Raw genomic sequence first — 72089 nt, 5'->3', positions numbered from 1 at the left:
TCATGTCTCACCTTGAAAAACATCACATATTATACCATCTTCAGCATGGCTTCAGAAAATCAAGGTCGTGTGAAACACAATTAATAGACTTCATCCAGGAACTAGCACGATCAAATAATAGTAACACACAAATTGACAGTAATCATAATGGACTTCGCTAAAGCGTCCAACAAAGTCTCACATCGTCACCTCCTTTACAAACTCAAATTCTATGGTATTGAAAATAACACATTAAATTGGATTCAGGCATTTTTACAGGACAGAACACAAACAGTAGTCATTAATGGCATTTCCTCCACCTCAGTACCCATAACATCTGGTGTACCACAAGGAACAGTATTGGGCCCGATACTGTTTCTTATCTATATAAATGACCTACCGGAATACCTAGAACACAGTAAACTTAGACTCTTTGCTGATGACAGCATAATTTACAGGGAAATAAAAACACAAGATGATTGTCATAAGCTACAACTTGACCTTGATTCAGCAGCTCGATGGGAGTCAGATTGGCTGATGGCATTTCACCCTGATAAATGTACAAACCTTTCCATCTCTCAAAAGAAAAATAACTACCGGCATAATTACATCCTCCACAATCACATTATCGAATCAGTTACATCCGCAAAATATCTAGGCATTACCTTACAATCAAACCTGAAGTGGAACAAACATATAGACAACATAGTATCAAATGGGAACAGATCACTTGGTTTTCTAAAAAGAAATTTAAAAATTACAAACACAGAAACAAAAGTAAGAGCATACCAGGCACTAGTAAGACCCAAACCAGAATATAGTTGTAGTGTCTGGGACCCCCATATGAAAGAACAACAGATACAATTAGAAAAGGTACAGAGACGCGCTGCTCGTTATGTACACAACTACTACGATTACACAAGCAGTGTCACAAACATGCTAAATCAGTTGAAATGGCCACCACTAGCTGAGAGACGCTTAAAAACCAGACTTATTTTATTTTATAAAGTAATACATTGTCTTGTAGCCATTCCATCGCATATTCTTGAACAAACAGACAGCAGAACAAGACAAAATCATACTCCAGGGATGATTCCAGGTGTTTACAAATGGGTCCCTTGAATATCAAATTGGGAATTTTTATCCCAATTGGGAATTTTTTATGCATACAATATAAGACGAAATAATATATCATTTTCCTGTAAAAACGGAAAATGAATATTAAGTTAAAGGGAAAATTCGCGATTTTTTACTTATTGTTTAAATAAATTCATTATGACATAATATATATATTCACAAAGTTTTATCGCTATATGTGCAGTAATAAAGGAGAAATTCAATAATTAATGAAAAAATATTAACTACTTCCTGTAGGTCGTGACGTTTTCTCCTGGTTTTTGCATGCCGGGATTTAAAATACAATCATTAAAAGTCTTGGTTTTTAATCATATTTTACCGTTATCGTAAGCGTGCCGATGACTAATGCTATATCTAATAACCATCCGATAATAAGAAAATAAATGCACAGTCGTGCAGTTGTACACGTTCATGAGAAAAATTTCTATATTTACAGTATATATTTCGATTTATTTTTGTAGACAGCACAAAAAATTATTATAATTATTTTTTTTTGCTAAAATTTATACTTTTTGAGACTGATAAAGTGAATAAATTACGTATATAACTTAAAACTGTTAAGACAATATATAGGTTTACGCTTATTGACCTTTTACTATCTACGCTATGACTTTATTTATGCGATGTGTGTATTATTCTCCGACAATACTCGTGAAAGACCTGTATAAAGGTGAAATGTTATTTGCAGATCGGTAATTAGCTTGGCCTCTAGGGCACACCGTGCCAGGTGTGACTGTCTATTCGGATCAGTGGGTTATACGACAGGAGGTCAAGTTTAATACACAAATTTAAAATAAATTTTCAAGGTGTTGACAAATACAAGTGAATCGCCGTGGAATTTTTTAATTATATTTGGTGCTATTATTTTATTTGAATTCAAAGAAGTTACTAAACTAAGAAATGAACCGGTTAAAGTCTGGAAACTAAATTTAGTTGTCGGAATAAAATGATATACACTCTTATCATTTATTTATATTTTTTTAAAAGGGAAAATAAAACTAGTTTTACACAAGCATTTTAATTGTCCTAAATAGGCAAAAAATGTACGGGAACACTTAAATTTAGACATTTGAAAGCCATGACCAAATGAAAGGTGTACCTGTATTACATTTTTACTTTTATACATACATGTAGTCTCAGATTCTAGTGAGGTCGGAAGGGTTAATCTTATGAAATAGTATAGATTATCTGATATCATTTGGATAATGGAAGAAGCTATACTATAAAAATAAATAAATTTATTACAAATACACTCGAGATCAAAGGTTGTTAATTTTTCTGATCCAGTTAATTTTTACTCACATATTTTTTTATATTTTGATTTGAGCGTGCTTGTTTTTACATGACAGTTTTTTTTTTTCATTTCTCCTATCTCGTTAGACGAAAGCAAACCAGTACATTATATTCTGCATTTGTATAGTGCGAAGTTTCCTAATTGATATTCTTGTTTCACATGTAAAATGAATGAACAATTATAAAAAACGGCATTCATTTTGAAATATAGCACTGTTTTCTAGAGTGAAAATGAAGTCACATATGCGAGGGTATAAACGGGAAGAACTGATTAAAAATAACGGGACCAACAATTATATATAAAACGGAAGAATCGGTGCTGAAATATAAATAAAAGTAAAATTTAATTTAGATAACATGGAGATTTGGTCTATACCTATTCTTATAACCACTCTTAAATTTTGTTACATTTTGTACACAGGCTGTATACCACGGACAGTTTTATATTGGTATGGTATATTTTATAAGTTTTACCTGAGAGAGTACATCTGGTTCACTCGCAATCACGCATGTGATTCATTGACCTTGTTCATTGTGTATTAAATTAAACAAGCCTGCCAGGAAGTCGACCGTTAGAATACCCGAATATGTCATTTTTACAATACCCCGGTAATAACCGGTATTAAGCCATGCTGATTACAAGAAGACAAGTTTTTTAACGTTGGTCAAGTTAGATCAAAAGCCAAAATAATCTAATAATATACGTTAGAAAAAAAGCATTTAAAAAAACTTTTACAACAAAGATAAATCTCAGTTTATAATTCCTCCACAATAAGTATCTCCGGACTTTTTTTCTTCACTTTATTGTGACTACTTTTACATTATTATAGCATAAATCCTATATAATACTTGAAACTGCATCTCGGTGCCAAAAATGTAAATTTAGTGACGAGCTAAAACCAATAAACTTGAGAATGGAGATGGGGAATGTACGATCTTTTGTCATTTACAGCTTTTCAACCGGACTTCACCATTGTACGCTGAATATTTAACCCTCTAAAAAAATTAAAATTATTTTTTTGAAATATTCTTATCAATCTTAGTGAACCATTACTTGAGTTGATTATTTTGGAAACTATGTAGACTTCTTCCATTACTTGGTCGGGTAGAACATCCATCAGCTTGACAAGTCATTTGAACACTGATTAACGGACATGTCATGCTGGATACTAGGACTTTGTGGTAATTAGATATCCGTGGTCATTAGTGTTCAAGATGGCGTCTTCCCGAGAATTGAGAGTCGATTTTAAAAATCTAATAACTCACTTATCTAGACGAATAAACCTTTAATATTTTGGGAATATGCTTATTTATTTAGGTTAAACATAATATCAAATTTTATTTTTTTTGCGAATTTTCCCTTTAATTTCTTCTGTACACTGATTGAAGAAATTATTGGATTCAGACCAGGGAAGTTGTAATACATGAATATCATTGCATATGATGCACTATCATCTTAACTTTGGTAAATGAGGCCTATTACAAAAAACATACATACCATAAGTACCAGCTAACATAAACCTATGGCAGGCCGTTTAGCTATTTATTCGAATTTCAAATTATCTCATAATATATACGATATCTCATATAATATATAAGATTTATTTAAGATATCTTAAAGTATATGAAATATCTTATAAATATGTTTTGTATAAGATATCTTATTTAGTTCATTGGATATCATATTAAGAAAATTATATGAGATATCTTATAAACTACATGTATAAGACATCTCATAAATTATTTCAGATATCTCGTGAACTATATAAGATATCTTATAAACTTTTTAAGATATCTTTCAAACTATATCAAATATCTAATGAACTATTATATAAGATATCTTATAAAGTTTATGAGATATCTTGAAGTTAGATTAAATAGCAAAACGGCTTGCCATATTAACCAGTGAAAAAAAATTAAATGTATTTCAAATAGAACTGACCAATTGTTGTATTAAGAAAAGCAATTACAAAAGTATATATGTTAGACTCAGATCGACGTCCGGCCTCTAATCGACGTCCGTTTCTCAAATCGACGTCCGTTTCTCAAATCGACGTCTAAATCTGACGATACATTCTCAAATCGACGTCTAATATTTTGATGCCTTTATCGCTGTCCAATGTGACGGCATGTATTGACAAAACTACGCATGATTGATTGTAGTCCTCTCTAATCGATGTCCAACGTCTATAAATAATAAATTCCTGGACTTATTTGTTAACACTTATACATGTACATGTTTTGTAGGGTTCAAACATTAATAGATACTTTCCATATAGATTTTTTCAACCCAAAATAAGTATCATGCATATTAAAGTTTATCTTGATAAAAAGTTAATCGAATCGATCTACATAGTAGTGTTTCATTCCTATGCATGCTAATAAATGACATGCATGTAAGTGTATGTCAAGAAGAAAGCAACCTAACGACAAATAAAACCAAACGACATCTATAGGACAATATGTAATCTTCAACAATATACAAAATAAAGAAGTACAGACAATGTTTTTTTTTGTATTATAATTCGGATTCTGTAAGATACTTTACAACAAATTTCTGATTTTTAAACCCGGAGTGAAACATATACGCAAGAAATTGGCATTTTTTATGTTGTGCTGTTACACAACTGTTCTAGGTTGTATGCCCACACACACATTTAACCCCGATATATTTTTTATGGGCCTGTATTACAGTAGTTTTCGATGGATTTTGTCTTGTCATTTTTGTTTTTCAGATTTTTTTTATAAATAAGACCGTTAATTTTCTTATTTGAAATGTTTGCATCATTCGTGTCATACCACATCTCCTTATTTTTATGTAATCTCTGAAATTAAAAAAAATGATATCACAATCTGTTTACATATTAAGTCTAGTATATTATAAATCTTTAAAAAAAACCAACTTTATTTTTGAATAGATCCTATTTGTCACCGATAATATGTCTAAAGGTCTAAAAGTTTCAGCTGCTCTCGGTTCCGGTCAATTTTGTATTCTGTGTCCAAAACGGACGTTGATTAGAGAAGCTAAAAATTGGCCGTCGATTAGAGAAGCCAAAAAATGGACGTCGATTTGATAAACATAAAATTGGCCGTTGATTTGGAAGGATATTTTAGTGTGACGTCAAATTTGGACGTCGATTTGAGGAACGGACGTCGATTAGAGACCGGAGGTCGATCTGAGTCTTACATATATATATATGCTTAATTGATAAGTTATTTAAAGCAATTGAACCAGTGAACTTTAAAATTATTTGGATCATTTTCATATCTTTTGAAACAGTTCCATAATGATGACATCGTATTTCAGGGGGGGTCTCATTTCATGAATGGTCTATCATCAACATTATTTTCAAAAACGCTCAAACTTTTGTCTTTTGCGGAAAAAAGAGCAAAATATAAAATAATTTCTTTTACAAAACAAGTTTTTAAAATGAACATAACATGCTCTGCTGGGCGATCTGCTTTTACAATTCAAATTCATTCATCAATGTTATATAAAATTTTCTCTTTGTCGAGGTCTGTTTTGACACCCATTTTGACAAAAAGCATATTTTTTATCAACCTGCTGAGCGATCTACTTTTACGAGACCACATACTCTCATAACATTTTAACTTCAATTGAATCCGGCCGCTAAAATTGTTTACCTCATGTTGACATAATTAAATCGTTGTTAATAAAATGCGATCAAAGTCAGCATTTTTATCCGGATTTTACTATGTTTTGACGACAAACTATGAAAAATTATAGTTGCCGTAATCGGTGACCGAAACTTTTCCGGAAATACCGATTTTTGTTTTATTTTCCTGAATTGGGAATTTATATTGACAAACATTTTTTGGGGGCCACTGGCCGATTTAAGAGCCGTTAAGCGGCCCTAAACTATATAGTGGAATCATCCCTGTACTCAGACATACAGACACATCCAAACTTCCAAGGATACATACAAATGGTCATACTTCCCGAGAACAATTATTCAATGGAATTTACTACCACAAACTGTAATTGAAACCACCACTGTTGACAGCTTTAGAGATCAGCTAACACCGGCTGTTCTCTCTAGCTTCAAATAAACAAATTCAAACAAAACATGTACATATATTTTTAATCGCAATCTGTCAATACAAACACTCCAATTGTTATAAAATATTTTTATAAATTTTGTATAAATTTTTGTCAATCACGCATGCGCAACAACATGTATTCTTCAGTATTGAAGCCTTGTTGACCTTAAAGAAGAAGAAGAAGGTATAATCTACCATTTGACATATAATCATGATAGTGACCACTTAGTGATGACATGTACATGATGTAATAGACAACTTTCAAGGTCGATGCATTTCCGTCAAAAACTCTGGTTTTAGTGAACGTCATTTGTGCGTTTAGTGGCGTCGTCACTTCCATTCCAATGTTGAGCAAGTGGTTGGAAAACTATAATTCTATATTGTACGAATAATTTGGCAAATTGAATTCTCAAAATTGACAATCAGCATTGCTGTCATTTGGGAATTGTCGTTAAGTACCTACAGAACAACCATTATTTCTAGTTTATCTTGCACAATGACGATCACTAAGACGCTTGATGAACGTAAATAGTGCAGGGATACAGGCGACCCCCTCTATCTGGTAAATGACGTCATAAAGGTGGGTATAATTCACGAGTTTTTTCGGGTGACGGATGAACTCGAAAGTGGTCTATTGATTCTGACTCTTCGTGCTGCAATTTGTTAGAGAAACATAAAAACTAATGTAACCGTCCTTTTCCTACTGATAAATTCTGAGTTTTCATCTATTAAATCTTATTTTTGCTCTGTAGTCTCTTCCTGTCGATCTTGACTAACAAATTTTAAAGTTAGAACTGATGCAGACTTAACATGCTTAAATGCTTAAGGAAACCAATTGTGAATATCCGTCAATTGGTGGATTATACCTCAATTGAGGTATAATCCACATTTTTCAAAACACAGCAGAGGAAGTTGGAAGCAATTACATGTCACTAATGCAGCATTCTCGATTAACTTTAGAGTCCACAAGCCCGAAGCTCAATTTAAAAATTTTTTTAGTTGGATTCTGTTGGCTTGTAGAGAAGAATTTTACAAGTCTGAAAGCAATTTTAATTACCAGCCAATGCCGTAGGACTTGTGGTTAAGAGTGAAGACTGCTAATGAGTACTCATCATCATGATCATACATGTAGCTTAAGATGGTATATGAAAAAAAATGCTCGTAGGACTTATGGTTAAGCGTGAAGACTGCTAATGAGTACTCATCAAAGCTTAAGATGGTACAATGTATATGAAAAAAGATGCTCGAATATCTCTTTAAATTTTTTTTTTTTATACCTCAACATGCATCAGTGACACTCGAATAAAAAAAAAGTTTAAAAAGGCCAAATAAGTATGCAGTTGAAGACCATTGAGGACCAAAAATTCCTAAAAGTTTGCCAAATACTGCTAAGGTAATCTATTCCTGAGGTAGAAAAGCCTTAGTATTTCAAAAATTCAAAGTTTTGTAAATTTGGTGTATTTACTGTCTTCTGATTGGTTAAAAGTATTAGTTTTATTTTCAATGTTGTCAATTTTTATGGCGACACGCCCACTCTAACCTTGTGTATTCATACGCCAACATGTGTATACGTTGTTATTGTTAATATAAATAGTATAAAAAATTCTTTGAACCTTATTTTTGATAGAATTTTATTTATAATCATGATAATGAATGGCAATAATTTATTTTGAATTTATTGAACCATAAAACTAATTTTTGACTCGTCACATTTTACATAATCCGCTAAATAAATTCAAAATAAATAATAGTAATTCATTAATTATGACCATATCAATGATAATTTACATGTTTAACATTTTATATAAATAAATCTTTATTTGCAGATTCTTATTAGGCTAATTGACTGGTGGCAGATAGGGTAAAAATGTATGTAATATAAAGTGGCATTAAGGCCATGAGGACAGACTGTACAGAAAATGCTGAAGTTGCAGTAAGAGTTTGACGAAGGCCCACGTGTAATCCCTTATTGACAATTGCAGAACTCTGACCAACAGATTTCACATTGGGTATTTAACATGTTTCATCATTTAATCATATTGATAATTAAACAGAGGCTTTACTTCAACAAGTTTCTTTCGAAACAACATAAAGGCAAAGTGTACACAATTAACTACTCCACAGAATTTTTTACGCCCTGGCCGTAACGGAGGGGGCATTAAGTTTTACCCTTGTCTGTCTGTCTGTACGTCCCAAAGTTGGTTTCCGTTCTCTTACTTTAGTTTGCCTCAACTAAATGTTATGAAACTTATACACAATGCTTATTACCACAAAACAAAAAATCAAGTATGAATTTTGGTGGCGTCACTTTAACGGTTCTAGAGTTATGCCCCTTTACAAATGGACAAATTGCTGAATTTTCATTTCCGTTCTGTTACTTTAGTTTGCCTCAACCAAATGTTATGAAACTTATACACAATGCTTATTACCACAGAACACAGTTCAAGTTTGAATTTTGGTGGTGTTGCTTTAACCATTATAGAGTTGTGCCCCTTTACCATGTTTACAAATGGAAAAAATTGCTGAATTTTTCGTTTCCGTTCTCTAACAAGTTAGCCTCAACCAAATGTTATGAAACTTATACACCATGCTTATTACCACAAAATACAGATCAGGTTTGAATTTTAGGGGTGTCAATATTACTGTTCTACAGTTATGCCCCTTTATAACGTTTATGATATGCAAGCGGGGGCATGATCTGTGTCACATGGACACATTCCCCATTTATTTAATTATCACATATTTGGATTCTGCTTGTAAAAATACACCAGAAAAATTTTGAATGTGTTTTTCACTGTAACGGTCAAATGTCATGAATGTAGAACCCCCTTTAACAAACTTTAACAAAACAGAACCGATCAAACTTTTATTAATTTTCATGATTATATTTTATGTTTTTTTGTTTCTTTTAGTTAATGCCCCTTAAAAATATTTCTCTTCAAATTACAACTCTTGTGTACAAACATGATAAAATGTTGTGTTTTTCTTTTACAGGATATAATGGCAAGTTGGGATCAGGTAAGATTTTCTTCTTTAAAGTCAATGGTCATGTGACCAGTATGTTGTCTATAAACTGTACATAAAGATACAGGAGTGTAGTATTCTCCGAGTCAGTCAGAGGGAGAATAGGAGAAATTAAATTGACTACAGTTATGGTCATGACAGTGAACAGAATTTCCATATATAAAGTTATCGCTATTTTACAAATTATCACTTTTTTACGAAATTTTCCTTTGATCTTACTAACTGATAATTTCCTTTCTCAGCACTGTAGAGTGATACCAAAAATTATCGATAGATACTAAGGGTGCACATGCCGTTGTCAATGAAATTGTGTTTTTCTTTTACAAGATATAATGGCAAGTTGGAATAAGGTAAGATTTTCTTCTTAAAAATCAATTGTCATGTGACATATGTTGTCTATAAACTGTACATAAATATAAAGGTGTGTAGTATTCTCAGTCAGTCAGTGTCATGTGACCTATATGTTGTCTATAAACTGTACATAAAGATACAGGTGTGTAGTATTCTCAGTCAGTCAGTGTCATGTGACCTCAGGTGTATTCTCAGGGGGAGAACAGGAGAAATCAAAAGGACTACAGTGAACAGAATTTCAATATACAAAATTCCAGAAGACAAAAAAAAGGAACGTAAGATATTGTAGGACTGTCACAACTCTTTAAGTCGAAGAGAATCTGACATCGCCATGGAAAAAAATGAAAAACAATCAACATTCAACAGTCTACATTAGTCATTTCAGGGCCTTTTATAGCTGACTATGCCATATGGGCTTTGATCATTGTTGAAGGCTGTACGGTGACTTATAGTTGTTATTTTCTGTGTCATTTGGTCTATTTTGTATAATTGTCTCATTGGCAATCATACCACATCTTCTTTTTATATTCAAAACATTACATAGAAAACTAAAGACCGAGCAACACAAACCTCAACAAAAACTTAGGCTGATCTCAAAACAGATGCATAATACAATTGTCTACAGACTTTTCTAACAAAAAACTCTGAAATTATAGACAACAATTTCACTCCTTCTTGTTAATCACTGTTTTTTGGTATAAACTGTTGAAACTGTAAAAATGTAGCTTGTTAAATCCAATTATTACATTTATAATACATTTGTATGTTTAAGAGGAAAATTTAAAAGCTTTGTTTTGCTTACAGAAACTTCTTACAGCTTCAGAGAAGGGGAATATAAAAGAGGTAGAATTATGTATAAAGAACAGAGCTAACTTGGAATGTAGAGATCGTATAGTAAGTAAAGTAAACTGTTTAGCACATATAAAGTTATTTATTATATAGTACAAATTATATGAATCAGTCAAATATTACTCTTGTTTATGTTCAGCGATTCAATGTTAATTTTTGGTTATTGCAAATAATCTTGTCTCAAAATATTAAGAAACATCATCACACAACCTGAATGTAGATAGAACTCTTGTATTCAACAAAAACAGTGTGAAACATCATTACACACCACCAAAATATACAGCTCCTGTATTCAACACCAATACCCAAGTAAAAAAGTGAAAAACCACATTAAGTACATGAAGTAGTAGAAGAATGCCATGGCCAGATGAAAAGACACACAACAGCCACAAACAAACATGACATACTTCATTACACCAATGAATACCACTCCAGTTTGTATGTCATAAAGTTTGCTGTCTGATACTTCATAACTGCATACAACTGAAATATTGTGATTTACTTCATTACACTGATGAATACCACTCCAATTTGTATGTCAAAGGGTTGCTGTCTGATACTTCCTTACTGTATACAACTGAAATATTGTGATTTACTTCATTACACTGATGAATACCACTCCAGTTTGTATGTCAAAGGGTTGCTGTATGAAACTTCTTTACTGTATACAACTGAAATATTGAGATTTATTTTATTATACTTTATGAGACTTAAGATACACTTTCATGGTATTCTACAAAAAAATACATAAATATTGCATCATCATGACACAAGACATGACACATGATCATACAACAATCATTTACCACTTCTGTATTAAACATGACATGTGACACCTGATCATACAACATTTATTTACCACTCTTGTACTGAACATGACATGTAACACCTGATCATACATCATTCATTTACCACTCTTGTACTGAATATGACATGTGACACCTGATTATACAACATGCATTTAACACTCCTGTACTGAACATGACATGTGACACCACATCATACAACATTCATTTACCACTCCTGTCCTGAACATGACATGTGACACCTGATCATACAACATGCCTTTACTACTCCTGTACTAAACATGACATGTGACACCTGATCATACAACATGTGACATATCAATGACACTCTTATAGTCAACACCAACATGTGACATAGCAATGACACTCTTATAGTCAACACCAACATGTGACATAGCAATTTCACTATTTACCTCAACACCAACATGTGACATACCAATGACACTCTACCTCAACACCAACATTTGACATAGCAATGACACTGTTTACCTCAACACCAACATGTGACATACCAATGACACTCTTATAGTCAAAACTAACTTTTGACATATCAATGACACTCTGATAGTCAACACCAACATGTGACATAGCAATGACACTATTTACCTCAACACCAACATGTGACATACCAATGACACTCTACCTCAACACCAACATGTGACATAGCAATGACACTCTTATAGTCAAAACCAACATGTGACATAGCCATGACACTCTGATAGTAAACACCAACATGTGACATAGCAATGACACTCTTATAGTCAACACCAACATGTCACTTAGCAATGACACTCTTATCGTCAACACTAACATGTGACATAGCAATAACACTCTTATAGTCAACACCAACATGTGACTTAACAATGACACTCTTATACTCAACACCAACATGTGACATAGCAATGACACTCTTATTCTCAACACCAACATGTGACATAGCAATGACACTCTTATACTCAACACCAACATGTGACATATCAATGACACTCTCATACTCAACACCAACATGTGACATAACAATGACACTCTTATAGTCAACACCAACATGTGACATAGCAATTTCACTCTTTACCTCAACACCAACATGTGACATACCAATGACACTCTACCTCAACACCAACATTTGACATAGCAATGACACTGTTTACCTCAACACCAACATGTGACATAGCAATGACACTCTTATAGTCAAAACTAACTTTTGACATAGCAATGACACTCTGATAGTCAACACCAACATGTGACATAGCAATGACACTCTTATAGTCAACAACAACATGTGACATAGCAATGACACTATTTACCTCAACACCAACATGTGACATACCAATGACACTCTACCTCAACACCAACATGTGACATAGCAATGACACTCTTATAGTCAAAACCAACTTGTGACATAGCAATGACACTCTGATAGTAAACACCAACATGTGACATAGCAATGACACTCTTTACCTCAACACCAACATGTGACATAGCAATAACACTCTTATAGTCAACACCAACATGTGACATAGCAGTGACACTCTTATACTCAACACCAGCATGTGACGTAGCAGTGACACTCTTATACTCAATACCAACATGTGACATAGCAGTGACACTCTTGTATTCAACACCAACATGTGACATGGCAATGACACTCTTATAGTCAAAACCAACATGTGACAAAGCAATGACACTCTTATAGTCAACACCAACATGTGACATAGCAATGACACTCTTATAGTCAACACCAACATGTGACATAGCAATGACACTTTTATAGTCAACACCAACATGTGACAAAGCAATGACACTCTTATAGTCAACACCAACATGTGACATGGCAATGACACTCTTATAGTCAACACCAACATGTGACATAGCAATGACACTATTATAGTCAACACCAACATGTGACATAACAATGACACTCTTTACCTCAACACCAACATGTGACATAGCAGTGACACTCTTGTATTCAACACCAACATGTGACATGGCAATGACACTCTTATAGTCAACACCAACATGTGACAAAGCAATGACACTCTTATAGTCAACACCAACATGTGACATAGCAATGACACTCTTATAGTCAACACCAACATGTGACATAGCAATGACACTCATATACTCAATACCAACATGTGACATAGCAATGACACTCTTATAGTCAACACCAACATGTGACATAACAATGACACTCTTTACCTCAACACCAACATGTGACATAGCAGTGACACTCTTGTATTCAACACCAACATGTGACATGGCAATGACACTCTTATAGTCAACACCAACATGTGACAAAGCAATGACACTCTTATAGTCAACACCAACATGTGACATAGCAATGACACTCTTATAGTCAACACCAATATGTGACATAGCAATGACACTCTTATAGTCAACACCAATATGTGACATAGCAATGACACTCATATACTCAATACCAACATGTGACATAGCAATGACACTCTTATACTCAACACCAACATGTGACATAACAATGACACTCTTATACTCAACACCAACATGTGACATAGCAATGACATTATTACACTCATCACAAACAAGTTACAGATCACACTTATAGGCAATGCAAACTTGAAAAAAATAAACATGGCTTATTGCAGTTCTTTACTTATACTCACCACAAACATACACCATTGCTATATTACCCTTATACTCACCACAAACAAACACCATTGCTATATTACCCTTATACTCACCACAAACATACACCATTGCTATATTACCCTTATACTCACCACAAACATACACCATTGCTATATTACCCTTATACTCACCACAAACATACACCATTGCTATATTACCCTTATACTCACCACAAACATACACCATTGCTATATTACCCTTATACTCACCACAAACATACACCATTGCTATATTACCCTTATACTCATCACAAACATACACCATTGCTATATTACCCTTATACTCACCACAAACATACACCATTGCTATATTACCCTTATACACAACAACTCATATGATATGAAGCAGCTGGTAGACACCCAACATTTTACACGGAAATACCACTAAATATTTTCTAAGCTTTGATCATTATTTTGAAAAGACACAAAATACTGTTAATCCGACAGGTTTAATGGACAACACATATTTGTTAGAATTATATAAAGTGGGGTCTCATTTTATTCGTAACACAGAACTGAATCAGATAGTAAAGGTTTTATTTTGTTTCTTGACAAAACATTATTTTGTAAACATCTGATTTTAATGAGAAGTTGAGAACGAGTTGTGTTAACATCTTTCGTCAGATAATGTTAATTCTACAGATTTAATGTAAAACATGTTTTAAAAATAACAAATACTTGACAGAATTATATAAAGTGGGGTCTCATTTTTCTTGTCTCTTCATACTGAATCAGAAAATATTACTCGTTTTAATGTTTCTTGAATTTTTTATTTTTTTTTAACTTTAATCATTCTACGTAATCATTGTTAATCAGACAGATTTAATGGACAACAAATATTTATTAGAATTATATAAAGTGGGGTCTCATTTTAATTGTCTTGTCCAGCTGAGTCCATTGATATAAATATTGTTTATGTTTCTAGAAAAAAGTTTTTTTTTAACCTGACAGTTCTGATGGAAGCTCTGACATCTCACAATAAAACATGTTTTTTATTTGTTGTTTATGTAGAATATAAATACAAGTGTGACTGGTCATTTTATTCAGTTTTGACCACTGATTCATGTGATATGTATTTTGTTTATATTTATTACACAACATTGTTCAGTTTATGACACAAGTTTTGATGTCTGTTATATGTTGATATTACAGAATGGAAGGACACCATTAATGTTGGCGGCTGGGTTCGGACACCTGGAGGTGGTGACTTTCCTAGTCACTCACGGAAGTCAGTTAGAAGTCACAGACGAGGTAATGATAGATATAATCAACTTACTCTTACAAAACATCACTTTATACAGAATCTACACAAAATCATGTTGTTAATCAGACACGTTTAATGGACATCAAATATTTGTTAGAAATATATAAAGTGGGGTCTCATTTTATTCGTAACACAGAACTGAATCAGATAGTAAAGGTTTTATTTTGTTTCTTGACGAAAAATTATTTTGTAAACATCTGATTTTAATAAGAAGATGATGAGAAAAAGTTGTGTTAACATCTTTAGTTAGATAATGTTAATTCTACAGATCTAATGTAAAACATGTTTTAAAAATAACAAATACTTAACAGAATTATATAAAGTGGGGTCTTATTGACGAAAAATTATTTTGTAAACATCTGATTTTAATGAGAAGTTGATGAGAACAAATTGTGTTAACATCTTTAGTCAGATAATGTTAATTCTACAGATCTAATGTAAAACATCTTTTAAAAATAACAAATACTTGACAGAATTATATAAAGTGGGGTCTTATTTTTCTTGTTTTTTTGTACTGAATCAGAAAATATAACTTGTTTTAATGTTTCTTAAAAATTTTTTTTTTTTTAACCTGACAATTCTGATGGAGGTTCTGACATCTCACAATAAAACATGTTGTTTATTTGTTGTTTATATAGAATATAAATACAAGTGTGACTGGTCATTTTATTCAGTTTTGACCACTGATTCATGTGATATATATTTTGTTTATATTTATTACACAACATTGTCCAGTTTATGACACAAGTTTTGATGTCTGTTATATGTTGATATTACAGTTTGGACTGACACTATTAATGTGGGCGGCTTATACAGGACACCTGGAGGTGGTGACTTTCTTAGTCACTCAGGGATGTCAGTTAGAGGCCACAGAACGCTTGGTAATGATAGATATAATTACCTTACTCTGAGAAAACACAACTTTATACAGAATCTACACAAAATCATGTTGTTTATCAGACAGATTTAATGGACAACAAATATTTGTTAGAATTATATAAAGTGGGGTCTCATTTTATTCGTAACACAGAACTGAATCAGATAGTAAAGGTTTTATTTTGTTTCTTGACAAAAAATTATTTTATAAACATCTGATTTTAATGAGTAGTTTCTTTAGTTAGATAATGTTAATTCTACAGATTTAATGTAAAACATCTTTTAAAAATAAGAAATACTTGACAGAATTATATAAAGTGGGGTCTTATTTTTCTTGTCTCTTCGTACTGAATCAGAAAATATAACTCGTTTTAATGTTTCTAAAAAAAAGTTTTTTTTTTAACCTGACAGTTCTGATGGAAGTTCTGACATCTCACAATAAAACATGTTGTTTATTTGTTGTTTATGTGAATATAAATACACGTGTGACTGGTCATTTTATTCAGTTTTGACCACTGATTCATGTGATATATATTTTGTTTATATTTATTACACAACATTGTTCAGTTTATGACACAAGTTTTGATGTCTGTTATATGTTGATATTACAGCAAGGACTGACACCATTAATGTGGGCGGCTCGGTACGGACACCTGGAGGTGGTGACTTTCCTAGTCACTCACGGCAGTCAGTTAGAAGCCACAGACGAGGTAATGATAGATATAATCACCATACTCTGACAAAACACCACTTTATACAGAATCTACACAAAATCATGTTGTTAATCAGACAGGTTTAATGGACAACAAATATTTGTTAGAATTATATAAAGTGGGGTCTCATTTTATTCGTAACACAGAACTGAATCAGATAGTAAAGGTTTTATTTTGTTTCTTGACAAAAAATTATTTTGTAAACATTTGATTTTAATGAGAAGTTGATGAGAAAAAGTTGTGTTAACATCTTTAGTCAGATAATGTTAATTCTACAGATCTAATGTAAAACATCTGTTAAAAATAACAAATACTTGACAGAATTATATAAAGTGGGGTCTCATTTTTCTTGTCTCTTCGTACTGAATCAGAAAATATTACTTGTTTTAATGTTTCTAAAAAAAAGTTTTTTTTTAACCTGACAGTTCTGATGGAAGTTCTGACATCTCACAATAAAACATGTTGTTTATTTGTTTATGTAGAATATAAATACAAGTGTGACTGGTCATTTTATTCAGTTTTGACCACTGATTCATGTGATATATATTTTGTTTATATTTATTACACAACATTGTCCAGTTTATGACACAAGTTTTGATGTCTGTTATATGTTGATATTACAGTGGGGACAGACACCATTAATGAAGGCGGCTGTGGGAGGACACCTGGAGGTAGTGACTTTCCTAGTCAATCACGGAAGTCAATTAGAAGCCACAGACAAGGTAATGATAGATATAATCACCTTACTCATCACTTTAACATCACTTTATACAGAATTTTACACAAAATCATGTGGTTAATCCGACGGGTTTAATGGACAACAAATACTTGTTAGAATTATATAAAGTGGAGTCTCATTTTATTCGTAACACAGAACTGAATCAGATGGTAAAGGTTTAATTTTGTTTCTTGACGAAAAATTATTTTGTAAACATCTGATTTTAATGAGAAGTTGATGAGAACAAGTTGTGTTAACATCTTTAATTCTACAGATCTAATGTAAAATGTCTTTTAAAAATAACAAATACTTGACAAAATTATATAAAGTGGGGTCTTATTTTTCTTGTTTTTTCGTACTGAATCAGAAAATACTACTCGTTTTAATATTTCTTGAAAAAAGTTTTTTTTCAACTTTGATCATTCTACTGAATCAACATAAAATCATGTTGTTTATCATACATGTTAAATGGACAACAATTACTTGTGAGACTTATATAAAGTTAGGGTTGCTATTATTTGACTTGTTACACATATAATTAAGACTTTACTAATATTTTTTTACCTGTTTTGTTTCACTGAATCAGAAAATATACATTGAATTTATATATCTTAATCTACCATTTAATAGTTTATACACAAATATAATTGGATATTTTCTTAACAGATGTTATATTTCTTACATTTGGTAAATTGTTTGACTCCTATCGTGATTTTGTTATCACACACCATTAACATGTTTATATTTTTATATTGTTATAGCGTGGAGAAACAGCTTTACATCATGCTGCTCGGAATGGACAGATTGAAACAACGAAATGGTTTATAGATCAAGGATGCAGTCCTTGGAGGAAAACATTGGAGGTAACATTCAGTTTTATTCTTATTAGATTGATAGATATTTTATTCTCTAAAAACTAAATACAAGTCAACAGAGAAAGTACAATTACAATATAAATACAAATACAATAGTTGAGAATAAACAGCTGCAGATAAAATATAATAAAGTACAACTTTTAAGTTTATGATGAAATACCTGTATAATAAACAGGTTAAACTAAATATGAAGAAATCAGTTTGTGCTTAACTTGTACATGGAGGGACAAACCTTTTTATTAATACACTTAATGAATGAACACAGTTTTCTTAAGGAGGCTTGCAGGTACAAGATTTTCAGAAAAAAAGTTAAACAATAATTTTTCATTACAAATTTCATTTATTACCTTAAGTAGTTATTACTTTATCATTATGGTACAATATCCATTCCAAAAAATCAATTCATGTTGGCCTCAGGCGACTTTTAAAATGTAGATATCATTGGAAAAGCTCCAAATTATCTCCCTTTTGAGCCATTTTTGGCATTAAATTTTTTTTCAAAAAAGCTGTACATAAACTAATTATATATATAAATAACTGTAAAATTTAAGCGATTTCTGTAATTTAGTTCTTTTTTTTATTTTGATATTATAACTATTTCCCCTATTAGGTCAACAGAAAAAAGGACATTAACAAAAATGTATGCTTCTTTCAAAGGCAGATTGTGAGCGGAAATGAACGGTGACCCCATTTTAAAAAAAAAATTAAACAAATGATTCAGACCCGCGAGCCCCCTTAAAACTGATTGTTTTTTGTCGAGCTTGCGACTTTAATCTCAGAAAGCTCGACATAGGGATAGTGATCAAGCAGTGGCGGCGGCGTTGGCTAACTTCTTAAAAGCTTTATATTTTAGAAGGTGGTAGACCTGGATGCTTCGTATTTTGTATATGGATGCCTCATTTTTCGAAGTTTCCGCCAGTCACATTTCCAATGTCCTTGACCTCATTTTTATGGTTCAGTGACTACTTGAAAAAAACTTTTTTTTGTAATGTTAAATTCTCTTTTATAAGTAATAGTATAACTATATTTGGTATGTGCGTACCTTGCAAGGTCCTCATGCCCGTCAGACAGTTTTCACTTGACCTTGACCTCATTTCATGGATCAGTGAACATTCAACAAGGTTAAGATTTGGTGGTCAAGTCCATATCTCAGATACTATTGGAAGGACTGTAAGGTGTACATGTCCAACTGGCAGGTGTCATCTGACATCGACCTCATTTTCATGGTTCAGTGGTTATAGTTAAGTGTTTGTGTTTTGGTCTGTTTTTCTTATACTGTATGCAATAGGTCTACTGTATTTATACCCCACGCAACGAAGTTGCGGAGGGTATAATGTTTTTGACCCGTCCGTCCGTCCGTCAGTCCGTCCGTCCGTCCGTCCGTCAGTCCGTCAGTCCTGTTTCTTGTCATCGCAACTCCTCTCAAACCACACAACAGAATTTCACGAAACCTTTTCAGATAATAAGGACATACTATGTAGTTGTGCATATCCACGGGAAATTACGATTCAATTTTTTTTCTAGCAGTTACGCCCCTTTGAACTTATTTACTTTAATGTACTACTGCAACAGTTTGTCATCGCAACTCCTCTCAAACCACACAACAGAATTTCACGAAACCTTTTCAGATAATAAGGACATACTACGTAGTTGTGCATATCGACGGGAAATTGCAATTCAATTTTTTTTCTAGGAGTTACGCCCCTTTGAACTTATTTACTTTAATGTACTACTGCAACAGTTTGTCATCGCAACTCCTCTCAAACCACACAACAGAATTTCACGAAACCTTTTCAGATAATAAGGACATACTATGTAGTTGTGCATATCGACAGGAAATTGCGATTCAATTTTTTTTCTAGGAGTTATGCCCCTTTGAACTTATTTACTTTAATGTACTACTGCAACAGTTTGTCATCGCAACTCCTCTCAAACCACACAACAGAATTTCACGAAACCTTTTCAGATAATAAGGACATACTATGTAGTTGTGCATATCGACGGGAAATTGCGATTCAATTTTTTTTCTAGGAGTTACGCCCCTTTGAACTTATTTACTTTAATGTACTACTGCAACAGTTTGTCATTGCAACTACTCTCAAACCACACAACAGAATTTCACGAAACCTTTTCAGATAATAAGGACATACTACGTAGATGTGCATATCAACAGGAAATTACGATTCAATTTTTTTTCTAGGAGTTATGCCCCTTTGAACTTATTTGCTTCAATGTACTTCTGCAACAGTTTGTCATCTCAACTCCTCTGAAAACACACAACAGAATTTCATGAAATTTTGTAGATAATAAGGACATACTATGTAGATGTGTATGTTGACAGGAAATTATTATTCAGTATTTTTTCTTATACAATTTTTTTGTCTTATACTTATTTAATTTCTCCAATGACAATGTGGGGACGTGGGGTATGTGAGCGTGCTCACTAAGGTTCTTTAATTGGTGTATGGAATGATTGTAAAGTATACATGTCTATCTGGCAGGTGTCAACTGACCTTGACCACATTTTCATGGTTGAATGGTCAAATATAAAAAAGAAGATGTGGTATGATTGCCAATGAAACAACTGTCCACAAGAGACCAAAATGATACAGACATTAACCGTACGGCCTTCAACAATGAGCAAAGCCCATACTGTATAGTCAGCTATGAAAGGCCCAAATAAGACAATGTAAAACAATTCAAACGAGAAAACTAACTGCCTTGTTTATATAAAAAAATGAACCATAAGTTAAGTTTTTGAGTTTTGGTCTTTTCTTCTAATACTACACAATGTATATACAATAGGTCAACTATATTTGGTGTATGGAAATATTTTATGATCAATATGTCAGTCGCATAGGTTTTATTTGACCTTGACCTCATTTTCAGGGTTCATTGCTCAGTGATAAGTTTTTGGGTTATGGTCTGTTTTTCTTAAACTATAAGTAATAGGTCAACTATATTTGTTGTATGGAAGAACACACCCTACACCAATCGTAAACTACTGACACAACTACCATCTCATCATACTCCAACAACACACCCTACATCGATCAAATACTACTGACACAACTACCATCTCATCATACTCCACCAACACACCCTACATCAATCATATACTACTGACACAACTACCATCTCATCATAATCTACCAACACAACTAGAAATAGGGATATTCTTGTTATAGTTATATTAAAAAATAGGGATATATGACATTAAATTGGTTCTGTCTTTTTTTTTAAACATCGTTAAAAAGATGCGTGTCTAAGGTGAACGACACAAGAACCCTGTAATACTAGTACGAGAGCATATAAACATTCCTTCTCAATAATATGGTTGTATTGGAAATCTTTTCATACAGATTGACAACTCATGGTCCGATATGCATGTAATATTTGCCACATGACGCCCATAGTTCTTTCTACCATCATCATCTTATTCTTTGATATTGCTGTAAACATCGATGGTTCACACCCAAACAAAATGGGAGTAATGTACCTTCTGATATAGTTTCTCCGTGTTATACACTTGTGAAACTTAATATATAGACGAAATTTCGGTATTGAAATGAATCTACATCTCACAAACAGGATTTTTAAATAACGATTTTGAGCAATCGTTGTAGGTTCATGAATATTCATATGGTGCTTTTCTTTAGCGCCAATTGGAAAAAACGTATCTTTAAATAAAGTTTACATTATTAAACATATTCCTCAGAAATTAGTTATCATAAAACCATACGAGTTATGATAAACCTTGATAAAACACAGTTCTGTTATCATAAAACATAAAAGAATGCACTATGTAAACTGGAGTAAAATTATGAGAGTTCTAAGCACTGTACATATACTATAGTAAAGTTGTAAGTCTGTTCTGTCACAAAACTTGTAAGCGATGGTCCATGCAGTTATATTCATGTCTGGAAATGTCCTTGGCTGTTTATCCAAAAGATATAGTCTGGTTTTTTTCTGTTTCCCATCGTTTTTTGAGAAATGCATTTAAGAGTGAATTGTTAACTGGGTAAAGACCAGTGGCAAATATCTCTCTGTTCGTTCTGTCGATTTGGGAAGATATTTTCTAATTCATTTGAAAATATCTATATGTGTTTGCAATGTTCAATGCTTGGACTTTGAAAAGGCGCTAATAAAGCTAACTAAATATTATTAAGAGGTAATACAACAAATTTAATTTTTCAAACAAATAATTCTGTAAACATCGCGTGTGAGGGTTTACACGAAGTTAAAAGAAAAGACAACAGGGCAAATCTGATGAAAAAAAAATCCCGAAAATTCGAAGTAACAGGAAATTAAAAAGTAATTGAAACCCCCTCCTCAAACAAATGTACCTCATGACCTGTATTATGCTGAGGTACAATTTTTTTGGTGAAAAAAATATAGAATGCTGGAAGTGTTTCGATGTGCTATTGGAAAATCCTTTGAAAAAAATGGGTAGGGTTCACCAGGCCACGGCTTAGGTAGCACTTCACAGAAAATATAGTTACAATTGAGCCACAGGATGTTGAATAACCTTCCAACCCTGGCCTTCTAATACGTTAGGCCAACTGTTAGTGTCATACATGCAAAACTACAGACCTATCTACGGAGTGCTACCATACTCACATGCTCCCGATACTAGTATGTTGAAGAAGTAATGAATTAAATTAATAGAACCAGAGCCGGATTTAGTGGGGAATGGCGTTGATGAGAGTTTTTAATAGTCTTGATTTGATTGATTGATATACATGGAGTTTTTAACGACACTGACTCAATGACTGGCTATACAACACATAGAAGCTTTTGACGACATTGACTGCCTAAACAGCCCTTTGAGTTTCTCAGTCGGCTATAAAGGGGGAATGACACGGTGTCCGCCCCCTTTTGTTGAAAAATAAATATTGATTATATAGGGAATCACTTGAGAATGACTGGAGCTGGTCCTCTCATGACATTATCAGTTAGTCTCCCCTCTCCTTATATATAAAAAAAATCTGGATCTGCCACTGAGAACAAGTTTAATAAATTAAAAAAAAGAATGTGTCACTAGTATACACGGATGCCCAATCCGCACTATCATTTTCTATGTTTAACAGACCAAGGACTTTCTTTAATTAGTATAGAAAGTCCCTGAGTGGACTGAGGAAATGAGGTAATTCTAATTTGGCATTAAATTTAGAAAGATCATATCATTGTGAACATGTGTACTAAGTTTAAAATTGATTGGATATCAACTTCATCAAACACTACCTCGACCAAAAACTTCAACCTGAAGCGGGACAGACGGACGAACGAACAAACGAACAGACAGACCAGAAACAATGCTGAGAATGGAACATCCAAAGTATATATTTTTAATCTTTATTGCAAAATTACACCCATAAGGGTCAAGCAATATAAACAAACATTGTAATATAAGGTAATCTTATACACTCCCACTCCTGAAACACAAACAAAATTAAAAGTCATCTGATTGCAATCTTATAACTGTTAATACTGATGAAGTCGCTTTATCATTGATTTATAAGATACAAGTTGTGACCTTCGAAATTGTTTTATATTATTTTATTTGTATATTTTCCTATAGACTTTTAAGGTACCTCCGTTGTCCTTAAAAAAATCCCTTCCATAATATCCAAAACTTCATCGTTGATTTGAAAAAAAATGATTTTAGATTTTCGATTATCAATTGAAATGAACCTACTAGAGCCTCAACTTTCAAGCGCACAATCATTACACATCACTTTAACCCTGAGTTGACATTCCACAATCGGTCAGTAACATCACCTGTGTTTATAGTTACAGGGTATTTCCCGCCGTTGGACAATCCCGTGCAGTCGACACAATTGATTTTTAACATTCTCTATTATGAGCGAGGTCAAGTTTTAGATCAAGTTAATTACATATATTTTTAACGTTAATTATTTAATTATTAAAAAAAAACGTATCATCATTTCTTTTCTTTTCTTTTTTTTTTGCTAGTATAGTAAATAAATCTCAATCCCGGGATGTAGATACAGTTAACATTCAACCTGGAAGTGCCTTCTTATAAATGGAGAAACTGTCTTTCACATTAAAATTTAAAAGAATATTATCGCTCAGGCATATTTTAAATTTTGTAATAAGATGATTGATTGTTGGTTGTTTAACTTCCAGTGGCAAATATTCCATAAATGTCAGGACGAACTTAGTTTTAAGATCGAACTCTCAAAAGATAATTGAAAAACAGTAATGATGACAGAAGAACTTTGATACGTGTGAAATAACCATCCAATCTAAGACTTTTAAATATAACTTATTTATATTTCAAAAAGTAACTGATTAGTTTACAAGACGTGCATTGACGTACTTTCATATCTTTAAAATGGAACTTCTTTGTCTAAAAGACAACCCACGAGTTGTCGAAATCCAGTTGCATGCATACTATATACATACATATGCATATTATGCATCGACGATCGTTGTATTACGTAACATACTGCTATACCAATTGACCCCTGATATCAACTAAGGTTAGAACTTCCTCCAGGCCGTTCATTTTATTTTTGTTCCAATAAACGGTTCTTGAATCAATTATAATTTCTGAAGTATTTACGATGAAAGCATTATTCTCAAATCGTCTTACACAATGATAAAATTGTATTTATACCACAATTGAAAAGTAATTTAATAAAACAAATGACAGATGAACTGATTAATTATAAAGATGAATGTATGTCCATATGCTCATATGCTCATATATATATACACATTCGGACTAAAATTCGCAACTTGTTATTATCTCATCGTAGCATATTGTTAATTTTGCTAATATATGCCTTCAACCCCAAGAGGTATAAATGTGCATTTCATTCTGAAAGATTAATAGATCAGCAGGTGATCAAGACCGTTTTATAAATTCCTATTTGCCAATGAAGTTTAAATGATCTGCGTCCTCAGAAATACACATGTATTTTTCCATCTTAAAAGTAAACCTTTAACCCCGAGAAATATATAATCTGTTTCTCTCTAAATTTACAGAAACATTATGTGATGAATTTTTGAAAATTCCTTATATCTCAATCGATTAATGATACTAGTAGTTCTGTAAACTTCTACATATATCACAATCTGTACCTCAATACAACCGTCCCTCACACTTAACGGATTATACAACGATCAATTAATGATTGAACGTCGCTCACGCATAACGGATTATACAACCGACCTTTTAATAACCGTCGCTCACGCATCACTGGTTCTATCAATGACTCAATACACACCCGTTTTATTGGACAAACGGATAATTCCCTGAGACACGGAAAATCTCCGGAGAACCGCAAAATATTCTGTAAAACGGAAAATTTACGATGAACCTCTATTTATTATCCGTTCCGCGCAGATTGGCCAAAAAACACCGAATTTTTTACAAAAATCACGGTGATTTTCCAAATAGGTCTGCCAGTGATACTCCACCAACAAACCCTACACCAATCCTACACTACTGACAACTACCATCTTATCATACTCCACAAACCCACCTAACATCAATTCTTCATTACTGACACGACTATCATCTCATCATACATCACCATCACACCTAACACCAATCCTACATTACTAACACAACTACCATCTCATCATACTCTGCCAACACACCTAACACCAATCCTACACTACTGACACAACTACCATCTCATCATACTCTGCCAACACACCTAACACCAATCCTACACTACTGACACAACTACCATTTCATCATACTGCAGCAACACACCTTACACCAATCCTACACTACTGACACAACTACCATCTCATCATACTCCAACAACACACCTACCCCCAATCATACACTACTGATACAACTACCATCTCATCATACTCCACCAACCAACCTTACACCAATCCTACACTACTGACACAACTACCATCTCATCATACTCCACCAACACACCTAACACCAATCCTACACTACTGACACAACTACCATCTAATAATACTCCACCAACACACCTAACACCAATCCTACACTACTGACACAACTACCATCTAATAATACTCCGACAACACACCTAACACCAATCATACACTACTGACACAACTACCATCTCATCATACTCCACCAACACACATACCACCCATCATACACTACTGACACAACTTCCATCTCATCACACTCCATCAACACACCTAACACCAATCCTACACTACTGACACAACTACCATCTCATCATACTCTGTCAACACACCTAACACCAATCCTACACTACTGACACAACTACCATCTCATCATACTCTGCCAACACACTTAACACCAATCCTACACTACTCACACAACTACCATCTCATCATACTCTACCAACACACCTAACACCAATCCTACACTACTGACACAACAACCATCTCATCATACTCTACCAACACACCTACCACCAATCATACACTACTGACACAACTACCATCTCATCATACTCCACCAACACACCTACCACCAATCATACACTACTGACACAACTACCATCTCATCATACTCCACCAACAAACCTTACACCAATCATACACTACTGACACAACTACCATCTCATCATACTCTGCCAACACACCTAACACCAATCCTACATTACTGTTACATATACCATCTCATTATACTATGCCAACACACCTAACACCAATCCTACATTACTGACACATATACCATCTCATCATACTCTGCCAACACACTTAACACCAATACTACACTACTCACACAACTTCCATCTCATCATACTCTACCAACACACCTAACACCAATCCTACACTACTGACACAACAACCATCTCATCATACTCTACCAACACACCTACCACCAATCATACACTACTGACACAATTACCATCTCATCATACTCCATTAACACACCTACTACCAATCATACACTACTGACACAACTACCATCTCATCATACTCCACCAACAAACCTTACACCAATCATACACTACTGACACAACTATAATCTCATCATACTCTGCCAACACACCTAACACCAATCCTACACTATTGACACAACTACCATCTCATCATACTCTGCCAACACACTTAACACCAATCCTACACTACTGACACAACTACCATCTTATCATACTCTACCAACACACCTAACACCAATCCTACACTACTGACACAACAACCATCTCATCATACTCTACCAACACACCTACCACCAATCATATACTACTGACACAACTACAATCTCATTTACTCCACCAACACACCTACCACCAATTATACACTACTGATACAACTACCATCTCATCATACTCCACCAACAAACCTTACACCAATCATACACTACTGACACAACTACCATCTCATCATACTCCACCAACAAACCTAACACCAATCCTACATTACTGACACAACTACCATCTCATCATACTCCACCAACACACCTAACACCAATCATGTACTACTGACACAACTACCATCCCATCATACTCCACCAACACACCCTACATCAATCATATACTACTGACACAACAACCATCTCATCATACTGTACCAGCACACCCTTCAGCAATCCAATTACACATCCTACACCACCAGCACATCAACCATCCAATCAAACCTTACCATCATAACTACCATCTAATCACATTCAACCAAAATACCTTACACCAATTATACACTACTAACAAAGCTATGATCTAATCCTACTCCAGCAACACATCATACACTACCAACACAACTACAATCTTATCATACTTTACCAACACACTTGATACCAAGCATTCACTAATTAATCTATTAGCCAATATAAAAAGTATAAAACAACAGTGTTACCCACATATTTCAGCCTTTTATAATGCAGGTGTCATTTTGCTTGTAAATAGAGCACAAACAAGAAAAATGATACTCCACAGCAACATATATTACAGTTTTCTTCATGTGTCATTAATATTATGATATTGAAAAGAGCACAAACAAGAAAAGTGACACTCCGCAGTAACATATGTTAGCCTTTTACTTGTGTGTCTTAGTGGTTGTCAATGAAGCACTTTATAGAATAATAATACTCTCATTATCCATGTGAATTGAACATATACCACGAATAATGACACTCCACAGTAACATATGTCAGCCTTTTACTCATTTGTGATATTAGTTGTCAATAAAGCACATAATTGAATAATAATATTATTATTTATGTGAATCACAAAGCACGTAAAATGACACTCTGCAGTAACATGTGTCAGCCTTTTACTCATGTGTCATAGTGGTTGTCATAAAGCAAGTACTATATTAATAATACTCTCATTGTCAATGTGAATCGAACAAAAATCACGATATGTAAGCTTTTTACTCATGTGTCATAGTTGTTGTCAATAAAGCACGTACTAGAATAATAATATGAACTGTCATCATCCATGTGAATCAAACAAAAATCACGAATAATGACTCACCACAGTAACATATTTCAGCATTTTACTCATGTGTCATAGTTGTTGTAAATAAAGCACTTACTAGAATAATAATATGGACTCTCATCATCCATGTGAATCGAACAAAAATCACGAAAAATTACACTCCAGAGTAACGTATGTCAGCCTTTTACTCATGTGTCATAGTTGTTGTAAATAAAGCACTTACTAGAATAATGATATGGACTCTCATCATCCATGTGAATCGAACAAAAATCACGAAAAATTACAATCCAGAGTAACGTATGTCAGCCTTTTACTCATGTGTCATAGTTGTTGTAAATAAAGCACTTACTAGAATAATGATATGGACTCTCATCATCCATGTGAATCGAACAAAAATCACGAAAAATTACACTCCAGAGTAACGTATGTCAGCCTTTTACTCATGTGTCATAGTTGTTGTAAATAAAGTATGTACTATAATAATATTACTCTGAATTGAACACAAAATACGAATAATAGAACTCCACAGTAACACATGTCAGCCTTTTACTCATGTGCTATTAAACTCGTGAATATAGAGCAAGCAAGAATAACAGACATATGGTTTGAGCACATATATTTTAGGAGTCGCACATAAACATGATTATCTCTGAAATAATCAGAGATATGTATGAATAAAGAAACAATCCCAGCTGTATTTTTCAGAATGTATTTTAATATAACAGTTGTACCAGTAATATGAGATATTTCATATGTTCCAAATATGTAGAGTTAGTAAAATCCCTAACACTCTGTTGTTACTTATTACAAGTTAATGACACAGACAAAATTAACTGTAGTTTCCAGACAGATTTTTGAATTATCATAAAGATAGCTTTATTTCTTGCAGTTTGTTTGGTTTTAATGTAATATTTTACATACTGCAATCATTTCGTTAACCATGTTAACAGTAAAATCTCAAACATTATTCATTGATCTCTGTATAATGTTACTTCAAATTTGTTGTTGGTTTAGGTTCACTGGTTTTTAGGTCAAGTATAAATAAGACTGTTCTGCATTGTATAGATAAAATTGATGCAACAGTTACCTATTATTTATTGCATTATACATGTTATAAAGGTAACATTGCAGTAATTTACCTATTATTTATCGTTTTGAATTATATAGGTAACATTAAAATGCAACAATTACCTATTATTTATCGTTTTGAATTATATAGGTAACATTAAAATGCAACAATTACCTATTATTTATCGTTTTGAATTATATAGGTAACATTAAAATGCAACAATTACCTATTATTTATCGTTTTACATTGTACATGTTGTATAGGTAAAATTATTTCAACAGTCACCTATTACTTAATGTTTTACAGTTTTTTTTAAATAAAAGATATACATGTGTATAATTAATGAAAGGTTATTTGATTGTATTTCAGGGTGAGACTCCTTATGATCTGGTAAAAATATACAGCTATGATAATGAAGAGAGAAAAAGGAAGAAGGAAGAAGTGATGGACTTCCTTAAGGTAAATAGTTATCAAAGGTACCAGGATTATAATTTAGTACGCCAGACGTGCGTTTCGTCTACACAAGACTCATCAGTGACGCTCATATCAAAATATTTATAAAGCCAAACAATTACAAAGTTGAAGAGCATTGAGGATCCAAAATTCCAAAAAGTTGTGCCAAATACGGCTATGGAAATCTATGCCTGGAATAAGAAAATCCTTAGTTTTTCGAAAAATTTAAACTTTTGTTAACAGGAAATTTATTTAAAAAAATGACCTTGTCTTATTTTAAAAGATATTCACAGATTATCAGAGACAAAACAGACTTGGTACAAAGAAATTACAATAAAACGGTTGCCTGTAGTTTTCAATGTCATTGTAGTATTTGTTGTCAGTTAACAATGTAAGGTGACAATTCCAAGCTTGTTGCCTAATAAACATGTTGGCATATGTGAAAGACACATGTTTAAAATTTGTGTTCTCATCTGTTGGATGTCTCTTATTTTTTGTGTCATCAGCTTGGTATATCCTAGGTATATACACTACAGTCCAGGAGGACTTTGTCATTTCCACTCGCCCACGGTGGACAAACCAATGCCGTCTACTCTCTGTCCACCGTGGGCGTGGTGCCCACCCTATGCCGTGGACATCCGTGGGCGTAGTGCCCACCCTATACCAAGGACAGCTGTGGGCGTGGTGTCCACCCTATATTGAGGACAGCCGTTGCCATACAATGCCCACGGTATACAGTGGAAAGAAGTGTGCAAAATTGTGGATATAACTCGTGATCTTCGGATACGTTAGATGCTTTTTAAGGGGTTTATTCCAATATAATCTTTTTGTATAGTAGTTTGCAATATTTCATGCACTTTTCATCTTTATAAGAGACGTTTAAGGGTCATAACCTTTACCAGTTCACCGAATGAATCATCAGCTTGGTATATCCTAGGTATATACACTACAGTCCAGGTGGACTTTGTCATTTCCACTCACCCACGGTGGACAAACCAATGCCGTCCACTCTCTGTCCACCGTGGGCGTGGTGCCCGCCCTATGCCGTGGACATCCGTGGGGGTAGTGTTCACCCTATACCGAGGACAGCTGTGGGTGTGGTGTCCACCCTATATTGAGGACAGCCGTTGCCATACAATGCCCACGGTATACAGTGGAAAGAAGTGTGCAAAATTGTGGATATAACTCGTGATTTTCGGATACGTTAGATGCTTTTTAAGGGGTTTATTCCAATATAATCTTTTTGTATAGTAGTTTGCAATATTTCATGCACTTTTCATCTTTGTAAGAGACGTTTAAGGGTCATAACCTTTACCAGTTCAGCGAATGAATCAACTTTGCCAACAGGTGTTAATAAAATTGACAAGTTTGTGGAATGTGGAAGGTTACCGAAGGAGATTTCGCTTAACAACATTTATTTATTTTTTAATCATTAGAGATACAGATTCTCGCATAGTAGCTCGTGGATTTTCTGATTTTATCTTGCCGAGATCGGATTTTAAAATTGAAAATTAAACTGTCGGAGACATTGTACCCACGTTACTTGAGCTTTTGATTGATAACCGGACGTATTTCGTATAATTACGTGGAAATTATCAAGTGCAAAATAACATTCCTTATCGCTCATGCATATTAATGAAAATCATTTTTAAGGAACAGTCATGTAGATAAATGATGTGAAAATGTTTTGTCCTTACAAATATATTATCCATATTAAATCAAGGATACCATTAATTTGAGTTAACCTTGCGGCAGAATATCTCAAGAAGGTTTCCAAAAATTGCGGGAAAATTTGAATGCCTACTCAAATCTACCTACTCAAATCCAATCTATTAGAAAAACTAATTATTTCAAAAGAATGACCACTATGCACTTCCACTGCACTATCATTAGAATACTAGTAGAATAGAATGAATGATATACAAATAGATAAAAATTACATATAACTGTTATACATATATTTGTCGTATTATGAAACCGTAGTTTACAGATTGTCACCTTATTGTAAGCAATCAGCAAAGAAGCATGGATATTGAGCATGTGTACAACATATACAATCAGAATATAGTTTATTTAAATGACATATCGATGCGTATTGCGATCGATGGATTTTTACGAGAAAGGTCACGCTAAGGTTACTTGCATACGGAAAATATGTCGGCGAATTGCATCCTGGAATCAAGCAATTAAAAAAAGTAATCTTCTTCTAAATGTGGACAAGTTAAAGAAATTTCTTCAGAAAAAAGTATATGACAGTACATATGTTTTAGAATGAAAACTACTTATACATTAATGTTATAGTTATAAAAAAACATATGCATCATTTTTTTTTAATTTGAGGTTTCATATGACTTTAATTTAATATATAACAACAAACTAGAGTATACTGATTAACAATATAATAGTTGTTACGGTGAGGTTGAATTCACGGTCATTTATTCATCATCCACACAGGAACTTGTTTCCGGAAAACATGTGTCTGTGAAGTGTACCTTAACCTAACTTTTGGGTATAGAGATGGGATTTTTTTTCGCAGGTAGGTTAAGGCACTTTTAAACGTAAATAGGGGCAAAATGTGATATTTCAAGAATAAAATTGTTTTAACAACAATTCATAAATTGTATTCTTACTACATGAATATATAAATTCAACAACTATCAGTAAACCGAAATTTTGGTCATGATCGCCTAGGTCACGTGACTTCCACAGGGGTAAAATGCCTTAATCAAATTGGCAAAAAACGGGTTACTACACTGAATATAAATCTACAAAGTTTTTTTAAACGAATCCTTGTGCTTTCCAGATGCTAAAAAAGTGCTGCCCGATTTTCAGAAGTGAACATATTAAATTAAAATAATATTTTTAGTTTACCCGGCAGCATATAACGTTAAATTTGTACATAGTTTCGTTCTTAATTTGGTTACTGTTTCATATTCATTAAGCGCGCAGCACTTTTCTATTAGGTAATAACTATAGCTTTCTATTTCAGTTGATTTTTTTGAGAAATATCGTCTCTGGTAACCCGCTTTTTGTGAATTTAGATTTCGTAACTATGGTTTCGATAAATTGTCTATGTCATTCAAGCGCACTGACGACCCGAACAATCATCAAAGAACCGCAACTCTGTTGTCACAGTTAACGATTCTGGAGTATTTACATTATTAAACCTCAACATAAATGGATCTTATTGACAATATCCGTTGAAATCATTTGACCTTTGTAATAACCGACGATAGTAAAACAAGTTGTGCATGTTTGCCGCACTTCTTCAGGTTTCAACTGTATGTAGAAAATCAAATTTTCCCGGAAAAAGAGACTGACAAAATATGTGCAGTTCCACCTTCATACATAATTTGTAATACCAATCTCTATGCAAATGTGGTCCCTTAAACTTTGAAAAGTAGTCTTATAGTGTATATATTGGTTGTCTGAGTTCTAGATATATATGTCAGGGGCGGATCCAGCCATTTAAAAAAGGGGGGTCCCAACCCAGAGTAAAAGGGGGGATTCCAACCATATGCTCCCATTCAAATGCATTGATCATCCAAACAAAGTGTTGGGGGGGGGGGGGTTCCAACCCCCCTCCCCTGATCCGCCAATGTATGTTATGAGTTGTCCTTGGTCCTGTTAGTCAACCATTTATTTTCCTCCAGCCCCAGGTGATTAATGACTATGTCAGACTGTTTATTTTGGGTATAGCTAGATCTTGCTATATAAATCACTGATATTTTGCTAAATAAATCCTTGATCTCAACATATTTAAATCCTTTCTATTAAATGTGGATTGGTAAATTTATGCTAATAGTATGCATTAATAATTATATACATTTGTAAAAGAAAACTAGCAGTTCTGACATATTCAGTTGCAAAATATGTTTGAAAATCAGTAATACAAATTCAATCAGAAGTCATGAAAAGTATAGAGAACCAACTTAATTTTAAATGGAAGATAATTTCTATTCAGGTTGAGGCAACTTCAAAGTTTTCTATCATCTGTTTCTACACAGACATATTTTTTTGGTGGGGGTTGCTCACTGTTGCTGTTGCTGCGTGAGAAAATATTTTCACTTTTCCCCTCCATTTTGTGTTTTTCCAATTCTTACTAGGCAAGGATATTCATTTCCAAAATTGATGTCCCAGTCAGTACTCGCATACAATTACATTTCATCTATCATGTATTTTGTGTATATATCAAACATCACATTTCATTTTGTGACCAAACAAAATATTTTGTGTTGGTGTTTTACAGTTTTAAAGGGACAGTGGCTTGCTTTAATTTGGTTCATGTCTGTAGACATGTCTGTTTTTTATACATTAGGCTGTCAAGTTTCTCAATTGATTTTTTTTTATGTCCAAGCCATATTTAGCCCACTATTCAGTATGAATTTTCTCATTGTCAAAGGAGGTATTTGCCTATACTGTAATTACTTAATTATAAAGCTATTTCATTAGAACTTGCAATTGATGGATAGTTGTCTCAATGGCAATCATACTACATCTCCTTATTTGATATAAAAACAGACAAATTGCATTAAAGTCTTTGTGTGACCATGTATTGCTTACATGTTTCCTGTTGACCCACGCCCCTCTTTAAAAAATCTGGATAAACTTAGAAATTATATAACCAACACTAACCAAATTAGATTTCTCATATATATATATATGTTGATTTTCAACTTTATATTTTTGAAAAATGATTCATTATTTAAAATAAAATCAGTTTATAAAACATGTAAAATCAGGATACCCAGCAATTTAAAAAAAAAACTGTAAATACTGAAAGTGTTGCATGCATCTATTATACTATTTCCAGTATATGATTATTTATTATTGCATTTATTCAAGAATGTATGCCTTAGCTGTTATCTGCTCTTTGGTTGGGTTGCCTCATTGACATGCACATTTGTAACCAAGAAATCCACAGTCTAAAACTAGGAGACTGATATGAGGATTCGGTCACAACTAAATGTTAAACCTAAATAACCAAGCACCATAAACTAGCAGTAGTACACAGAAGATTAATTCAACTTAGTATATGATTTATTTCCAAGACTGGAACTTGTCACTAATGCTGTGACTTCCAAACTTATCTCTTTCACAAAATAGTACAATATCTATATATGAGAATTAAACAATAAGCTAAGATCAATTATTACATAATGTGTTGACAAATATAAACTAGTTATTATCCAGATAAAGAAAGATAAATAATTAAAACAACTCTTTTAGCAATGTCTCTAATTTAAGAAGGATAAATTTAAAGGATTAAGCCCTGAGGCATTATTGTCACTTTGATTATAAAATGTCCATTATCAATTAGATATATATTAACTTATTGTCCAGGTAGAATATATAATATAAAACATAATTAATGATAAACTCTTTGAGTCTCAAACATTAGCATTAAAAACCTAAACACATCTGAAAGTCATTTTAACTCTATCATACATTCCCCAAATTCCATTCTCAATTTTACTAAAAAATGTTTATTTATTGAGATTTATAATAATTCCTCATAAATGTGCATGTTTCATTTCAGTTTTTTATTGCGATATTTACCTAGTCACATTATTCACACTCAATTATTTCTGAATTTTCAGTACTGTACATGTATAGTTTGAGTGGTTTATAATAGGAAAAATGTGTTATGGAACTTTATTGAAGAAAAATATATAAGCGAAGACATTGATAGAAGTGTCATCTGTGTCTTATTTTGATAATGGAAATGGCAATATTTTATGATTACATGTACAATGTATCTGTATATTTAACACGACTGAAAGTATGTTTTCTGTCCAAATACAGTCTAATGGAACATACTTCAAGTTCAACTTTTACTGGGATTCATGTTTAGTACCAAATTGTTGCTTTTATATATGTTTAACTTCTTTTAATATTTCTTTAAGAGTCCTTGTGCATGTTTTGTGTGTTTTACACCAATCAAGTTTGATTGAGCTATTGATTTATTTTTTTATTTTTTCTGCATTGTCTACAGACATGACCGCGTTTGAACTTCGTCAATTGCTGGTATTGATTGATATCTACATGTCATTCATGTTGACCGACACTCTTTACCTTATAGTAGATTCTTTTAAATACAATCATGACAATGTATATTGCAAGAATATAAAAATCCTAAATTTAGCTTGTGAACATGGTGAATGTACATGAAACTTTCCGTAACATTAGAATTAAAAGTACATGGTACCACCTTTTATTGAACAACCTGCATCTCAAACTTTGAACCTGTATTCCCCACTGCATGTTTCATGTGTTTCATTTGTCATTATTTACATAATTTTCTAAGGATTTTTCAAGGTTGAATTTTTTTTCTGGTTTCTTTTTATTGAATTTTGTACTTTAACACCCTCAATTGTTAAAGGCAGTACAATTTTCAAGACAAGCATTTCAGCTAAATGACTATGTTGTATGAAATTTGCTCGTAGTTGTAGGCCTAACACTGACCTTTAGTTTTTTACTTTTACGTCATTTAGTTGCTTGCCCTTATTTGGGAGAGTTGTCTCATTAGCGATGAAACCACATTTTCTTAATTTTGTATGTACCCATACATGTACATGATATTTAATGCCCTTTCTTAATCTGATATATGTTAATGTCACAGAAAAACTCTCAAAAACATATTTACGATCACATGACTATTGTTTCATTGACAATCATGCCACATCTTCTTTTTTATATTTACTATGTCACATTTTATGTGCCAGTCTCTCAACATGCTTAAGCTAAAGCTTATGTTGTTCTTTTTGGTTGCTGTCTGTCATTATTTGTTAATTTGTGTATTAAAAAGGTAGCATAATTCATGTACAAATGTAAGTGTATGTATAAATGCAAATGATAAAGAGTTTTACTCATTGTTGAAAGCTGTACAGTAACCTATAAATAGTTGTGATGAACATGATGAAACATCCAAGAACTTTCATAAAAATCTGAAATCAAATTGGCCTTATTACTCATGAAATTGTAATGTAAGTACAGTGCATAAATAGAAATATTTAATCAAATTCATGTTTTGATACACACGCTTGACAAAAAATTAATAGATGATGTTACTGTTCAAATGTTGATACTGCTGTTCTTATGAACATAATGTAAATTTACAGATATCTATTATAGGTTTCATAACGAGTGAGAATTAGATATCGATTGATATCACCTCGAGTTATTTAATTTCAATAATAATAAACGAGCCTATGGCGACTTTATTATTATTGAAATTAAAAAACGAGAGATGATATCAAGCGATATCTAATTCTCACAAGTTGTTAAACCTATTTCTCTTATGGCAAAAAGTTGTATGTGCGTGGCCTATTTGTTGCGAGTTGTGTTGCTACGGCCGTTTTTCTTTGCAACGCGTACTGATCTTTCTCTTATGGTTGGGGCCTGTTATCTAATTTGTAACAAGTGTATTGACACGTTATTTCTACAATAATTAACAAATAACTGACTTGTTGCGCCTTAAAATCTTCTTTTTATCAAATTTTATTACATTCTGAAGCGGCACAGAAGCCAGAAAATGCCCGGTGTTTATGTATGACACCGGAAGCATACCTATGAAGTCACGTAGTGTAGGGACCAAAGAAGATAACATCTTTTCGCGGAATTTTCTTTAATGAAGATTTTACACTGAAATTATGATTGAAATTTAATTATGAACTTGTTTTGCATTAGAATACAAATAACTGTATTGTATTTGAAGCTTTGCAGACGTCCATCGGTAGTTTTACTGTCGCATACAGAGGGAAATTGAAATTGGAAGTTGTGCCAGTTATAATGCCCTTTGGTCCGTTACATTTACCGTACACTGGTTCCTTTCTTTATTTCTTCGTCCATGATAAGATTTATATTAGATAAAGCAGACAAAATCACAAAAACCGGAAGTAAACAATCAGTAGTCAAGAAAAAAAGTAGTCCCGTCATGACCTTTTCCAGTGAATAATGACCTGATCAATGGCCAATGAAAATATTGGAAATTTACGAGATAAGCCAATCAAATTAACGTAATTTTGATATCACTTTTTCATATCACACTCCGTATGGTGTGATACAAAAATATCTTTTCACGTGGGAGTTAGATAACAGGCCCCAACCATAAGAGAATAACGTTTAGCCCTTTTATGTTGGTCTTCTGTTCGTAATAAATTGCACATGCAATTTTCCACTATACAGGTACAAAATTGTACAACGTACATGTATATGAGCACAAATTCTTTTTAATCAAATTGTACTTGTTTAGATTAATCTCTGTGTGACATGTCTGTGTTCATGTTGAAAACTAGAACTGTTCTGTTACCTTTGGTCATCCTTAACTGCTGTGGAACGATCTCTACGAGGCTGCTACAAGATGTTGAATTACTTTATAGATTACATGAGGTTTTTTCTTTACACATGTTTCCATCTGTAGGTTCCGTTAATTTTACAATTTAACAGTCACTTTCTGCATTCTATCTAAATGGAGGGTTTTCTTTCTGTCCAGAAAAAAACAGGCAAGAAAAAGTGGGTGTCAAAAACTGGATCCTCCTTTCACCTTTAAGCTGAGTCTTACTATATTGTTTTTAATCATTTTTAACATGCTGTTTGACATCACCATGATCACACTGTGGAACGTCTGGTTGGAAAGTTATCTTTACTCCATTTCAAAAAGTTATGTTGCCCTGAACACATGTTGTCCATGTTTTCGGTTCATACATCCTGCAGTCACGTATTGCAATTTTCATGTAAGGCTTATCTTTTGCACTTTTGTTCTCATAATTGTCATCTTGAACCTGTAATAAAAAAAAGTTTGACAATTGTGTACACAAAAAAAAACATCTAGTAAACAGTATAACGGTATTACTGATAAAAATATTTTTCATATATATAAACATGAAGGTATTATATTGTAATCCAAACTTACATGCAAAAATTCTGTGAAAAGTGTGTTAAAAACTTAACAATATCCACCTAACATTTTTGTAAAATAGTCACTAACTATCAAAATAACAAGTTTTTGCAAAATTAAAATAACTCCACTACATTATGTATGTATGTAAATATATGTGCCTGTCTCGTTTGAACATGTTGAATTGTTTTACATTGTTTTACATTGTAATTTCGGTGTCTTTTATAGCTGACTATGCGGCATGGTCTTTGCTCATTGTTGAAGTCCTGTACCGTGACCTATAGTTGTTAATTTGTGTGTCATTTTGTTCTCTTGTGGAGAGTTGTCTCATTTGCATTTATACCATATCTTCTTTTTTATATTAGTTAATTTCATTTAATTCAAACCAAAACGAATTTAAATTATATGCTTGTTTCCAGCCTCCAATTTGAAACAAAAAGGTTCAGGCAGGTAATTCGCCTTTTCCATAATCTATATATAGGACTATGGGTAAATGGTAATCTCATTGTTCGTACACTAAAATGAAAATAACGCCACATCATTGGATGGAATTCAAATATTTAGTACCTGTTAAGCCAATCACAACCTTTTGGTGACACTTTTGAAAATATAAGCCAGAATGCATAAGATTCCGAAACGACAACTCTATTTTATGTCTTATTTTTTAAAATGATTATACAGATACATTTCAGAACAGTGAATGTTCTAATACCAAGCCTATACCAAATTAGCATTAAACAGTAACACTAACCCAGTGTTTACATTCCGCAGGGTCTTTCAGTGTTTTCATGTGATGCTATACATGTATTTCCTGAATGTGATGCTATTTCAGTGGTGGATCCACAAATTTTCATAAGTTAGGGCCCACTGCACTGACTACCTAAGAAGGGTCAACAAATAAATTTCCTCCAGAAAAGGATTTTCCTTTTTAGGCCACACCAATTCATGATTTAGTTTCTTGTTTTACGGATTTTTGGACTCCAAAAATTGGGGCGAGCGATTAAAAAATATTCAATTTTCAATTTTTTTAGATGAAGCATGAACCAGGTGCTCCGCAGGGCGCAGCTTTTTACGACCCCAGTGGTTGAACCCTGAACAGATAGGGCAATTTTTGTCACAATATTCAAGCTTGAAGTTGATTCTGTCTGAAATTGGATTGTGATCCCCCCTGGAGCAATAACCCTTAAACTCAATCCTATGCTTTCCATTGCAGTATTGAACCTTGTAGTACAATTTCAGAGAGATCCATACACTTAAACACAAGTTATTGTCATGATTGTTTGGAAACTAGAAACATGCTTCTTTTTGGCCCCTAATTCCTACATATTTTGGACAATTAACCTAAAACCTAATCCCAGCCTCCCCTTTGTTATATGGTACATTGTGGTACAATTTCAGAGAGATCCATACAATTACACATAAGTTATTGTCTTGAAACTAGAAAAATGCTTGTTTTTACCCCTTTTTGGCCCTTTATTCCTAAACTTTGGCCCCATAACCCCTAAAATGAATCCAAACCTTCTACTTGTGGTTTTAAACATTGCAGTATGATTTCAGAGCAATTGAAATACTTCTACACAAGTTATTATCCTGAAACTAGAAATCATCCCCAAAATCAATCCCAACCTTCCTTGTGTGGTATTGAACCTTCTGAAAAAATGTCATGACGATCTATTCACTTAAACTAAAGTTATTATCCGGAAACCAATGTGTCTTCGGACAACGACATCATACCATTATACGATCCCAAAAATTTTTTGGGGTCGTATAAAAATAAAGGCGAACGATTATAATTTTTTTTTGTAAACATAAAATATTAGATTTTGACAATATTCATGATATTAAAGCTTGATTTATCACAAGTTCGTACCCTGACATTTTTTTAATTTATGAAGTGTTTTCCCCTGTACACCAAGAAATAATTGAATAATTAGATGTGGTATATGTATGTGTGCCAAAGAGACAAATCTCCATCCAAGTCATAATCAGGTTGGGAACCACCCCACAATGTTATAGAAGAGGGACGAAAGATACCAAAGGGACAGTCAAACTCATAAATCTAAAACAAACTGACAACGCCATGGCTAAAAATAAAAAAGACAAACAGAAAAACAATAGTACACCCGACACAACATAGAAAACTAAAGAATAAACAACACGAACCCCACCAAAAACTAGGGGTGATCTCAGGTGCTCCGGAAGGGTAAGCAGATCCTGCTCCACATGTGGCACCCGTCGTGTTGCTTAAGTGATTACAAATCCGGTAAATAGTCTAATTCGGTAGGTCATATTCATGAAAGGGAAGGGGATTGTAGTTACGACGTAAGGAACATATCCGATATCATTTGTGAAACGGTTATTCCATAACGGTCAACCAACTCGTGATGGCGTCCGTAAAATTTACGAAGGGATGATTTCAACTTCACCATTTGGAACTCTTGGTTTAATAGCTTCCTTGTGAGCAGCAAACCTCTATCAAGAAAATCATGATAGGAAATGCAAGCACGGGAATATCGTATCAATTGGGAGATATATACCCCGTATGCAGGTGCTGCTGGAATGTTGCTACTTAGAAATGGAAAGTTCACAATTGGAAAGCTGAAATCATCTCTTTTGTCGTAAAGTTTTGTTTTCAACCGACCCTCATTGTCAATTTCTAGATGTAAGTCAAGATATGAAGCCGACTTAACTGTATCTGTAGTATCCTTTATCTCTAGTTCGATTGGATAGATGCGTTCCACATAGTCACCAAATTTTGAATTGTTTAGTGAAAGAACATCATCTATATAGCGGAAAGTAGAGTTAAAGGATATTGCTAACTTCTTATCTTTCTTCCTAAGAAGTTCCTGCATGAAGTCAGCCTCATAATAATAAAGAAACAAGTCGGCGAGTAGAGGGGCACAGTTTGTTCCCATTGGGATGCCGACAGTCTGTTGAAAAACACGTCCTCCGAACGTAACAAATATGTTGTCAATCAAGAAATCAAGCATCTTGATAATATCAGTTTCAGAGAATTTATAGAATATCCCTTTTATGAGGGGTCATTTAAGTTATTATATATTTTTTGTAAAAATAAACACTTTTTAGTACAAAACGCCTCATATTTTCTGAAAGAACTATATAGTTATCTGGTATTAAATGGTCAAAACATGTCTACAAATTTTGTAATATTTCTGGACTTTAATCAACCACACATATCATTTACTTTTATATTATTCAGAAAGTGTGGATTCAATCTCTTTTAGAAAAGTTGTTTCAAATATGATGTAGTTTTCCTCGTTTTAAGTAAAAAATTCTAAGCTTTCCAAGGATATGTATAGTAGCACTATACAAATCCTTGGTTTATTCTATTTTTCTTTTCTATAACCATGATAACAGTAAAATAACCCCTTACTTGAAGAAGGGTTCTTCCAAACCTGATAATAACAAATTCAAGTCATGTATCGGCCTTTTACACAGGCTAGGGCTATGACCCAGACTAAACAGCAAGCTATAAGGGCATAAGGGACCCCAACATAACTAGTGTACACAATTCAAACAGGAAAACCAACAATCTAATATATATACAAACTGAGAAATAACAGGCTAGCTATGAACCACATCAACAAACTACTGAACGACAGGCCCCCAAATCAATCCTGATGGGTACATAAACATGCAGCGAGTATGGGTTGTTTTGTTCTGCCGGCATACAATATATTTGCAATTGAAGCCAACTGTTCTTTAGAAGTTCTGACAACGAACATATTTTGTAAGTTAGGGGAAGGAAACCAATGTACAGGCATTTTTTCCTGTTATATATTTATATCGGAGTACTCCCACTTGGGATATATAGGTTTATAATTAACTATTAATAAAAAAAAAATACACAAGATATTTATACAGTGTGGTCAGGTGCTTATATAGGTTTTAAACAATAAATACAGGTAAGACAGTGATTTGAAAACAAGTGCTAATATCTTTTTATAGTTTTTACAAAAAAAGATGCGAGAAATGGACATGATTACATTTCCAGTTGCGGGAAGGGGGAACATAAAAAAAAATCCTGTTTTGAAAAAAATAAGTGCGGGCGGGTTGGTCAAACAAGGAATTAAATTGGTGTGACCTTTATACATGTTACTTATTTCATAAAGACTGTAACTAGTATAGCAACAGAATGAACCTTATTCTGGTAGTACAAAATGTTGAACAGAAAGAACTTCTGTAGCTGTCTTATGATATATGATTATGTACACACAAAATGTACACCCTACAGGCCCGTAGCCAGGAATTTCCAAAGGGGGGGGGGGGGGGTGTGTTCGTTGGACTCACAAACTCGACTTCAACAGTCGCAATTCGAATAGAACATTGACTTTAACAGTGCTTATTTGTTTTCAAGGGGGGGGGGGGGGTCATCCGAACCCCCCTGGCTACGGGTATGCCTACATCTCCTTTTATTCATATACATATTAAAGAACTTAAACGTGAAGCATACAGAATAACATAAGGGTATATATTGTATATATAAAATTTACACTTAGGTACAGGACAAATAGCCCAGGTTTTTTAAAACTTCATTTAGGTCTGTCAGAATTTCTATTCAGTAAGTACTACATTTGCTTGTACACTACAGACAAATTAGTATACGTACTATGCAAAATTTTCTTTAGAAAATAAGAATCTTGCCTGCGGCAGCCTAAGAATAAAACATCAATCAGTATACTATACAGTTACAATTAAGTCTTTCAAGTCTTCATGTGAATAAAAATCTACAATTTTTGTTGTTTTAGAACGTAAAAAAACTGACCTTGCATTCATGATGCAGCTTTGTAATTGAGGAAAGTGTAGTTTGTGCATGTATGATCATGCACATACATGACATAGCTAACTTTAGAACATCTGGCAGTGTCTTGCCTACACACTGTCTGCAAAGTTATAAACTCTGTGATATTAAAAGTGCTCACTACAGTTCCTATTAATAATATTGAGGTGGGGTCTTTGTTGAAAATTTAGTCTAGTGTCTTCTTCTACAGATTAAATTTTTTTAGACCAGCAACTTATTATTATAATTGCCAATCTCCTGTCTTATATCACTCGCTCTCAAAAAAAATTATATCCATGATTCATGAATTCAAACAGATTGACTGTCAGCTGGCCAACCATGGAATAGACTAGACCTTCAGTTTTTTTTACATCAACAAGTGAAACTATATATATATATATATAGCATAACAAACTTCCTGGACAGCTCATGGGTATTCTAAAACTTCACATAAATGGCACACAAACACTGTTGACCATGAAAGGACTTGCAATTAAGACAGTTCAGGCATAGTACACTATGCAATTCCTTGGTTCACATGGTTCAGGGATAATTTCTAAAACAGATGAAAAAAAGGGGAAGAATTTCAACCTCAAGGGTAGATTTTTGTCAAAATGAAGATAGTCGGCTACAGAAAACAGCAAAAAGACGACAGAATACTTACTCATAGTCAAGTTATGGCGTACTATTCGGCTTGTAAGCTGAAATCCTTGGGTACATGGGCCATTATTCGCCTCTTGCAACAAAAACATTCCGTCCGTTCAAAACATGTGGGTTTCAAGCTTCCTGTTGAATCGGTTTTCCAAATAAGGAAAACAAGCCACGCCTCCGTTGCGAGATCGACAAGTAGGATTTTCATACAATACAAGTTATGGCTTGTAAAATAATGTGACATTTTATTTTTATTTTCAATAAATTATCATTATTTATCTAATTCTGCATAGTTTATCAATAAAAAGATTAAAATACAAGAGCGATTGACGACCAAAGAAATGAAGCGGACAGCGTCATCACTATGGAGACGCAACGTTACTTATTAATATTCATGAGCATTGTAGTCATCCGATGTTTAGTCAATACATTGATTTCTTTTAAGATTGGTGAATGCTTGATTTCATCGTCTGTTTAAAGACAAAAACGGATATAGATAGTAAAAGGCACTGGAGAAAAAAATGTATTTTTATTCAGGCTTCTACAATAACTTTTTTTCCAACTTGTCCAGTAGGACAAGTACATACCGAAACTTACTTGTCCGAATGAAATTGTAACTTGTCCAAAAAAAATCTTGATAATAACCTTTTTTGCATTTTAAGTTGATTCAACATGTTCAAGGAACAAAATGAATTAAAACAATGAAACAGAATTTGATTTAATCTTTTGAAAGACTTTTCAAATATATGAGTTGAGAACAACTGTCTGAATCAAGTCATGTCACAGGACTTAGGTTCTAGTTTTCATCAAAGCCAAAGTCTCATCAGACTCTGCACATGAGGCAAAGTCGGATAGACCTGTCAATGTACACTCATTGGATTTGTAATCCTGTTTTTTTAAGTTAAATTTTTTTTTATTCAAATACAATCAATAAAAAAAGAAGATGAGGTATGCCAATGAGACAACTCTCTGCGAGAGACCAAATGACACAAAAATTAACAACTATATGTCACTGTATTGCAAGTATTTTTTTTCTACATATGATTAAATATGATTTTGTGAATTTTGTGGTAAATTATTTCTTCTTTTTTATTTGAAAAATATTTTTGTTAAAAAATTACTGGTATGGTATTTATTTTGAAGCAACAGAATAAGGTAGGAAAACAAGGTACTGATTTGTCTTGGTCCCAAAATGTCTTCTTGGTTGCCAAACTGTCTATTAATCATGTCTATTAAAATATGAATCTCACGGTGCCGAACTGTCTAGATCTATTAAACCAACAGTCCTGGAAGCCAAATGTTTCCAGCTGGTGACGAACTGTCTTGTAAAGTTATCTTATCTACAAAGGGCATTGCTGATTCGGATCAGTAAGACTGGTTTCTGAGAATAGTATGCATTTTACCTGTTAAAAAGTACCTGACAAAAAACCAGTTTTAAATTATCGATTGCAAGTGATCGGGTCTTGAGAAATAAAATGTTTCAAAGTTTCAAAGTAAACAGTCAAATTATTACTTGTTTTTATCTTCTTTCCTTGTTTTTTGTTTATAATTACTTTCATCAAAGTTGGATGAAATTTATTTTTTGCAGAATAATTTAACTTGTCCCGTCGGACAAGCTTGATATAGCTTTTACTTGTCTGACCTTTTTTCCCTCTGGTATCGGACAATCGGACAAGCGTTATTGTCGAGGCCTGTTATTGACATAAAACTTTTTGATGAGAAGCTCGAAGACACACTTTGCATAATTCTTTCAACATGAGGTTTCCCGCACACGGCACTTGAGATATGTTTCATTTTTATTCTAACGTTTTTATATTACTTATTTGACCAACATATTTTTTTTCTGAATAGTCTTATGATTTGAAAAAAATACATATGTTTTTCAGAAAGATCTTTAACTAAATAGATTGAAAAGTAATAAATCACCATGTTAAACAAAAACAAAAAAATGTGTGAAAAATCTTGATGAAAGTTCATTTAGAATTTAAATTTACTGCACACAATCATTTTTAACCGGATTTTTGTGACAAAAATGTCGGTTATTGATTTGGGGATGTACGGCGGGCGGTCGGGCAGTCGGGCGGGCGGGCGGGCGGGCGGGCGGGCGGCAATCAAATGTTGTCCGTGCATTAACTCATGAACCGTTCAACCAAAGCTTTTAAAATTTTAATATGTTGTTACTGACAACTAAATGAAGGTCAAGTTCAATAATGGCGATTTTGACTTTTACCGTTCAGGAGTTATGGTTCTTGAAGATTAAAAAATGGAGTTGTCCGTGCATTTACGCATGAACTGTTCTACCAAAGCTTCCCAAATTTAAATATGTTGTTCCTAATGAAAGAATGGAGGTCAAGTTCAATAATGACGAATTTGACTTTTACCGTTCAGGAGTTATGGTTCTTGAAAGATTGAAAATGTAGTTTCCAGTCGTGTCCGTGCATTTATGCATGAACTGTTCTACCAAAGCTTCCGAAATTTTAATATGCTGTTACTGATGACAAAATGGAGGTCAAGTTTAATAATGACGATTTTGACTTTTACCGTTCAGGAGTTATGGTTCTTGAAAGATTGAAAAATGGTTTTTCCCGTCGTGTCCGTGCATTTTCCCATGAACCATTCAACCAAAGCTTTTGAAATTTTAATATGTTGTTACTGATGACAAAATAGAGGTCAAGTTCAATAATGACGATTTCGACTTTTACCGTTCAGGAGTTATGGTTCTTGAAAGATCGTAAAATGGCGTTTCCATTCAGGTTGTTGCATTTACTCGTGAACCATTCAATCTAAGCTTTTCAAATTTTAATATGTTGATACTGATGACAAAATGGAGGTCAAATTTGATATTGACGATTTTCACTTTCACCATTCATCAGTAATGGTTCTTGTGATATTGCCAGGACACAAATAAATGTTAATAAATCCGGTTTGCTGTCGTTGTGACAGCCTCTTGTTTCAAATTATTATACACAAAACGATTATAGAAATAAAAATTAACAGCTGTAACAACAAACAGCAATTAATCAGATTAAAATGTCCAGGGGCAATGCCACTATTACATGTATTTTATCTAATGAGCAAAATATTTGCTAAGATATAGACATTATATTCATTGTTTGTAATAAAAAATATTTTCAATGTTGTGACAAGCATACCTTTAAATAATTATTAAGTGATTTTTTTTTTAATTTATTTATAATTTCTTTATTCATGCTATGTTTTATTTAAATAACTTCATTTCTGAGATGTTAAAATACCCCTTAATGTATTGGCAAGTTAATAAGAACTAATTTCCTCTTCTATCAACACATCTACTGGTTATGGAGGTATAATACCTCCATGTTCTAATCAAGCGATATATGCCTCAATACCTCCTATAGAATTATTTTTGAGAATGGCTGTCTAAGTGTACAGACCAGAGAGATGCAGACTAAATGACAAAACATTAAAATTACTCATGATTATCAAATGCAACGCTTAAACTATGTTAACAAATATTATGATGAAATGTAATGTGTAATTTAATTAATTACTTTAGTAAAGTAATTGTAATTTAATTAATTACATTTCAAAAACTGTGTAATGTGTAATTAGTGTAATTGACCATTTTTGCAATGTAATGTGTAATTTAATTAATTACATTCCAATGTAATTGACCCCAAGTCTGATGCCAACGTTAAACAGATTAGTTACCCATTCATTATGTTTTTAGAGAAAGAAAAACAAAGAGCAAAACTGTTATATACTTAAAGAACAACTATCAATATTTTACCGAATACCAGTACATTTTAGTTTCAACATTGGGGGGCCACCTTTTAATTGAAAACAAAAGTCTTCAAATAAATTTTCGCTAATTTTAAATTACTTGAATAATACTCTCTACGGGTTTATTGGTGGATCCGGAACATTTTTATAATGGGTGCACTTGATGCATCAAGAGGATGCAAGTTACAGTCGTGCTTCAGATTATTTTGCCGAAAACAATTAAAGTTTGTGAGAAATATTACATGTACATATATCATGTATATTATTATGAAATATACACAAAACGTAAAAGTGAATGACTGGTAAACTTTATATATTTTTTTTATTTATATATATTACCATAACTCAAAAGATAACAAAAAAATCAGAAATTAGTGAAACTGAATGGTAGAGCCGGGTTATTTGGAAGGGGCATAACTCACTTTATATTTTATATACAAGTTGCGTATTAAACAAGACGTACCCCTCTGCACTCCCTATCAACTCTGGTACACGTTCTTAAATAATAATGAGCTCTTACTATGTCGTACAGACAACGAACAACTATAGTTTTAATTGTGTTGCTTATTGACGGTGATTATAATTATCAAAATTAAACGAAATCAAGAAATAAATGATTTTCTATTTTGTAAAAAATCCAATGACTTAAAAACCAAATATCTCTTGCATTGCTCATTTCAACTTCATGTAAATTATAGAGTTATTGTCCTTTAAACCTAGTGGCAGGTAGAAAGGCTATTAAAATATGTGTATTAAACTATTTGACAACTGTTCACATGGGGCATGATAGTTTATAGCATATTTTTCTTTTGTAGACTGCCATGTTAAAGACATCCCCAGAAGTAACTCCTGACACCCATTTACAGGAACCTGCAGGTAATCATCTAATGTTAATTATTCAGATACCGGCTGAAATGATTTATAATTACTTGTTTCTAATATACGGAAACCTTGATATCTGCTTATAATGTTATAATGAAAAATGATGAAAAAAAACCAACAAATTGATGGGAAAAGTGACGTAGGCTATTGATGAAGATTGATTGATTACATATCACCATGATCACATTAACTTTAAAATCATTCTCATCTAATTTATTCTTTCCTCAACGTGCTGAATATATTTTGGATATCCCTTTCTTACTAGTTCCTCTCAAGGCATGTGACGTCAAAATCATTCTTACTAGTTGCTGTCACAAGGTATGTGACGTCAACATAATCATAAAGGCAACAGTAGGATACCACTGTTCACAATTCATAAATCAATTGATAATATGTATAAATCAGTAGACGAGTATAACCTCTTACTAATGACGTTTTAGTATAAACATTTATTTATTTACATTTCAGACAGCAAAATACCAGAACAAATAAAAAAGATGGATCATGAGTCGATTGCCATTTATCTGAACGCCCTTGAATCGGGTTCAGAAAGAAGACGGGATATAAATTTAATAATTGTTGGAAAAAAATCTGTTGGAAAGACTTCCTTAGTACGAAGATTGTTCGGGGAGGAGTTACAAAGCGTTAAAAGCACAAATGGTATAGAAATTCATCGGCGGAGATGTCGAATAAATCTAAGTAACTGGGAATGGAATAAAGTGTTAGGTAAATATGCGATTTTTTGCTCACTCTCGTTTTACATGTTTTATTTATTGCAAAGTTATCATAGAAAAACTAAAACATAGTAAACATAATTATAATTTTTTTTAAAGTTCTGTGTATGCTGTTTTTATGTATTTACTCTTTTTTTTATTTTTCAATTCTTGGAAACACATTTTTGCTAGATCCTAGTATGAACCGTATGTCTCAGACCTAATATGAATATTCAATATTTAATTAATGGAATTAAAGATAGGCATGTTGAATGTAATTTAAATTAAAATACAGACTAATGATTTCTACTGCATTATCACAAAAAAAATTTCTTCGCAAAATTGACTATGCTTATGTAAACTTATCCTCGCATCCGTTTTATTATATGTAAAAATGTTTTGTTTTTTTTATATTTGTACTCTTTTATACTTGAGACTTAAAAAGCTGTGTAATTAGGATTTTTTTAAATAAATTTTTAGTTCCTGCATTTCATGACGTTTATATGATCTTCAACGTCTTATTAAAAATTGTTCTCAAAAAAACTAAATGAAAATATCTAATCAGATGGATGTCTAATCCGATGGATGTCTAATCCGATGGATGTGTAATCAGATGGATGTGTAATCAGATGGATGTCTAATCAGATGGATGTCTAATCAGATGGATGTGTAATCAGATGGATGTCTAATCAGATGGATGTCTAATTAGATGGATGTCTAATCAGATGGATGTGTAATCAGATGGATGTCTAATCAGATGGATGCCTAATCAGATGGATGTCTAATCAGATGGATGTCTAATTAGATGGATGTCTAATCAGATGGATGTCTAATCAGATGGATGTCTAATCAGATGGATGTGTAATCAGATGGATGTGTAATCAGATGGATGTCTAATCAGATGGATGTGTAATCAGATGGATGTGTAATCAGATGGATGTGTAATCAGATGGATGTCTAATCAGATGGATGTCTAATCAGATGGATGTGTAATCAGATGGATGTCTAATCAGATGGATGCCTAATCAGATGGATGTCTAATCAGATGGATGTCTAATCAGATGGATGTGTAATCAGATGGATGTCTAATCAGATGGATGTGTAATCAGATGGATGTCTAATCAGATGGATGTCTAATCAGATGAATGTGTAATCAGATGGATGTGTAATCAGATGGATGTCTAATCAGATGGATGTCTATTTGATGGATGTCTATTTAATGGATGTCTAATCAGATGGATGTGTAATCAGATGGATGTCTAATCAGATGGATGTGTAATCAGATGGATGTCTAATCAGATGGATGTGTAATCAGATCGCTGTCTAATCAGATGGATGTCTAATCAGATGAATGTGTAATCAGATGGATGTGTAATCAGATGGATGTCTAATCAGATGGATGTCTATTTGATGGATGTCTATTTAATGGATGTCTAATCAGATGGATGTGTAATCAGATGGATGTCTAATCAGATGGATGTGTAGTCAGATGGATGTGTAATCAGATGGATGTGTAATCAGATGGATGTGTAATCAGATGGATGCCTAATCAGATGGATGTCTAATCAGATGGATGTCTAATCAGATGGATGTCTTATCATATGGATGTCTATTTGATGGATGTGTAATCAGATGGATGTGTAATCAGATGGATGTCTAATCAGATGGATGTCTGGATTGAGTGTTGTATAAACCCTTTGGCAATTTAATCCTTTAGCAAATACTTTATTTCTACTGTAATTTCATTATTTCAATTACTGCGATAGTTGTTACTGTAAAGGTTTTATATGAAAATAAAATTTTATTGATAGGCCAATTAAAATTAATTGATAGATTTTCATCCCCGCCCGCCCCTCTGAAATCGTCCCGCCCCGATTTTTTTTATTTAAAAAAAAATACAATTTCCGGAGTTTGTTCATTTCCGTTACCGGAAACCGTTGATAATTTTGTTTCATTCCAAACTTCCTGTTTCAAATTCGGTTTTCATACACAAAATGTATGTTTCTTAGAGTAATCTATCCAAAATTATTAAGTCGACAAGTGCTGCTGCCCTAGGATGACAACATAATCTACCGATAATAGAGATTAATAACGAGAAGGGCAACTAGTAAAAACGACACTGTGTCTAAGAACGCAAATCGCGGTATGTCTCATATTTCTGGATTTTTTATTTATGGAATGACTTTGTGTCAGGAAATTTGGACTGTGAACGATATCCAATGCGCGAGAATCGTGGAACTAATTGGTACATTACCATGACTGGTTCAAAGACATTGACACAAGCACGAACTTGTTAGATTTATGACCGTATATTGAGTTCAAAAAGTCGCCAAAAATACGTACTTTAAATTAGATTTATGATACAATGCAGCAAGCCCTTACTTTTGTACATGGCTGTCACTTTTTGTTGTCAAACAGAAAACACCCTCTGTGCCAATAACCTCGACAGAATGATAGAGTCATTAAACATTTTAACAACTTCTTTTTTTGCAAATTTCGATCATGTTTTACATTGTATCCACAGTCCTCAATCTTAATTAAATTTGCATCTTGCATAAGCACCAACCCTATTATTTTCAATACTTTTTGAGTTTTCATTTCACTTTGTTCTCGTAATACTTGTGTTGCCTCCCAATGCATTTGCTTCATTTTAAAAGGGAGGCTACAAACCATCGCTTCTTGAAATCAAAATAAATTTGGTGTACATAGGAAGTCAAACTAGAGAGAGCACTTCTGAATTTTTTTGCTGTTTACTATAAAATAGATTTCAAAAATGGCAATTACATGTAGAACAGTGGTTGCCAATCAGAGTTATTTGTTAAAGAATTTGAAAAATTATATATGATTCCTTATACATGATAGAAGATCATTATTACACCTGCATATATGAAGGACACGTTGTAAGAGGTTTCATACGAAATAAAATTCAAAAAATAAAATCCTCCCACCCGCCCCATTTTTAAAAAAAATTTGGATGAAAATCTACTTATTAATTTTAGTTGGCCATATCTATATTTTTTAAATGCAGATACCCTTATTCGTTTAACATGTTTAATGTGTTTGAGCTTTGATTTTGCCATTTGAATACGGACTTTCCGTTTTGAATTTTCCTCAGAGTTCGGTATTTTTGTTAATTTACTGTTTTCTTGATAATGACCTGTTAACAGATTATTGTTTTCTGTGTTTAGTTTCTGAGAAAGGGGTGGACGTGGTTTTCTTTATTGTTTCTTTGTTGTATAACATATGAAATCGGTTTTAATCCTAACTTCCATAGATTTCTCCTATACTCCTATGAACACTTTTTAATAATTTTTTTGTAGATACAGGATTAGTGAAAAAAACAAGTATCAACAATAGAATATTGCAGTCAATTGTCAAAGAGTTGCATCAAGATAAAGAAAAACCAAAGCATGACATATTGGAGATATCTTCATCAGATCAGATATCAACAGATGATAATAAGGGCACAATCACCAAAAATATTGAACATGACGATGAACCTCAACCCAAACGTGCCAAAATGAATTATCAGTTTGCTTATCCGGAGATTACAGAATCGCCGTTGTCTAAACTGGCAAAGGATGAGCTGTTAAGCATAATCGGATCTGCTGTAGACTTACAAGACGAAGACGGCTTTGCAAATTTAACAGTGTGGGATTTCGCTGGTGACATTGAGTATTACAACACACATCAAACGTTTTTGAATTCAGAAGCAATTTTTCTTGTGGTAGCAAATTTACATGACATAGATGACAAAGTAGCTTACGGTTTGTAAAGTCAATTTGTGCTTCCTTATCAAATTAAAAGATATAATTATATTAAACATAGATACGAATTATTCTTGATGTTAAGCTCATATAAAAACAATGAAACTAAACATTTAAGACAGCAAATTTTAATACATGGCTATTTTGTTAATGATTTTTATTATTTTCTCTAAACAACACTACTTTTCGTGTTTCATTTAATATAGCCATTTGCTATCTTCACTTGCATTTAGAAATTGACAATGAGGATCGGATGAAAACAAAAGTTTGTGACAAAAGAGATGACTTCAACTTCCCAATTGTTCTTTCATTTTCTATGTAGCAACATTCTAGCAGTGTCTTCCCATGAAGTATATATCTCCAAATTGATACGATATTCTAGGACTTGTATTTCCTATCATGATGTCCTTATATAAGAAGGTTGTTGCTCACAAAAAATCTATCAAGCCAAGTGTCAAAGAGGTGCAGTTGAAATTGTCCTTTCTAAAAATTTACAGACGCCATCAATAGTTGGTTTAACATCATTGAATATCTGTTTTAAAGATGATGACGGATATGTTCCAAAAGTCGTTACTATAATCCTGCCTCTTTTTGCCTACCGAATTACACTTATCACCAGGTTTTTAAATACACGAACAACACGACGTGTGCACATGTAGAGGAGAATCTTCCGTGAGTGTATGAAATCACCCCCGGTTTTTGGTTGGGTTTTCTGTTGCTCAGTATTAAGTTCTCTACGTTGTGTTTTGAATATTTTTTATTGTCGTTTTAGTCTTTGGCGTTCTTTGTCATGTCTTTGTCAGTTTATTTTCGTCTTATGATTATAAATGTTCCTTTGATATTTTTCCCCTCTCATTTACACGTAAAATCGTGTAATATACTTGTAGCTAACCTATTTTATATCTTGCTTAAATAGTTATCAAAGGTACCAGGATTATAATTTAGTAAGCCAGACGCACGTTTCGTCTACATAAGACTCATCAGTGACGCTCATATCAAAATATTTATAAAGCCAAACAAGTACAAAGTTGAAGAGCATTGAGGATCCAAAATTCCAAAAAGTTGTGCCACAAAAAATATATCACCATAAATGTTGTTTTCTTCTTATCTCATACAAACATCCTTTGTTATACGACCGCAAATATCTTGTGTTGTCCGAAGACATTTGATTTCCAAACAATAGCTTACATATTAGTGATTGGATCTTGATGAAATGTTACCACAAGGTTTCATATAAACAAATGAAGGTTGGGATTGATTTTTGGGGCAATGGTCTGAACTGTTATGAAAAACGGAACAAAAACAAAACTTTTCTAATACAAATGTATCAATTGTTCATTTCTTGACCATATTCAATGGGATTTAATTCAAAGTCTAGAACACGGTGGGTTCTTTATTATCAATGATTATGCTGAATGTAACCGTATCTTTAGATTTTTGATTTTTGGCCCCGTGTTTAAATTGATCCACATTGAGGACCTATGGGTCTAAATTAAATTTAGTTTGATTTTAACAACATTTGAATTCAATGGTGTTTTTTTATATGCTTAATCTAACTATGCAGAACTTCATGGTAGGTTTGTTTATAATTTTGTAAAAAATGATTTTTAGAAAGCTTATATATATGTGTCAAATATTTTATCAGAATCCAAATTCTGATCTGTATCAAGCTTGCATGAATGAAGTGTCGATTTTCGCCCAAACTGTTTAGGGTTCGACCTCTCCGCTCGTATCAAGCTGCGCCTCGCAATGTGTTTTATTAATGTATAGCATTTTGCTTTCTGTACATGGAAAATATATGGACTCCATCATTAAATTGGCTTTATTACCAGATTACCCTAGGCATGTTCCATTTGTAGTTACCACAATATCGTTCTATTTACGTCGACTCTGACGTACAAGTGAGACTCATCGCCGAATTTGTACTTACCACAAACAATAAGACGGGTGCGGAATGTGATATAGGATCTGCGTACCCTTCTTGAGCACCTCGATTCAACTCTGATTTATGCAAGGCTCATTTTGTTGTCTCGATTGTGTTCTATATAATGTTGTGCATACTTTTGTTTGTCTATTCTTTGTTGTTTTTTTTTATCTCCCCGATCGTTATTGCTTTCTTTTGTTGTCTATTCTTTGGGTTTTTTTTATTTGCCCGATCGTTATCGCTTTCTTTTGTTGTCTATTCTTTGGGTTTTTTATTTGCCCGATCGTTATCGCTTTCTTTTGTTGTCTATTCTTTGGTTTTTTTTTATCTCCCCGATCGTTATTGCTTTCTTTTGTTGTCTATTCTTTGGGTTTTTTATCTGCCCGATCGTTATTGCTTTCTTTTGTTGTCTATTCTTTGGGTTTTTTATCTGCCCGATCGTTATCGCTTTCTTTTGTTGTCTATTCTTTGGGGTTTTTTATCTGCCCATTCGTTATCGCTTTCTTTTGTTTGTCTATTCTTTGGGTTTTTTATTTGCCCGATCGTTATCGCTTTCCTTTTGACTGATGAATGTTGATTCGCCCGTGTGTAACTTTCGCCTCTTTTTAAACACTGATTTAGATAGTTATATTTTTTACTTGCAATATTATAACGGTCTGCAGGATAAATCATTATATATTTTTTTATTGAAAGAAGTAATTGTATTCTTAAGACACATTTCAAGTGCAGTCATCTACCGAAATATTTAAATATTAATTTGTCTTTAATCACAGGCACATTCAATTTCTGGATGGATACAATACATTGTTATGGAAGCATAAACGATAAAACTGAAGCTGTATTGCTCAAAGGAGTTCAAAACCTTCTAGATCCACCAGTTATTGCAATTGGTACACACAAGGACAAATTTCAGGTATTTATATCAAAGTAACAATGGAGTAGACATTTTAATTTAGTCTCTGTTTATAAAAACTTGACGACTGAATTTGCGCCTTTGAAAATATTTAGGTAATGTTAACTTGTGTTCGTATAGAAACGGTATTCTAGTTAAGTTTAGACTATGGACATTGGAAATACTTCACCAATGTATTGGATCTATAAGATACGATTAGATCAAGTTTGCCACGACGTCTAACACATCTAACGGTTTTTTTATGAATCGCTGATTCAATGTTACGTTATAGCGCAGTTTAAGTAGAAACTATGGAAATTATTTCAGTCTAGATTGTATAATATCTATTTCATTTTACTGTACGAATATGTACCTTTGTCATTTTGATAACAATGTATATCTTTTTCTGTCTTGACGGTCATGCTAGTCAATGCTGATTGTCGTTTTTGTTTTTAAAGGGAAATTCCGCGATTTTTTACTTATCATCTAATTATGTTCATCTTAACATAAAAAACACATTTGCAAAGTTTTAAATTTATATTCCTTCTAATAACGGAGAAAATCAAGTATTTGTAACTTTTTTGGTTGAATTCTCGAGTGGGTCGTGACGTATTAGCCCGATTTATTGAATTCTGGGAAAAAATAAAATCTGTTTAACTCTTATAGCTTATCGACAATATACGTAATTAAAAGCGCACAGCTGACGAATGGTCGAAGTTATAAACCACAATATAAGAATGAACGAAAGTGAATATGCATATATATACCGTTTTGTATTGATTGAATTAAACTCCTATAAAATTATCTATAGTAAATGTTTTTGAACAAATTTAATTAATTATTGTTGAGATTTTTTTCATAAAATATTTATTGAACATTTTTACTGATATTGAACTGAAAATATTTCAGTTCTATTTACCGTTATTGTTTTGATAATCATTTCAATGCAACTAATGTGTGAGCAGAGTGTGTATATTATTTTGTAAAGGTCACTGTATATTTCTCGGCTTGAGGTCAATTCGTTTACCTTGTAGCTATTTAGCCGCAGGTGTGAGTTCAAGCGTACACAGGTATAAATGTTGTTATTTGGAAAGGATAAATAGAAAGGATTAGAGTATATGTTGTCATGATGTTAATACACTAAGATTAAATACACGATGAGAATAAAGATACAATAATTAAATTGTGTAAATTAATTGAAAATAAAATTCAGATTCGTAATTCCGAAAGTGTATAAAAATAAAAGGAAACAATTTTTGATTACTTTCTTAGCGGCAATTGGCGTAAAGATTCAAATATGAAGCAAAAAATAGTAGTTTTAATCTTTAATAAAAACTAAATGCAATATTACCCAATTTGATATACCATTGTACATCTGTTTGATATCATTGACTTTACCGGAATTTCTTAACTTGTATTCAAATCTGGCTGTGTTTAAGGTTTATGTACCCTTCTGTAGCCATTTTTGTACGAACTTTTCAAACTTCAATTGTATCAAAACTACAGATATTATGAATAATAGAGATTCTATAAAAATCTTGATTTATTTGCCACAAAGTCCTCTTTTTCTATCAAATGCAATGAAACAGTAAAAAATAATGCTTTGCATAAAGTTTCCCCTTGGAACATGTACTTAATGACCTATCTCTAGTATTTATTATATCTTTAGTTTTGATACAATTGAGGTTTGAAAAATTCGTACAAAAATGGCTACAGAAGGGTACATAAACCTTAAATGCTAATAAAACTATTACAATTTTAAAGTTTTTAATTGACAAAAAAATACAACATACAACATGCACAATTTTTTTTTTAGTTTCTTTTTAACATTTTATTCTTACATAATTAAATTCATTTGACAATCATTTACACGAACTTTTTGTGAAAAGAATACTAATTATCTAAGCTAAGGCATTATATCTTTTGAGGATTTTTGAGGATTTTTTTAAAAATTCTATGATAATAGTTGTGCAATGTTGAACATGATAGCCGTCATTAATCCAAATAAGTAATACAGTAGTTGTAATAAAAGTTATACTTTAGTCATGCATTACAGATATTGACGAATTTATAATAGTTCGTTCATACATCGTTGTTCATGAAACAATCATTATTAGTATACATGTAAGTTTCCTGACGTATAAGAGCCATTGAGGATGAGCTCCAGAGAAATCAGACTAGTTGCGTTTCGTTCGTTTGTTTGTTGGGAAAGGAGAGGAAATGCAACCGCTTGTACAGATAAACGACGGAATTACCATACAAGCATTTATAGTCAACACAATCAGAAAGAGTTCCCATCGTTAGACGGGGAATATGAAGGCTCCAAGAATGAACAAGTGACATGTCTAACTCTGAACAGTTAGAGAACAGACTATCGACATCGAACGCTTGTTCTTGATATTTGAAACTGTATGCATATATATACGTATACGTTTATGATATAGTGATGAGTTCTGACAAAAACTAAATTCCTTCATGGTTATATCTTGCCATACGTTTATATTGGTTTGTAAGGTGATTACTCAAAATCGTTATTTGAAAATCATGTTTGTGAGATGTAGATTCATTTCAATACAGAAATTTCGTCTATATATTTCACAAGTGTATAACACGGAGAAGCTCTGAAGGTTCATTACTCCCATTTTGTTTGGGTGTGAACCATCGATGTTTACAGCAATATCAAGGAATAAGGTGATGATGGTAGAAAGAACTATGGGCGTCATGTGGCAAATATTACATGCATATCGGACAATGAGTTGTCAATCTGTATGAAAAGTTTTCCAATACAACCATATTATTGAGAAGGAATGTTTACATGCTATACTCTCGTACTAGTATTACAGGGTTCTTGTGGCGTTCACCTTAGACACACATCGTTTTAACGATGTTTAAAAAAAGACAGAACCAATTTAATGTCATATTTCCCTATTTTTTAAATATAACTAAAATTCTTTTATCTGACAAGAATATCCCTATTTAGCGAACAAGTAGTTTATTCTTTTTTCGGTTATTGAATACCAAGAAAGAAAATAAATCCCGAAATTAATTTGAAACTTTGATACTCAAAAGTTTCCCAGCAAAATATTCACATCCCCTGGGGATAATTAGTGTTCGTCCAGTGGCATATATAACAATTGTGATGACGAATTCCTTCCTTTGTTTGAGAACAATCTTATTGAAATATAAATCTGTGATTTTCCTAGGTCCACAGCTTCAATGAACCAAAGCAAAAGTTATACATCGACCTGTATTTAAATCAAATTGGTTCTCTTCTTCTTTTGGTATACAACTGTAGTCTATCGACATTCGATGATTACATACTGTTGGCATACGTTGGCTAGTCTATTTACAACACTTTTACCCCTATTTATTCAAAATATATGTTTTTTTCTTATGTTCAATGTATACACGTATATATATATTTTAAATTGCGCTATAGTTCCGTAACTTTATATCCAGTCGTATAAACGAATCGTCGGCAAGTGCGTACATTTTTTTAAATCAATATTTCTGGTCTGTTCCAATCTGTCCTTCACTATTGACAATGACTATATATTACATTTTCCCAAATTCACCCTTGGAAAAAATATTTAAATAGATTTTAATTTCATCAAATCTTATTTTTTGGGTATTATTTATATATTATGAATTATATTCTTTACACTAGAAATGTTATTTATAAACAAGCGAGTTTAGTAATGACAAGTAAGACAGAGTTGTATATTATACATCTGATAGTTCAAAATGGAAAGTTATAAGTTATAAGTTATCAGCCGTGTACACTGATCAATACCTGCAGAAGTGAAACGATGCATGAACTTGCAAGCCCGACAGGAAATCGCTTGAATACCTGGACGTGTCACCTCACACCCCTCACAATACCTTTGGAAGTAATACCTTTAGCCATGTGATCAGATAAGGGAAGATCAAAATATATTTGAAAAAAGTTTATTACTTTAAAGAATTATGAACAAATTAGATTTTCGAAAACAATTTTCACGGAACACTTATTTATGATTTCAACTTTGACTTTTCACCTAATTCCAATATCAACAGTTTAAAAACAACAGACCATGGTAATTTAAAAAAAGTAAGAATATTTTCCGTATCAAGTTAGTTAGTCGTATTAAACAACCGTACGATTGACAAGATATCGACACGCAATTACGACTACATCGGTTACTGTAGTTTTGTTTCTTTGTGGTTTATAGACATATCGTTTTTATTCATCGGGAAAGAAGACAAGATGGCGGATCTCGGAGAATTGATACTCTAAATTTAAAATCGATGGTGATCGCTTATCTAGCGGAATAAAACTTTAATATCTATGAATTTGAACATTTTTATACAGAATGAACATAATATCAATTTTTGATTTTTTTGCGAAGTTTCCCTTTAAAGTTGTGCTTGATCTTTAAATTTCTAATTGATGATTTTACATCTCACGGACATTTTTTGAGTGAAGTGTGAATGAGATGATGCTAGAAGTACTGGGATTTTCTTTGATAAAAGAAAACTATTAACATATAAGCTATGTTCATTTATCATTGAAGACATTTCTCAGATATATCGACCGCCGCTGATTTGATGGAAGCTCGAAAACGGTCATCATTCAATAAATCTATTTTTAACCTGCAATTGTATTGCTAACGAAAAAAAAATGTCTATAGTTTCGGCTAATGTTAAACCTATCAATACATTATTTAATTTCTCATATTTACAAATAACTAACTGGACTAAACATTGACTGATTATTTTTGGTGTGCTTTTCAAAAATTTGTGTAGGACCATTGAGTTTGTCGTTAAATGAATGTGTTTGTATGATCTTAAAAGATATCATTCCTTAAATGTTATTGTATTTTTTTTAAGACTGACTACACATAAAATATACATGAACGTATTTGTTTCTAATAAATAAAATACCAGATAAAAATGATAAGCACTCATACAATGTAGGTAACCGTACAACAACGAGAATAATACACACCGTATAGTCCGCGAAATGAAAAATTTGAAACAATAGAAAAACTTATGGCCTTATTTATAGCGATACAATTTATTAAATACTAATTGACAGACATGCTTGAATCAACGACAGCCACTGAATTACAGGCTACTGACGTCGAACAGACACATAGACACATTAAGAATGTTGTGGGGTTAAGCATGTTTGTGAACATGCAACCCTCCCCATTGAATCGGTACGAAGCACAAACCAATCAGCATAAACACAAAAGACTCAAAGCACTGATCTGCAGCTACTGAAAGTTAGTTCAAAGTCAGTTACAACTATTAAATAGATCATGTTCTCGCCGATTAAAGTATCAATCAGTTCACATCTATTGGATTTAGTAAAAGACGTCATAAGTGGTCTGAGAAACAAATGACGTTGTGGTTTCAACATATAAGTAAAATGAGCATAGATTAAAAATACTCTCACACACTCTGATATCTAATACAGAGTTGATACATTTTTTTTTCATATTAAATGTCAAATTATTTGCATTATTATTGACTTGTTAATCACTAGTGTTCTTTACTGTCAAGATATGAGAATAGTAATAGTTTCTGACAGCCAAAAACATCTTATAAGAAATCATGTATCTAAGACTGTTTAAGTTAAATGATAATAAAATAATACAATATCACTGTTTTTGTTTTTGCGAAAGGACGAAGAACAATGCAGAAAACGTCTCGAATCCTACACTGATAAAATATTTAAAGATTCCAAGCTTCACCTGAGATCAATTCACCTGATCTCCAACACAGAGGATGTAGAAGATGCTTTTGAAAAATTGAGGAATGATATATTTGCCACAGCAAAGAGTACTGCAAATTGGAATCGAGAATATCCTGTTAAATTTATTCAGATGGAAAAAGCTATCAACTCTGAACTTACGATCGGAAAACAAATAATTTCTTTTGAAAGATTAAAAGAACTAGGTGAGAAAATACCACTTCCGATAACTGATAACAAGGAGCTTCATCTCTTTCTCAGGTATCAACATGAAATTGGTAACGTGATATTTTTTGAAGACATTCCGTCATACATCATACTTGATCCCCAATGGTTAGCAAATGCCTTTAAATGCATTGTTACAGCCCAGCAGTTTCAATTTAAATTACCACACTTACAATGGGACAACTTCAAGAAAACAGGAAAGATGGATCCTAAGCTATTGGAAGAAATATTCAAGAAACAATCAGCAGACATGAGAATTCATAAAGAGCATATACTGGAAGTAATTGAAAAGTTTGACATTATCATCTATCCATTGCTACTGACGGAAAGTGGAAATGTACAAAGGGAGCATAGTTTTTTTTATGTTCCATGCATGCTTCAAACATTAAAAATTAATGATATTGATGTATTGTTTAACGTTCCAAATGCTAGCAAATCTACATGTTTGTGTTTTGTCTTTAGTTTTTTACCGCCGTATCTAATCAGCAATCTGATTGTCTCTTGTCTACGAGAATATCCTCTAGCTGTGGTAAATGGCGAGATAGGTCTCTTCAAGGATTGTTGTGTATTCAATATTGACAGAACTGGCTGTGCAAAATTTGTATTAGCAAAGAGTAGCCATATGATTCAGCTGCAAGTATGGCAATGGAATGAAGTAGATACAGAGGTTAACCAAGCTGTTTTAAAAGTTGTGGAAAGAGAAATCAATAGAATTGTCAACACGCGATACAAGTTGAAAACGGTATCTTTCGAGAAAAAATGGAAGTGTGAGACCACCAGTTTCTCCTCTGACACAGGATTCCTTGAATTTGATCAAGTAAATGATGGGGAAAATTATTATTGCGAAGAACATAGGATTGTTCATAAATATAAAGACTATTGGTCTGGTGAGAAATCTAAGGTAATGTTTCTATTTGCTTTAGATTATTTTCATTTAGTGGGCATATATTTGTGACATGATGAAATCCAATTATTGGTAATTTGTATATTTATTCCTTTAATGTGTACTCGTTGCTAATGTCAGTATCATTGTGGACTGGTTGTGATAAAGATAAAAGTATTGGGTCCATTCCCAATTAATATGCGTACATCGTATCATACTATGCTATATGAAAAATAAAGAAATGTTACTGACCGGTATGTTGCTATTATATTCTGAGTTGTTTTATGCATGTTCAAGGTAATGAAATACATGTAATAATGCATCTTCAATCAATTGAAAAGAACACCATGTTTATTTGGTTGCGTTGAATATCATAGCATTTTGAATAGCCCCTAAATATCTATCTTTCTCGAACAACATACTACGTAGCTAGCTCATTTAAAAAAAATGCTCCACTGTAAAATTATTGTTGAATGGAAATACTTCTAGCATATCTTTTTAAAAGAACATTGTGTCATGCTTTGTACAGATCTCGCATGCTTGCATTGATATATGTATATCTCTTTTATAGTTTTTTAATTATTCAAATAAATTTGACGTAATTTTGAATATTCTGACGTCAATATGAATTTTCTGGCTAGCATTAATTCTGTGTTCTATCCTTTTTCACTGTCCCGGTGTATTTACTGCCTTGACTATATTTGTAGGTCTACCTACCTCTTAATAGATGGCAATTATATAGCATAAGTTTGTACCATAACATATTTCATTGATATTTTAGGCTTCCCGTAGAATGAGTAGTGATCAACAGAATTACGTCAGAATGTCAATGATAGTTCTAGAGGTATTATCAGGCGTTTTATACGATCGCTTATACATAGATACAAAGACTGGAGAAATACTTGATCGTGATAAGTTGGACATAACAGAAATGTGTAAGAAATATTGTGCTTTAAAAATAAACTTTCCAAGTAAAGGCTTTAGGGAAATAAAACTTGTTGACGAGATTTCTCCAAATGAAGATACTATTGGTGACGACATTCAACGGATACGTGTGATCAGAAATGAAATGCTGCATTCTTCTGTCTTTGCATTAGATGACACACGATACCAAACACTAATCACTATAGTTCATGATATGCTAACTAGATTTGACCAGCGTAACAATCCAGCAGGTGAATCCTATGTAAAACGATTAGACGGAATCAGGAAAATGGAATTAGAGACAAGGAGTTTTGAAGAGATAAAAGAACGAATGAAAGCAGGTAACTTAAGTGATATCTTTTTTTTGTTTGAAGTACAGGAATAAATCCTAAATCTTGAAAGACAGATAACACCACGCCCAAATAGAAATCGATGGAAAAGAGTACAACAGTAAAAAATCACTACACTTAACAGTAAAACCAATGCTTTGAAGTCAACGAAAAAACGTTCCCCTTCGTTCTCGACTATTGACGATTACGATCGGAAAACGTGAATACAAAAGTTTATCCTGTTTTCATTTCCTTGTTAATAAAGGTAGATTAACTGCAACTTTCAATTAACAAGTCTCGTCAGATGATATAATACTTTTCTAAAACTATTAGAAAAATGCGTGCTTTTATACAGAAAAGAAAAATAGGAATGCAAGTATGCAAAACCAAATATATCAACCCCGAATTTAGAACACCTAACCATTTGTTTGCACGATGTGCTTGTTATTTTTGTGACGTTTTGTATAATATACTAGGCAATGAAGAAAGTGTCCATTACAATACCTCCTAATCAAAACAAATGTTCTTAAACAGCTATTAGATATATTTAGACTTAAAATGTCAAAGTGAAAACAAATCGATATTTACCACTTGTGTTTTATAACTTGTTGATCTATTTCACATATTTTGAATTATTGTATTGTATCTTTCGACGTAAATATGCTTCAGACATGTATATTATGTATACGATTTAAATGTAGTTCAACATCATTTAAATGCTTACAAAATATGACAACATCCGGAAAAATCAAACAAATACTTATACATGTACCAAGTCTGCATCATTAATTCTAACTTTAAATGAACAAATCATCTGGATAAAGCGAACACAACTTAGTTATTCTTCATGTTAACGTAAACGAATAAAGATATGTTGCTCTAATTAGGTACATTATATTATCTCAGTATCGGATGCAAACACGTTTTGCAAATGATTTTTTGACCGAATTTCTTTTGAATTTTTCAGAATTGATGGAAAAGATTCATGCAGTTTTTCGATAGTATGGTATCTGATGCTTTGAACGATATTTGTTAACTCATTTTTGTATTCACCATTTGCGGTCAATGGGATAAATATTGAATATGTGAAAAATTTGCATATCACAAAAATGTAATGAACTACTCAAACTATAATTTACTGATTCAATTGACAAAAAAATCAATGGTAAACAATAAATATAAACTAGAAGATGTGATTTGAACACTCCATTCGAGTCCCAATGTAATAAAAGTTAACTATAGGTCAAGGTACGAAACCGCGGCGCACACCAATCAGCAAACTATAAACTCTAGTGTAAAACCAATCATACAGGACGACTGAGGACTTATAACAGAGAAACACATATGAACCAAACCAACAAACCACATCCATCGAACAATAGATTACTGACTTAGGACAAGCGCATACAAATGCAGAATGTGTTTGATATATTATAACTAGTATTTCAAGTTAAAACATAGTTGTTGATCATAAAGTTAATTATATAAATCATCAATATGTTTTATCATTGAAAGAAAGCTTCGTGTCGAAAGTTGTGAAATCAAGGATCTATGACATACAATTGCTATAGGAGGCATTTTGAATTTTTTGTTTGATTAGATTCTTAATTGTAAGCTAGAGATGTCCATCAGAAACCAAAGATTACGTCAATGCTTCATTTAGGTCTTTATAACAACGTCTAAATTCAACTATGTGAAGATAGTCGAAGATAAATACTTTACACAATGTGTTATTGACCAGACACTATATAAACGGGGTCGTTTGTGGTATTAACCGATTCAGATTTTATCGCTTAAGGTCAAAAGCACACTGTATCTGATTATATTCTCAGTTAATGCAATTTGTGTATCGATTCTGTATACCTATTATTGATGATTCTGTATACCTATTATTGTTGATTCTGTATACCGATTATTGTTGATTCTGTATACCTATTATTATTGATTCTGTATACCTATTATTATTGATTCTGTATACCTATTATTATTGATTCTGTATACCTATGATTGCTGATTCTGTTACCTATTATTATTGATTCTGTATACCTGTTATTATTGATTCTGTATACCTGTTATTAAAGATTCTGTATACCTATTATTATTACGTTTACTTTTAACTGTTTATCTTTTTTCTGTTTTGTAATTGTTTCATCATTAGTATTATTGATATGAGTATACCACATCAATTATGTTACAAATGTAGTGCAGATAGTATCATCAATTGTGTCATCAGATATCATCTTTTCTCGTTTTGTTAATTGAAACAGTTTCTCAAAAGTCAATAAATACACCATGTTCACTTGAGTGTATTGATAACAAATTTGATTTCTTCCACTTTTACAGATGAATAAGAAAATAAGAGTAAAAAGGTTTCAATAAAAATAAGAAAGTCCAATGTATAGCCAGTCATTAAAAAATAAAGTAAATGTTGTTTATATATATATATACATAGTATACATGATTGCAATTTTATTTAGATAGACCTGTAAACTATTATTAGTTACATAGTGTGCTAGTGACCTAATACGGTATATATGGGGTCAGTAAATTCCATATGGGGTGAGAGCGAAGCTCGAATCCCCATATGGAATTTACTGACCCCATATATACCGTATTACGTCACTAGCACACTATGTAACGAATTTATCTTACCGACTATCTTAACGTGTGAAATTAAGACTAGTGATTCTCAAAATGAGAAAGTCTACTAAGAAAATACTTCCATTGATCCTACAAAAACAGATGCCAACAATAACGACTTGTAAGGTTTAAATGTGTTTTATGAATTTTTTTCAATCTTAATCATCAATTTCTTCGTCTGTTGGAACTTTTAAGATTTTTTCTCAGTACTGTTTTGTTTTTTATAAAGGGACATAACACCTTTACTAACCGTGTATGAAATAAGCCCCGCCCCCTTCTTACCTAATAAGGAATATAAAGGGACGTAACTCCACTACTAACCGTGTATGAGATAAGCCCCGCCTCCCTACTAACCTAATATCAAATATACACGGTTTGCACGCGGACGCTTTTAACCAATCATATTCCTGGAAATGTATAGGAGGTAAGATAAATATACATACACACTATATATTTGTAAATATATTATATATCAGCTCATAATTCAAGTATAGAAACAAGCAGATGTTATAATGTTGATAAAATAATAGACTATGTACTAAGTGTAACACTAACGCTATTGAAGATGAATACCATTTTATACTTGAATGTCAAATATATAATGAAATCCCAGAAAAGTAAATTAAAAAGTATTATTAAAGAAATCCATCTAAAAAAACTATAGATAATTAGAGGCGAACAATTGTTCAGGGAAATATCCTTTTTGGTAAGACTGTTAATCATGTTTACTATACAATATGGTTTTGCCCATTTTTAAGGCCATACAGTGACCTCTAGATGCTTACATTTACTCAATTTGTTTTTTGGTTCATAGTTGACTCGTTGACTATCATACCACATCTTCTTATCTTTAATTTGTCTTGCACTTCAATAATGCAATATAGGTATAACTGGTTAATTATAAAGCCAGTTATTTTGTTACGTCAAATTGATTAACACGTTTTATTAATTTGTTTCACTGATGCAATGATAATTTTTGAAATGTTAGCTGTTTCAACTAACGAGATATTTGATTCTTATTTGTCCTGACATATTTTTCTAGGCGCTCATGAATATCGATTTCTCCATGTTCAACATATAAGTCTTAGGATACATTTAATTTCAAGGTTTTAAAATTTGCATTGTTCTTGCAAGTTTTCTTCAAATATACTTACAATAATATATTGTTATCGCGTCTATGACAGATTAAAATGTTTGTCAATTTTAGAGGACTCGCTATTGGTAAGTCATTTTAAATGGAATCGCTTTTGGTAAATTGATGAATTTGGCATGCAGCTGAATAAGAATTGGCAGGTCTCATTTCCATCAGTTTAAAAGAAAACACTTATGGTATGGTAATTATATTTGGTATGCAGTTGTAATTACATTTACAAATCTAATTTGAATGGTTGCATGTTGATTCGTTTCTCCCCTCCTCCGCTCACTTTCATGGACTAGTGTGTAGGTAATTTGTCAGTTAAAGAGGAACCAATCGTGGTATAACGTCAATAATGTTGTTTTGTTTACACCCCCTCCTCCGCTCACTTTCATGGACTAGTGTGTAGGTAATTTGTCAGTTAAAGAGGAACTAATCGTGGTATAACGTCAATAATGTTGTTTTGTTTACACCCCCTCCTCCGCTCACTTTCATGGACTAGTGTGTAGGTAATTTGTCAAATAAAGAGGAACCAATCGTGGTATAACGTCAATAATGTTGTTTTGTTTACACCCCCTCCTCCGCTCACTTTCATGGACTAGTGTGTAGGTAATTTGTCAGTTAAAGAGGAACCAATCGTGGTATAACGTCAATAATGTTGTTTTGTTTCCCCCCTCCTCCGCTCACTTTCATGGACTTGTGTGTAGGTAATTTGTCAGTTAAAGAGGAACCAATCTTGGTATAACGTCAATAATGTTGTTTTGTTTACACCCCCCTCCTCCGCTCACTTTCATGGACTAGTGTGTAGGTAATTTGTCAGTTAAAGAGGAACCAATCGTGGTATAACGTCAATAATGTTGTTTTGTTTACACCTCCTCCGCTCACTTTCATGGACTAGTGTGTAGGTAATTTGTCAGTTAAAGAGGAACCAATCGTGGTATAACGTCAATAATGTTGTTTTGTTTACACCCCCCCTCCTCCGCTCACTTTCATGGACTAGTGTGTAGGTAATTTGTCAGTTAAAGAGGAACCAATCGTGGTATAACGTCAATAATGTTGTTTTGTTTACACCCCCCCTCCTCCGCTCACTTTCATGGACTAGTGTGTAGGTAATCTGTCAGTTAAAGAGGAACCAATCGTGGTATAACGTCAATAATGTTGTTTTGTTTACACCTCCTCCGCTCACTTTCATGGACTAGTGTGTAGGTAATTTGTCAGTTAAAGAGGAACCAATCGTGGTATAACGTCAATAATGTTGTTTTGTTTACACCCCCCCTCCTCCGCTCACTTTCATGGACTAGTGTGTAGGTAATTTGTCAGTTAAAGAGGAACCAATCGTGGTATAACGTCAATAATGTTGTTTTGTTTACACCCCCCCTCCTCCGCTCACTTTCATGGACTAGTGTGTAGGTAATTTGTCAGTTAAAGAGGAACCAATCGTGGTATAACGTCAATAATGTTGTTTTGTTTACACCCCCCTCCTCCGCTCACTTTCATGGACTAGTGTGTAGGTAATTTGTCAGTTAAAGAGGAACTAATCGTGGTATAACGTCAATAATGTTGTTTTGTTTACACCCCCCTCCTCCGCTCACTTACATGGACTAGTGTGTAGGTAATTTGTCAGTTAAAGAGGAACCAATCGTGGTATAACGTCAATAATGTTGTTTTGTTTACACCCCCCTCCTCCGCTCACTTACATGGACTAGTGTGTAGGTAATTTGTCAGTTAAAGAGGAACCAATCGTGGTATAACGTCAATAATGTTGTTTTGTTTACACCCCCCTCCTCCGCTCACTTACATGGACTAGTGTGTAGGTAATTTGTCAGTTAAAGAGGAACCAATCGTGGTATAACGTCAATAATGTTGTTTTGTTTACACCCACCTCCTCCGCTCACTTTCATGGACTAGTGTGTAGGTAATTTGTCAGTTAAAGAGGAACCAATCGTGGTATAACGTCAATAATGTTGTTTTGTTTACACCCCCCTCCTCCGCTCACTTACATGGACTAGTGTGTAGGTAATTTGTCAGTTAAAGAGGAACTAATCGTGGTATAACGTCAATAATGTTGTTTTACAGTTGTATAAAAACAAATTGTCACTTCTCATGTCCTTAGAGATTTGTTTGTTACTCTTGAGTACATTGACTTTGAACGTTTTGCAAAATTAAAACATTAAAGTGTTGAGTTTAATTTAATTTTGCATTATTGCACGAAGATCCGACACAGGTGAGGCATATTATCTCTGTGTAAACAGTTCATATGTTCTATAGTTAACTTGTGTATCTATTAAAAAAAACGTTTTATGTAATTTGTGGTTACAAAAGCACGACTTAATTATACACTTAATATAAATTACAGTCATTTGAGTCTTAAATGCATTTTACCCATAATTTTGTTTTAAGTCGTAAATCTTAGTTTCAAACGTAGGTGTGTTTTCCAGTATTAAATTTCTTTTAAACCTGGTTTAAATCAAACTGATCAATTTATTACGTTTGCAAGACATATACATGAGATCTCTTTTTATTTTTTATGTTTTTACCTTGAGTGCTTGTGTGTCTCATAAGTCTTTATAAGCTTGGTTCTGATTTTGTTTATGTGATTGTACTTGTGTGTCTCATAAGTCTTTATAAGCTTGGTTCTGATTTTTTTTATGTGATTGTACTTGTGTGTCTCATAAGTCTTTATAAGCTTGGTTCTGATTTTGTTTATGTGATTGTACTTGTGTGTCTCATAAGTCTTTATAAGCTTGGTTCTGATTTTGTTTATGTGATTGTACTTGTGTGTCTCATAAGTCTTTATAAGCTTGGTTCTGATTTTTTTATGTGATTGTACTTGTGTGTCTCATAAGTCTTTATAAGCTTGGTTCTGATTTTTTTATGTGATTGTACTTGTGTGTCTCATAAGTCTTTATTAGCTTGGTTCTGATTTTGTTTATGTGATTGTACTTGTAAATATTTAGTTGTGTGTAAGATCAACATGTGACACTTTAATAAAATAAATTTTTCTGATCTTTATCTATCTTTTCATTTCAGTCTTAAATGTCACAATGCACATTGACATGGCTAACGTAAGTGAAAATCAAAATCACAAAAATACTGAACTTAGAGGAAAATCAATTCGGAACGTCCATAATCACATGGCAAAATCAAATAACAAATCGCATCTAAAACGGATGGACAAGAACTGTCATATTCCTGACTTGGTACAGGCATTTTCAAATGTAGAAATTGGTGGATTAAACCTGGTTCCATAGCGCTAACCCTCTCACTTTGATGACAGTTTCATCAAATTCCGTTATATTTACAATGATGCGTTAACTAAACAGACAAGTCAAAATATGGGTACAGCAGTCATCATCGTGTAACAATTTTAAAAGGAACAATTTAACAGAACAAAAAAACATCTATCTACAAACA

At 32.9% G+C, this 72089-nt stretch overlaps 1 protein-coding gene across 1 annotated transcript; it reads left to right on the top strand.

Annotated features, from left to right (window-relative positions):
* The first annotated feature begins 16923 nt into the window (after positions 1–16923).
* On the top strand, positions 16924–67399 carry LOC139493896 (uncharacterized). The gene is made up of 11 exons (XM_071282062.1): positions 16924–17017; positions 17644–17742; positions 18500–18601; positions 30428–30517; positions 49440–49500; positions 49975–50232; positions 53540–53986; positions 56684–56823; positions 62472–63665; positions 64429–64912; positions 65868–67399. Exons 1-11 carry the CDS (start codon positions 16937–16939, stop codon positions 65900–65902), a joined length of 2991 nt encoding a protein of 996 aa, XP_071138163.1. The 5' UTR covers positions 16924–16936; the 3' UTR covers positions 65903–67399.
* The last annotated feature ends 4690 nt before the right edge of the window (positions 67400–72089 follow it).

Source organism: Mytilus edulis, chromosome 11, assembly GCF_963676685.1.
Source record: "Mytilus edulis chromosome 11, xbMytEdul2.2, whole genome shotgun sequence".
NCBI lineage: Eukaryota > Metazoa > Mollusca > Bivalvia > Mytilida > Mytilidae > Mytilus > Mytilus edulis.
The sequence above is the reverse complement of the archived record's forward strand: the minus strand, read 5'-3'. Positions and strand labels throughout refer to the sequence as shown.

Bases quoted from the DNA above. Each gene is read 5' to 3' on its own strand.
- LOC139493896 (XM_071282062.1), top strand. From the start codon at position 16,937: ATGTGGGCGGCTCGGTACGGACACCTGGAGGTGGTGACTTTCCTAGTC. The intron at 17,743-18,499 runs GTAATGATAGAT...ATATTGTTATAG, and splicing joins AATTAGAAGCCACAGACAAG to CGTGGAGAAACAGCTTTACA. The intron at 49,501-49,974 runs GTAATCATCTAA...TTTACATTTCAG, and splicing joins CCATTTACAGGAACCTGCAG to ACAGCAAAATACCAGAACAA.